The 72,089-nt window shown below is 37.3% G+C and overlaps 2 protein-coding genes and 3 long non-coding RNA genes across 5 annotated transcripts; 4 read left to right on the top strand and 1 right to left on the bottom strand.

The window, feature by feature from the left end:
• Positions 1 to 29,776: 29,776 nt before the first annotated feature.
• Positions 29,777 to 30,826, top strand: LOC147504315 (uncharacterized). The gene is made up of 4 exons (XR_015220381.1): positions 29,777 to 29,915; positions 30,060 to 30,196; positions 30,282 to 30,527; positions 30,632 to 30,826. It is a non-coding gene; the product is annotated as an uncharacterized LOC147504315 (long non-coding RNA).
• Positions 30,827 to 30,941: 115 nt separating this feature from the next.
• Positions 30,942 to 31,466, top strand: LOC147504314 (uncharacterized). The gene is made up of 3 exons (XR_015221175.1): positions 30,942 to 31,036; positions 31,171 to 31,275; positions 31,373 to 31,466. It is a non-coding gene; the product is annotated as an uncharacterized LOC147504314 (long non-coding RNA).
• Positions 31,467 to 36,330: 4,864 nt separating this feature from the next.
• On the top strand, positions 36,331 to 39,552 carry LOC147504313 (uncharacterized). Its single transcript, XM_086605143.1, has 4 exons — positions 36,331 to 36,527; positions 36,676 to 37,468; positions 37,579 to 38,193; positions 38,884 to 39,552. The coding sequence occupies exons 1-4, from the start codon at positions 36,331 to 36,333 to the stop codon at positions 39,550 to 39,552; spliced, it is 2,274 nt and encodes a 757-aa protein (XP_086461269.1).
• A 5,545-nt stretch (positions 39,553 to 45,097) lies between these two features.
• LOC147504312 (uncharacterized) lies at positions 45,098 to 46,572 on the top strand. Its single transcript, XR_015220380.1, has 5 exons — positions 45,098 to 45,265; positions 45,708 to 45,770; positions 45,848 to 45,928; positions 46,108 to 46,213; positions 46,320 to 46,572. It is a non-coding gene; the product is annotated as an uncharacterized LOC147504312 (long non-coding RNA).
• A 652-nt stretch (positions 46,573 to 47,224) lies between these two features.
• On the bottom strand, positions 47,225 to 49,650 carry LOC147504311 (uncharacterized). The gene is made up of 5 exons (XM_086605142.1): positions 49,402 to 49,650; positions 48,687 to 49,318; positions 48,379 to 48,613; positions 47,615 to 48,040; positions 47,225 to 47,314 (listed from the first exon to the last, which is right to left on the bottom strand). Exons 1-5 carry the CDS (start codon positions 49,648 to 49,650, stop codon positions 47,225 to 47,227), a joined length of 1,632 nt encoding a protein of 543 aa, XP_086461268.1.
• Positions 49,651 to 72,089: the final 22,439 nt, after the last annotated feature.

Here is a 72,089-nt window from a genome sequence, read left to right as displayed (position 1 = left end):
GGATAGACCCAATCAAGCACTTCTTATCCAGAATAGAGCTGAAGGATAAAAAAGAGACGCGAAGGTTAAAGCAAACTTCCTAGAGATACACTATCTTAGGTAGGGAACTGTATCGAAGAACTTCAGTGGACCCTTACTGAAGTGCCTCGGGTAGCACCAAACACAAGAGGTATTGGTAAAATTACATGAAGGGGATTGCAGCAGTCATTCCTTCGGGAGGACCACGGCTCACAGGCTATTAACACAAGAGTATTTTTGGTCACACATGAAGAGAGACATGGTATAGTATGCAAAGAAATGTGAGAAGTACCAGAGATTCTCTAAGTTCATATTTGCACCTGCAGAGCCATTACATAACATGTCAAGTCCGTGGCCTTTTGCCATGTGGGCAATGGATATAGTGGGGCCGCTTTCCATTGCCAGTGGTAAAAGAAGATTTATGCTAGCTGATAGGAAATTAACTGACCTAAATAAATAAACTAATTAAACCGCAAGCGCATAGCTATCGTTGAAAATAGTTGCGGCGAACGAGTCGATCTCACAGAGATTGCTATTAGGGACAATTGAATACTAAAATATTACCTCACCTAATTCGACAATGTTGTTTTATAGAAATTTGAAATTACTATTAACTAAAGCTAATTATTTTAACTACATTTATGAAAATAATAAATTAAACAATTGAAATTAAACGAACGATTGGAGAGAAATACTAGGACTTTAGATTCCGCCACTAAACATTTTAGTAAATATTTTAAGATTAGGTTTCAATGTTTCAAATTAATACGAGAAACATCCGAATGAGAATTCAGTGTTTCTCGGGATTTTATCGTGACAACGCTATTGTTACATAAAAGCATCTTCCAAAATTCAGCACTAAAGATCAAACGTAAAAGATTACTCGTCTTTTTACGGCACAAATAATATCTAAATTTAATATTTGCAATTAAATCAAGCTTTGATCAATAATAATATATATTCAAATGACTAAGGATGCATGACATACAAAGTGAAAGAATAAACTACTATCAATCGTGAATATACTGAAAGAAGATTAATCGATTAACATCTAAGTGAAATCATCAACCCCAAACTCAAAATAATAACATCAGGGCTAGGGCTTCATCTTAGCCCTAACTAATAGTTTAGCTGCACATGATAATTGAACAGTAAACGAAACAAAGGATAGAAGAACTCATTGTCACGGTGAGCTTGTTTTCTCCGCAGTCTCGATTTCTGATCACTAATCCAGTTCACTAAACTGCTCCAAACCCTGGCTACAAAAGATGTAACCTGTTTCAGCTTTGTGAGACTCCTCTCCTGTTCTCCCTCTTCTTCTCTCTCAAGCTCTCTCTAGCTTTATTATCTTTTCTCTACTATTTCTTTCCTGCGTTCTGGAGAGCTCCCTTCCTCTCGGTTTATCTGGTCTATATAGAGGTTTTGTTTTTCTTTATGTGAGTATTCGGTTTTCATTTGAATGGAAAGTTCTAATTTGTTTTTAGCTCACGCAAGATTCAGAATTTGGTCGAAATTAGAAAAGTGTTGGTCTTTGTTGGACTGAAAACATGGGATTGGTCCAATGATCTGGTGGTATGCAGATTAATGGAAGAATGGATAGATTGGCTTGTTTAGTTTTGGAAACTTGGGTGCGTGTTCGATTTGGTCACTGGAACTTGCGGGATGGTTTTTTCTATTTCTGTTCGTGAGAATGAAGGAGGAAGGAAACTAATCCTTTGATCCGGTAGCTAGGAACTATGGTAGGAAGGGCTTTAGTGTATATGGGCTTTTTGGTATTTGGACTTTGGTGTTAAGAAATGGGATGATTTGGTAGTGCTCAAGACATATCAAAGGCTAACAAGACTTCCTTTATACTGGTCACATGGGTGTACTTAAGCTCATGGGCCATTTACCTTTTATTCCTTTGTTGCTTAGTTGGGCGCAAAATAAAAATGTCCAAACCAATAACCCAAACCATAGCTGATCCATATCAAACAAAGACAATATATTAGCTAATACTTGCACCTGCTGAATTGAACAATCTAAGCCAACCAAATCCTGAACTCCCGCACTGACCATTCCAATTCCTACCAATATCGACACTACTAATCAAGTCCACTTCCATTTCCTACAAAATCACCAAAAACACACTAACTAAATCAAACAAATTAAATAAACGAACTAACTAATATAAAATTGGGCATAAATAATATAACATTTACGTGCTTATCACTAGCAGCGCCCGATTTCACCAAGTGGGTGGAAGTCGCCCCCTATATCAAGTGAAATAGGAGCAAGTTACTAAATTCTTTTGGGAAAATATCATATGCAGATTTGGGCTGCATGCCATCATCACGAACAATGGAACTCAATTCACTGGGTCAAAAGTGCAGACATTTTTGCTGGCTTACAAGGTGAAACAGGGATTCTCTGCCCTATACATTCCTGAGGGTAATGGACAGGCTGAATTATCCAACAAGACCATAATGAACAACCTCAAGAGGAAGTTGTAGGATAGGAAAGGGGCATGGGCAAACGAGTTAAACTATGTCCTATGGGTATATCACACCACACCGCAGACATCCACTAGCGAATCACCTTTCTCATTGGCATATGGAGTTGAAGTGGTAATCCCCTCAGAGATGGTGGCATCCACAATGAGAACTAGAGTCATGGAAAATGAGACTAATTAGGGCATAATGTCAAAGGATTTGACTAGGCAAAACAAAGGAGAGACACAACTTGAATCAGATTAGAGGAGTACCGCTAGCATTTGCAGAGACAATATAACAAGAAAGTGAAGCCGTGTCAATTCCAGATAGGGGATTCGGTACTGCGTAGGGTGACCATCCATAGCACAAGGAGAGAGAGCGATGGAAAATTGGGCCTAAACTGGGAAGGGCTTTATATCGTGGTAGAAAAGGGAGGGGCTAGATGATTAGCTCCCAAATGTGCATTTTATTACCCTTACATTACTGCATTACAACATTCCTTATGTATAATGAAAAGACAACTCATAGCTTTTATTACTTTTCTCGGGTTACAGAGAATTTCAGACCACTTATCATAAAAATTGTGTCTTAACACCAAAAAGAGCCTTAATCACGCTTATTATGAAGACCAGAAGCTGCTATGAAAAAGTGCTGAAAAAGTCAAAGTCAATGGTCAAAGTCAAAGGTCGAAGTCCTCAACTCAGAAGACCAGAGATGGATGCCCTTATCTCAAAATATGGCATTCTCCAAAACCTATCTTGGTCAAGAAGAAATCAAAAAGGAAAAGGAAAAGCAAAGATAAAAAGTGAAGTGTGAGATGTCCCAATTATAGTGGAGAAGGGCAAATCAGTAAAAGACAAAAGTAAGGGTATATAATCTAAAAGTTAGGGAGAGAGAAGGCACCTAAACTTAATCTAGTGTCATGTAGGATTTATTTTCTTGTCTAGTTTTTCATTCAAGTCATTTACTTTCTTGTTTTTCAATTAAATCTTGTTCTTGTTTTTACATTTTCAATCAATCAATCTTCTTTATTTTTTTGTTCTTTATTTCAATCTTCATTTAAATACTTCATTTCATTGTTTTGAATCATTTCCATCTTAAACAACTTGAGTTTCAATATTTTTCATTCATAAACTGAACTAGATCTAAACTAAGAGTCTACCTTCTTCCTTCAAACTCCCATCATTCAAACTCTAAACAATCTAGGATGAACCACATCAAAAACAACTTTGAGATGCTCCAACTTAGCCTACTTCAAATGGCGCCACCGTCATGGATTGAAGGAGCAAGAGTGATTGATTGGTTGAGCATCTAAGGAGGACGCACCATTCTCACCTTTCCATTTATATTTTTATTTTATTTTTTTGTTGTTTTATTTCACTGCTTTTTCATCACTGACTTATTTTTTTGCAAATCAGGGTTCAGGATCAACAAGCCGGAGGGAGCGATCAACAACAGCAGGCGAGAGGAGCGACCGCCCAGGCACCTCCACACACGCGTGTGTCTAATCTTGTGCCAGTTCAGTTGTTCTTTTATGGATAGTTGAACACCAGGCCTGAATTTTGTAATAAAGTAGGATAAACCAGTGGAACTTGTTTGTAATAGTTAGGAATAAAAAGAAAAATGAAAAAAATTAGGAAAAATGTTTTTTTGATTGATTTTTGTGGTTGAACATGAACTTGGTTGAAGTTGTAAACTTACCTTAGAGTTTTCATTACCTTGTTGTAAACTTAATCATGTGCCACTTTGAATCAGTTGTTCTTTTATGGATAGTTGAACACCTTTGTAATCCTGAATTTTGTAATAAAGTAGGATAAACCCTCTGGAAAACTTGTTTTCAAAAAAAAAAAAAATAAAAAAAAAAAAAAAAAAATTAGGAAAAATGTTTTTAAGATTGATTTTTGTTTGGTTGAACATGATGTTGAACTTGCAAAGGATTTCCTTGTAAACTTGGACTTGGAAGGATTAGAGTTTTCATTATTCCCGGTACCGGAATTCCTTTGTTCGATGGTGGTCTATGCCCTGTTTGCAAAAAGAGGCAAGTCTTTTGGGGAATCATCGCCGCAAATACTTTGAATCAACTTTTGGTAATCAACAATTTTCTTTAAATATATTTAACTCTACTTAACCGTGTGTTGATAATCTATTGGTAAATGGAGTCTTTGAGGTGGGAGAAGCAGACAAGCTAGTTTTGTAATATTAATAAAATAGAGGATTGCAAAAGTTAAGGAACCTTGGTTCTCAAAGGAGGATAGGATTTGCCATTTTTGCGCTTGTTTGCCTTTCAAAAAAAAAATTAATAAAAAAAATAAAAAAAAAAAAAAAAAAAAAATATATATATATATATATATATATATATAAATCAATCAAAACTAGTTAATCTATTAGATTAGTTTAGTATTAGTTAGTTATAAATTTGGGCCCTTGAAGGCAAAGTTGTTTAATTGTCAAAAACCCGACTTGTGGACTTTTTAAGTATACCTTTATTGTAACTTAAAACAGGGTAAAGCTCGAAAGGTTGGGTCTGATTCTCAGATCACGCGCCAACCGACGTTGCCTTCTCCTTAAGCAACATGTAAGCACGGTTTGAGAGGTAAATTCATCCTAAATTGTTTAGAGTTTGAGTGAGGGAGATGTGAAAAAGAAAGGTAGATTCTTGTAGGATTAGAATAGTTCTAAGCTAAGGAAACTTGAAAGCTTTGATTGTTGTATGCAAATGAATTGAAAAAATGAAGGGGAAAATTAATTAAAACATTGAAATGAAACCAAGCAAACAAGATTAAAACATTGAATTGCAGAACAAGTAAACAAGATTAAAACATTGAAATGAAGAACAAGTAAACAAGATTAAAACATTGAAATGAAATAAAACAACAAGAAAGTTAAAACATGAATTGAAAAGAAAGAAAAAAAATTAAACAAAACAAATGGTTTCGATCCTAAGACAATGGATGAGTTTCTCTCTCCCTTGCTTTTTGCTTATATACCCCTACTTTTGTTTTTTACAGATTTGCCCTTATTCATTACAAACTAGACACCTCACACTTTCACTTTTGCTTTTACTCTTTGGTTTCTTCATGACCAAGGTAGGTTTAGGGTGAAAAGTCCTCATATTTTGAGATAAGGGCCTCCATCTCTGGTATTCTGATTTGAGGGCTTTGACTTTTGACTTTGACCATTGACTTTGACTTTTTCAGCAATTTTCCATACCAGCTACTGGTCTTCATAATAAGCGTGATTAAGGCTCCTTTTGGTGTGAAGACGCAGCCTTTAGGATAAGTGGTCTGAAATACTCTTTAACCTGAAAAAGAAAATAAAAACTATGAGTTATCTTTTCGTTAAGCGTAAGAGGGACTGTAATGCAGCAATATACGGATAATAAAAAACACATTTGGGAGCTGGTCACCACCCCCAAATAGAATCTTGCTTAGCCTCAAGCAAGGATGAGAGAAAAAACTAAGATCACAAATGAGTGATTTATTATCAGTTATACCAATCTCGTTTCGCAGAGTGTGATTGCATTGACCATATGCAACAATGCCTTAAACAACTAGGAATTCCCTAGTGAACGAGCTTTAAGCCTCCTGAGAGTTTTCCAATGAAGGTATTCACAAACTTTCTCTATTTAGTACAAAGGGTCTTGTTTCTTTATTTATTCTCAGAAGTTCATACATCTCATTAGCGGGGAATCAGGACAAGCTCCTTTGAACTTAAAATAACATATATACAGTAATTTAATCATCTAGAGATAAATGCACAAAACATGATCAATGAAATGCAAAAACAGAGTTGTTTCCGAGGCTTTTGGAAAGCTTCCTTATGGTGGGTTCTCACAGGGGTGTGTTACAATCACAACTCTCTAATAGATTCACTCAAGGTTCGTTCTCTCAAGTGCAGTAGGCACTTATATTCCTCACATACTCAAATGACGTCCAAAGAAACTGGGGTCGATTTATCACGCTTGCCACTTACTATCACACCATCCTATTCCTAATCGAGCTAGAAGTCTTTTATTAGGAGTTACAGGGCTAGGGTGATGGTTTAGAAAGAAAAAGGAAGAGAAAAACAAAATCTGATAAGACAAGAAACTGGGTCTTCAAGATACTTGTAACCAGAGAAGAACCTCGTTTTGTTCATTTGCTTCTGAATTGTGTTACATTCTTTTAGCCCTTTGGCTTGGTGACTACATATGTTCTTGAATTTTGGGAGTTCTAACTTTGCTTTTGTTTCTTTTTGTTTTTGATATTGTCTCCTTTTGATTTTGAATTTTTGGGAGATTCGATTGTTTTGACTCCTTTGATTTTTGGAGTTTTGGTTTTTGATGGGTCTTTATTTTCTTCTCTTTTTTTTCTTTTTTTTTTTTGAAGAAAATAACTGTTCTATTTTTGTACAAGGTCATCTCTTCTCTTTTTCTGATATCCATCCAGTTCTTAACTTTTCAGCTGGGTAAACTTTTTATTATGTGTTGTAATGGTTTAGGGATTTTTCGTGAAGAATAAAAAGACTTTTAGAAAGGGTGAAGGCTCAAGAGGGGTAACTAGAGGAAAACTATATTTTTGGGTTTTTAACATTTATTTTGCTATATCGATCTAAAAAGAGCCTAAATTCCCTCATAAGATATGGCGTGGTGATCAAGGAAGTGGACGTGTGGTCTTTCTATCCGGATATCCTTTGTGCCATCACTCAATAATCATTCAGATGAGGCTTTTGGCTAGATTCTCACAGGATATGGAACTTAATTGTTCTAACCTTGGCTTTGTAAAGTCACTGCTATATACAAACAAATGCTGATGCATGCCATTCATGAAAAGATGCAGAAATTATTGTACGTATATTAGTCTAAGTACGAAGAACAAGTCCTTACTCTATTGCTATAATGAGACTTCTAAACTTTTTATTCATCATAGGAAAAGGAAACAAAACTTTTTAATTCTAAATGGAAAAATATTTTTGGTCTTTTTCGAACAAAAATTTTAGAAAGGAAGAAATATAATATATAGAAAATGCATAGTTTTTGCAAAATGTTACTATACCACCCCCAAATAGAACTATGCTTTGTCTGTAAAGTATGGCGATACACCTGTATTTTGTTCTTCATGATGAAAATACGCCACCCCCAAATAAGTTTGGGGCGTGGGTTGTTTGATATAGAACGAGAAATACAAGGTTTATTATACGAAGGATATTTATTCTATTATAAAATCTTTTTGTGTTTTTGTATTTTTGAAAACATGCATTAAAGAAAAATGGAAAATTTTGGCATGATGTATCTGTTTTACCATCTACTCATATACCAAATTCCACAAGAAAAACAAAACAAAATAAAATAAGTGGATAATATTAAGCATAAAATTAAACTTATACTATGTTATACATGTGAAAAAGACACAGAAAAATAAATAGATCCAACTATACGGACACTAGGAATCCTAGTCAGAATCCGTGCGTGACTCGTCTCGACATCTAGAAAATCCTTCTCCTTGCTGACGTCGAGGCCTGGCCTGTCTATCACTACGTAGGAGCGCATCTCTGATGCTCTGCAGTGTTCTAGTGACATTATGTTGAAAACGTCATTGCTCCTGCTGGAAGGACCGCTGCTCCTCTCTGAGGGTCCGCTGTTCTGCTATAATGTTACCCTGAGTTTCCCTGAGCAGGTGAAGATATGAATGCAGAATCCTCTGGCCGCCATGGAAGAAGTGAATTCCATCCATGGGCTGAGTGAACTGTCGAGTGGCATCTTCAGCGAAGTAATCCACCTTCTCAGTCGGGCGTGCTTGCTCAGTGGCTCTGGTGGCAGGTGGAAGCCATGACTTCTGGTCGCAGTGGGCATAGATAGGACCTGTGGTAGTGTCCTTGACCTGCACTAGGGTGTCTGTGGCATGGAACCCCTAGTGCTACATGATCTTGGTGACCAGCACTAGTAGAGGGGCAGTTGACTTCTTCGGTTTACAAAGTTGCTCGAAGATAAATGAGACGATGCAAAAGCTATTCTTCTGCTCTTGAAGAATCCATAAAAGATGAAGCATCGCCTTACCTATATCCGAATGGTTGGCCGACCCTAGTAGGTTGTATGTCGTCCACTGAGATACTGCTAGCTGGTTCCTTCGTAGCGAACTCTAATAAGCGCAGTGAGACTTGGGGTTTTTAACCCCATCGAGAAGTGTCTCTACCATCATCATGTCGATGGTCTTCCCGTTTTGGGACTGTTTCATCTGAACATAAGCTTTCAGAGGAATCCTTATAACTCCACTCACCACCTCCTTGGTGAGCTCCAGCGAGCGGCCATCCCTAACAACAGTAATGCGGTCATCCTCCCCTTTAAGCATGCAATTATAAAACAAAAGAGTAAGAGAGGGAGAATAAGCCGTATCTTCCAACAAAACCAAGAGTTCCCATCCTCTTCTTCTAATCTCAGCCCTGAAGGGCACTTCGAACAGATCAGAATAGAAGAGCTCTTGAAAATTTTGCTTCGGCACAATTTTAAGAACTCAAACCATTTAGAGTGGGGATTTAAAAAATTGGGGATTTGAGTTGGAATGGTGGTTGAAAATGGGGTAGGCTGTAAAAATTTGGAGTGCTGGTGAGAATAGGTGTAGGAGCAGTCACGAGTTGGATGGGGGCGGGCGCGAGTTGAGTGGGGCAGCTAGGGATGGGGATTTTCATGAGGAAAAAGAAGGGAAATGGGCGGTCACGTGGGCTTTATGGTTTGATGGCACGTGCCTCATGATAAGAGCCCAAAACTGTAGTTTTAACCCCTTAACAATAATACTTTTAGACCAATTATGCAAGTAATAAATAAGAGTTAATGCTGCTTACGTGCTTTTATGTATTTCCGGCATTGGAGTCGATTATGTGCAAAAATGTGTCACTTTTGCAAGATAAAGGAGCAACGGTTGGTTGCTAAGAAGTTCTGCGATTAAAGGCCAAGATTAAAGGAGAAAAACCTTTTTAAAGCTCGGTCAAAGCTGAAAAGTCCAAGTCAACGCGGGCAGAAACAACGCACAAAAGTCAGCAGAACTTTCGAAGGCCATATCTTTGGACTCAGACTTCGGAATTAGGCCTACCTTATGTCAAAACGACCGACTTGGAAAGAGATTTCTAATGGTTCAAATCTTAACCCAATCAGAAGAGCAAAAGTGGACAAAAAGTTTGTTGAAGAAAAATCTAACTGAAAAGGCCTCTGTGGACTGAAGAAATTAGGTTTTGGGCTCAATTTTCCGGTCCAAAACATGGCTTCTCAGCCCATGCACGAAAAGGTGGATTTTGTCTCCTCCATTTCAAGACACAAAGCTTAACTCTTAAGCATTCTAGTTTTTAGGTAGCTATTAGCCAATAATTTTAGATCTATTTTTAAACTCCATTAATTAGTTTCAATAGCTTATTTTAGATCTAGTTTTTACCTTTCAATTAATTAGTGTTAGAACAAAAGTAGATTATTATTTTAGAATCACTATTAGTTTTATAATAAAGTATTAGTTTCCATCTCAATTTAGTTTATTTGATTAAATTCTTATTTAGTTTTAGTTGTTTTAAATTCATAAATTAGGTTGTTTTCATTTGATAATTAGTTAAATCATAATTATAGTTTCAAATTAGTTTTCAATCTTGTTTTAGTTCATTTGGAATCATTAGATTATTATTCATTAGATCTAATTTCGACCATTTAGTTAATAATCATTTCGTAGTTATTAGTTTAGTTTTGAATTCTTGATAAGATCAAGATAGTAAATTTACAATCTTTATATCATGTCTTGCTTAAATTCGTATAGAAATGATAGTTTGATGACTCTAGGCTAAACCTCCATTAAAGGGGTTTGAGAAAGCCTTGATGAAAACTTGATTTTTGCTAGCTTAGAAATCGTCGTGATAATCTATTCAATTCTATAAAGTAATTAGTTCACCATGAGAATGAGTTTGATTACTTCACATGCTAGTTATTATTTGGTAGAGATTGCCATGAATAATTAGGGATTAGAATACTAGTTGTTTTGCGAAAGCATTGACATTTGGATTACGACATTTCTTTGTAAGTTGATTAAGTCAAATCAAGGTGGAATCAAATTCTCCTAATTCATCCTCTATTGTCAAGTTAGTATTTGAATTCCATCATTTCGTTATTTGCATATTGTTTTCTAGTTTCCCATCGAAGTATAATTTCCATCAATACTCTCATTAACTTTGGATAGACCGATAATCTTAGAAAATATTGAATTCTAAAGAACTAGGAGTGGAACGAATTCTCTACTCCAACCCTATTATGATAGCATCGAGAGTAGAAAACTTTGATAACCTAGCACGAAAAAAGTTCTAGTTTTACTTGCGTTTGCGTAATTGTATACGTAGGTAAAACTTCATTTTACCTTTTATCAAATGGCTCTGCTGCCATCTTAGTTCCGTTTAGAATTGTTTTCATTAGTATTGTTAGTCTTTTTAAAGTCCCATTAAACCCACCCACCCTTGTTTGTTTCTAACAATGATTGTTTGGTTCAGAAACTAAATTTTTTTTCAAAGAACAATCTTGAGCGCGACCCGCACCCTACCAAGGCTAAATTCTAGCGCCCCCTGCGCTGAAGTACCTGGAACTCAAATTGGACTTGAGCGCGACTCGCGCCCTACCAAGGCTAAATTCCAGCGCCCCCCACGCTGCAGTGCCTGGACCCGTGCCCCACCCCCCCCGCGCTGAAGCGCCTGGAACTCGAGTTGGACCTGAGCGCGACCCACGCCTTCTTTTGGAAAAGCTCGATTTTCACTGGTTAGTTCAAACTTCTATTACTTCAAGTTATTCAGTGTTTCTAACGTGTTACACACACTGAGCTCGCGTAAACAAGACGTTATTCATAAGCGAAGCAAAGAGGCATTCAGGTACTTCTTTCTTCCACTCCTCAAATCTTCTGTCAGAGGAGTTCTTATACTAGAATATCAGGGTTATTTTGATTGTTGTCATGTTTCTTCAATATTGAACTTAGCCTTACATGAGATTAAGGTCAGGTAGAGAAAAAATGACTAACATAATCTATCGTGAACGTCAACACACTACACCTCTAGCTAATATACCACACACTCCACCTAAAATAATGGCTGAAGAAAGAGAGTCTCCTCTCTCTAACTTTTACAAAGCCTTGAATGATAGCCCAAAATCTTGCATCGTTCTATCAGACCCAGTGGGGGATTTCCGAATCCCCCCAAATATATTTAATTTGTTACCCGTTTTTCATGGGTTAGACCATGAAAAACCTTATCAGCACATGTGTAGGATTGACCAAGTCCTTACTACATTCCACCATCCTACGATTGGTGCTGAACAAATTAAACTAAGGGTGTTTCCTTTCACCTTAGCCAATAAGGCGGCGTCTTGGTTAACTATCCAACCGCTTAATTCTATGGACTCATGGGCCAAACTTGTTCAACTATTTATGGAACATTTTTACCCACCACTGAAGATAGATGAAATGCTTTCCAAGATTCATTTCTTTCGACAAAATCCTCATGAATCATTTTCAGAGGCTTGGAATCATTTCACCAATCTTCTTATAGAGTGTCCACAGCATAACCTCGCAAAAGACACGTTAGTTCGTTCCTTTTCCAAAGGATTTTTACACCACCATAAAGAAGCCCTTGACATAATGAATGGGGGTAGTTTCCTCAGTAAAGGAGCCTCAGAGGCTTATAAATTTTTAGAAGATCAAACAAAGCTTAATAATAACTGGTGGGTAGTAACGATATCTCCCGCTCTGCTAGTTTTTCTACAATAGTTAAGGCCGCCGGTATGTTTGAGATGAAACTCGATCCTGAGCTTAAAAATTTAACTAAATCTCTCACTAAAAAGGTAGAGGCTATTTCTGTGCAACAAAAACCTATCCCCGTCATGAATGTCAACTCCAATCCATGTAATTTCTGTTTGAGTCCAGAGCATCCCGACTCCTATTGTCCTCTCGCTTATGAACAACAACAATCACAACAAGATAATGTTTGTTCCATTTATAGCGAACCTAACACACCTTGGCGACGAAACCCCAACTTCGGTTGGTGAAATAATCAACAACCTCCAAGGTTTAATAACCAAAATGTTAGACCAACAAACAATTACAACCAAGCTCCACCGAGGCAAGGACAAGGGAATTATAATAATTATAATGCTAATAGAGGTATCGTTCTGGTAAATAATAACTATCAAAATCCACCCATTAATAATCAACGTGACATAGTTCCTGTCACACAACCTATAGCTAACACTCCTCCACAACCGGATCATTTCTTCGCCTTTAAGTAAACCTAACAACAAATTTTACAAGCCATCCAACTTTCCTTACAACAGTTAGCACAAGAGAGAGTGCAACCCAAAGGCGGGTTTCTAGGTCAAGTGATACCTAATCCTAAAACAACAAACACAACCTTTGAGGTAAACAGTAATACTAGTACTGAAAATAAAAATGTAGGTGAGCCAAATGCCATCACCAATCTCCGTTCTGGCATAGTGGTTGATAACACTGTAACTATGCCGATAGTTACCCACCAGTAGTCCCTACACCGGATATTGAACTAGATACCGAAATAAAAACTGAAGATCCTACACCTGTAGAGGTACCAGTTAAACCACAACCTAAGAAACAGAAAGCCAAGGTTAAACATCCTATTGATCCATATGCTAAATATAGAGAGAAACCACCATTTCCTCAGAGATTAGCTATGTTAAACAAGGATACAAATTTTGACGAGATTAGGGAATTTTAAAAATCTAACGATAAACTTACCTTTTCTTGAAGCAATTAAAAAGTTACCTCACCATGCTAAGTTTCCCAAAGAGTTGTGCACTACTAGGCGTAAGACAAATAATCCTAAAGACGCCTTTTTAACTGAACAATTTCCAACTTTAACTGAACACAATGGAATTGTTAAGTACAAGGACCCTTGATTCAAAGTGTGTGAGCTATGATCCACAACTTGCCTCATACACTTGAACTTCCCAAGGCAATTAAAACTCTAATCCCTTGGTAAGTATAAAACTTAAGCCAAGTTTAACTCATGTTCATCATAAGAAATCAATCAAAAACCAATTTTTCTCTCTTTTTCGTTTTTCTTTTTATCACTAACTATTACAAACAAGTTCCACCATTTTCTCCTACTCTATTATAAAATCCGGGCTCGAAGTATAACTGTTCGGCGCAAATCAACTGGACTGCAAGAAATATGGACACCCTTCACTAGAGGTGCCTGGGCGGTCGCCTCTGCAACGCCCGTGCGGTCGCTTGCCAGCGCCGGTGAACGATTGTTGATTTTTATGTTTGTCTTCAACTCCTTTCCAGCTTCATTATCCCATAACCTGATTTGTAAAAGAGTATCTTAGTACAGAGAAACAATAAAAAAAAATGATAAAAAATTGAAAAAAAGAAAAGAAATGGAGAGATGAGAATGATGCTCCCTTCTTAGACCTCAACCAATCACTCTCACTCCTTCAATCCATGATGACGGCGCCATTTGAAGTTTTAGTCCCCGGCAGCGACGCCATTTGAAGTTTTAGTAGTGGTTTGTATACTTCAAAAAGTTTAGATTAGAAGTTGAGGTTCATCCTAAATTGTTTAGATTTTGAGTTAGGGAGATGTGAAGAAGAAAGGTAGATTCTTGTAGGATTAGAATGGTTCTAAGTGAAGGAAACTTGAAAGCTTTGATTGTTGTATGGAAATGAATTGAAAACATGAAGGGGAAGATTGATTAAAATGTTGAAATGAAAGCAAACAAACAAGATTAAAACATTGAATTGAAGAACAAGTAAACATGATTAAAACATTGAAATGAAGAACAAGTAAACAAGATTAAAACATTGAAATGAAATAAAACAATAAGAAAGTAAAAACATGAATTGAAAAACAAGACAAGAAATTAAACAAACCAAATGGTTTGGATGCTAAGACAATGGATGAGTCTCTCTCCCTTACTTTTTGCTTATATACCCCTACTTTTGCTTTTTACAGATTTGCCCTTCTCCATTACAAACTAGACACCTCACACTTTCACTTTTGTTTTTACTTTTGCTTTTACTTTTTGGTTTCTTCATGATCAAGGTATGTTTAGGGAGAAAAGTCCTCATATTTTGAGATAAGGGCCTCCATCTCTAGTCTTCTGATTTTAGGGCTTTGACTTTTGACTTTGACCGATTGACTTTAACTTTTTCAACACTTTTCCATAGCAGCTACTGGTCTTCATAATAAGCATGATTAAGGCTCCTTTTGGTTCCAAGACACAACTTTTATGATAAGTGGTCTAAAATACTCCTTAACCTAAAAAAGGAAATAAAAGCTATGAGTTGTCTTTTCGTTAAGCGTAAGAGGGACTGTAATGCAACTATATACGGGTAATAAAATGCACATTTGGGAGATGATAATGCACCATGGAGTTAACACCCAAACTTCGCATGGACCAATAATCAACAATCCCATCCACCTCCCGATTTCAACAAACCACCAAATGCATTCAGATAAGGACAATGTACATATAACAATCAGAACAGGGCATTGGTTCCATCCCAGTTTAACCAGAACTACCAAAACCCACCTATTAACAACCAAAGAGACCTAGTTCCAATTACAAGATCAACTAGCGTCCAAACATATAAGCCCACCGAAATAATGTTATCTATCATTCAACAACAAACCTAAATCCTAGCATACATGCAATAGTCTCTAAACTTGTTAACCCAAAAAAAACCAGAAAGGTGTGTTCTCAGGTCAAGCCGTTCCAAACCATAAACCAACAAACACAGCCTTTGAAGCAACAAGTGACGTGAATGAAGCTGGAGCTCTAAAAACTATGTCTTAAAGATCCCATCTACGAGGATTAAATCCTCTTTTCCCCGATATATTATTTTCCCATTTCATTCCATCTTCTACTTTAAAGGGAATACATCAATAAGGTAACCGGACCTCTCCATTTGGATGGTGTGGTTGTAAGTGTCGGAGCCTTAGTCCACGTATACCTCACATATTCTTTGTAAGACACTTTTTAGTCGTTGTTTGAGTAAGTGTGAACCTGTGGAGTGATTTTCCTTTCTTTATTTTACACTTCTTTTACAAAAATAGTTATTTTTTCTGTTCTTTTAATGCAAGATTCTCAATATGTCTATAGTTATGTGATATTTTCTAAACCAAAAATGGGCAATGGATTTTATACACACCAACCCCCTAGAACAATGCAATCTAGGGGCTGTTTAAGATCAGCTTTGCTTACTAACGATCACCTATATCACCGAGCTATTCACAGGGTCAAGACATTCCATGTCTTGCGCAGTAAATCCCCTAACTCACGTAGCTGAAGCTCTGTCTATCTAGATTGAGTTCGCCGCAGAGCCGACATTAAAGTTGCCTAAGATTACTGTCATGGTTTTCTAAAAAGAACATTAGAGTTAAAATAACATCTTTTGAAATATGAGTTTCTTAAAACATCTCACCATAATTTTCAAAATTAGAGGATATAAAAATAAAAATTATACGCCTAGAGTAACCAAAATGATACCGGACTCACATAAAATTTTTATCTTCTTGTCAAAACCTCTATATGGTTAGAGATAGATATATTTGCTTGAGAAAATCAACTAAAAAAAAAATGAGGTGTCTACAAACGAGAATTAAACAAATAGAGTAACCCAAAGTGATACTATTCTCTGTTTAATTTTATCTTTTTGCCTCCACCTCTCTATTTGTCTCGAGAATCTGACGTTAAAATACTCAAAATTGTACAAAATTTTCATAATTTCCCTTTCTTTCAAAATTCTTTCTTCTCAAAACCTTTCCCCCCTCTCAATCTCCCTTTCTAAAAAAATTTCTAAAAAATTTCAAAAATGTCTTCTGTTAAGAACAAAAACCATCTACCTAGCAAGACTAGATGGGTAAGTTTCAATGACCAAGTGCAAGCACTTCCAAGGGAACTGCAATTGAAGATATGGATACTTTTACCAAAAACCATCCCTAGTTTAGGTAAGAGTTCATACGCACGTAAGAGATGAGGTATGAGAGAAGACTGGTGCTTGAATTGTCAAACACCAACTTGCCCTGGTCTTCAACCTCATAATAATTCTATTTATAAAGTCTACACGTGTTATCCTCCAGTGCATTACGCACAGTTGAAGAGAGTAATCCAACCATCTGGTTAGGATTGACTCGAGTTTTCAAAAACTTCAAGTCTTGGGAATCTGACTTAAAACGACCCACCTTTTTAATTTCAGTCAAACTTATTCAGAACCCAAAATAAAAAAAAATTATTAATTAAAATTTTCCTTCTTTTGTTTGTTCATATTTCCCAATAGTTTCTTTTCATTTCTTTCCTTCATCTATTTCTTTTTCACCATTGGAAGTGAGCCCATACCGTTATGTGCCATTTTTGATACTGATCGTTTTGGTACCTCACGGGTCAAGATCAGTTGATTAACGAAGCGCGAATCAGCTCTTGAAGTTGGTAAGGCACTGAAGACAAGATTGGAATTTCCTAATTTCATTTAGGCTTGGGCCAAAATTTTGATTCAACTTAAAAAGGCACATGCCTCGCACGTGCCATCAATTCGTATATATAACTCACGATCGCCCGACCTAATTCATCTTCCCCAATTTTCCAAAACCCTAGCCACCCAATTCAGCTCTCACTCGCCCTTACTTGACTCGCGACCGCCCAATTACCCAAAAACACCACCACTCCAAATTTTTACAACCTCCTCCATTTTCAACCCCCATTCCATCTAAAAACCCAGATTTCACCAATTCCTACTCCAAATGGCTCGAGGTTTTAAATCATGCTGGAGCAAAATTTTGAACTTATCTTCAATTCCAATCTATTTGAAGTGCACTTCAAGGTTGAGATTAGGAAAATAGGATGGGAAGCTTTGGTTTTGTTGGAAGGTGCAAGTTATTCTCCCTCTCTTACTCTTTTATTTTACAACAACATGCTCAAAGAGGAGCATCGCGGTTGTCAAGGATGGTAGAACGCTTGAGCTCCCCAAGGAGGTAGTGAGTGCTGTTCTGGGGATTCCCATGAAAGTCTATGCTCCGACGGAACAATCCCCAGACGATAAGACCATAGACGTGATGATGGCTGAGACTTTTCTTGAGGGGGTGAAAAACCCCAAGTCTCATTTGCGCAGCATTCTGAGTTATTTCTCTTGAAGGAACCAAATAGCGATATCTCGATGGACAACCTTCAGATATAGGTAAGGCGATGCTTCATATCTTATGGATTCTTCAAGAACAGAAGAATAGCTTCTGCATCGTCTCTTTTCTTTTCGAGCAACTCTGCAAACCCATGAAATCAACCGCCCCTCTACTAGTGTTGGTCACTAGGATCATGCAGCATTGGGGGTTTGATGCCACAGACGCTTTAGTGGAGGTCATGGATGCTACCACAAGTCCTATCTATACCCAGTACATCCAAAAGTTTATATATCCACCTGCCGCCGAGCAAGCACGCCCTACGGAGAGAGTGGACTACTTTGCTGAAGATGCCACAAGACAGTTCACTCAGCCCATTGACAAAATTCATTTTCTCCATGGAAGCTAGAGGATTCTGGCTCAGCACGTCCACCAGCTCAAGCATACATAGCAAGTTATCATGTCAGCTCAGCAGAACCTTAGAGAGGAGCAGCAGTCTTTCCAGCAGGAGATGCACTACCACGTAGTAATAGACATGCTAGGACCCAACGTCAAGGAGAAGGATCTTCTCGACGCTGCGATGAGTCACACACGGATTCTGACTAGGAAATCTCCCTAGTATCGGTATAGTTGGATATATGTATTTTTCTTTTTCTTTTCACATGTATGACATAGTATAAGTTTAATTATATGTCTAATATTATCTGCTTGTTTTCTTTTGTGGAATTTGGTATATGAGTAGAATGTAATACAGATACATCATGCCAAAATTTTCCATTTTTTTCCTTCATTTGCATATGTTTTCAACAATACAAAAACCCAAAAAGATTTTCATAGTAGAATAATTATCCCTAGTATAATAAACCATGTATTTCTCATTCTATATCAAATAACCCATGCCCCAAACTTATTTGGGGGTGGTATATTTTCATCATAAAGAACAGAATACAGGTTTATCACAGTTTTTGCTCATGTTTCTATGGTAATCTCTTTCCTTATCTCTTCATACTTTGTGGACAAAGCATATTTCTATTTGGAGGTGGTATAGTAACATTTTGCAAAAATTAGGCATTATTTCTTATAGTAGTATATTTCTTTCTTAGTAGTATATTTCTCCCCTTTCAAATTTTTTTTCCAAAAAGCCAAAAAATATTTTTCTGTTTAGTATTAAAAAGTCATGTTTCCTTTTTCAATGATGAATAAAAAGTCTAGAAGCCTTATTATAACAGTAGAGTAAGGATTTGTTATTCGAACTTAGATTAATATACGTACAATAGTTTCTGCATCTTTTTATGAATGGCATGCATAAGCATTTGATTGTATATAGTAATGAGCTTCCGAGACCAAGGTTATAACAATTAAGTTCCATATCCTATAAGAATCTAGCCAAAAAACCTCATCTGAATGATTATTGAGTGATGACACAAAGGATGTCCGGATAGAAAGATCACATGGTCACTTGCTTGATCACATAGTTTTTCATCTAGTTACACCTTTTAAGCCTGCACCATTTTATAAAAGCCTTTTTATTCTTCACCATAAATTCCTGACCCATTACAACACCCAATAAAAAAACTTACCCAGCTGACGAGTTAAGAATTGGATGGATATCAGAAAAAGATAAAATAAGACCTTGTACAAAAACAGATTAGTTAGTTTCTTCGAAAAGAAAAGAAAGACCCATAAAAAACTAAAAAAAAAAAAAAAAAAAAACCAAAAACAAAAAAAATTTCAAAAGAGTAAAAAATTGAATCTCCCAAAAGTTCAAAATCAAAAGGGAGACGATATCAAAAACAAAAGCAAAAAGAAACAAAAGCAAGTTAGAACTCCCAAAATTCAAAATCATATGGAGTCACAAAGCCAAAGGGCTAAAAGAATGAATCACAATTTAGAAGCAAATAACAAAATGACGTTCTTCTCTGGTTACAAGTATCTTGAAGACCCAGTTTCTCAACTTATCAGATTTTGTTTTTCCCTTTCTTTTTCTTTCTAAACCATCACCCTAACCCCATAACTCCTAATAAAATACCTCTAGCTCGATTAGAAATAGGATGGTATGATAGTAAGTGGCAAGCGTGATCGATCGACCCCGATTTCTTTGGACATCATTTGAGTATGTAAGGAATTTTAGTGCCCGCTATACTTGAGAGAATGAAACTTGAGTGAATCTATCAGAGAGTTGTAATTGCAACACAACCCTGTGAGAACCCACCTTAAGGACGTTATCTAAAAGTCTCGAAAACAACTCTACTTTTGCATTTCACCGCTCATGTTTTGCACATTTATCTTTAGATGATTAAATTACTATACATATGTTATTCTAAGTACAAAGGAGCCTTTCCTTATTCACCATTAATGAGATGTATAGACTTTTGAGAATAAATAAGAAAACAAGACCCTTGGTACTAAATAGAATAAGTTTGTGAGTACCTTCACTGGAAAACTTTCACGAGACTTAAAGCTCATCCACTAGGGAATTCCTAATAGTTTAAGACCTCGTTGCATATGGTCAATACAATCACTCAGCGAAACGAGATTAGTATAGTTAACAATAAATCAGACATTTGCTATCTTCGTTTTTTGTCTCATCCTTGCTTGAAGACAAACAATGCAAGATGTTATTTGGGGGTGGTAATCAGCTCCTAAATGTTCATTTTATTACCATTACATTACTGCATTACATCCTTCCTTACGGATAACGAAAAGACAACTTATAGCTTTTCTTACATTTTTCAAACCACTTATTATAAAAGCTGCGTCTTAACACCAAAAGGAGCCTTAATCATGCTTATTATGAAGACCAGAAGCTTCTATGAAAAAGTGTTGAAAAAGTCAAGGTTAACGGTCAAAGTCAAAGGTCAAAGTCTTCAACTCAGAAAACCAAAGATGGAGGCCATTATCTAAAAATATGGCATTCTCCAAAACCTATCTTGGTCGAGAAGAAATTAAAAAGGAAAAGGAAAAGCAAAAGCAAAAAGTGAAGTGTGAGGTGTCTCAATTATAATAGAGAAGGGAAAATCAGTAAAAGGCAAAAGTAGGGGAATATAATCTAAAAGTTAGGGATAGAGAAGACACCTAGACTTAATCTAGTGTCATGTAGGATTTATTTTCTTGTCTACTTTTTCATTTAAGTCATTGACTTTCTTGTTTTTCAATTAAATCTTGTTCTTGTTTTTACATTTTCAATCAATCAATCTTCTTTCTTTTGTTGTTCTTTGTTTCAGTCTTCATTTCAATACTTTATTTCATTATTTTGAATCATTTCCATCTTAAACAACTTGAGTTTCAATTTTTTTCACTCATAAACTAAACTAGATCTAAACTAAGAGTCTATCTTCTTCCTTCAAACTCCTATCATTCAAACTCTAAACAATCTGGGATGAACCACATCAAAAACAACTTTGAGATACTCCAACTTAGCTTACTTTACTGGCATATACATATTTTAGACGACAGAAGGGAAAGTGATAGAGAGGGCGTGGAATGTGAGACTGTTAAAAAAGTTTTACTTTTGAATGCAATGTGAATCTAGCATGTGAGACAAAAGTTGTATGCAACATAAATAATACAATGACACTTATGAGATACTACCAGGTACATAGTAGTAAGGAAGACACAACAACGTAATAGGTGATAATACCTTAAGAGTTCAATTCTAACTTGGGGGCAAACTGAGTTGTCATCAAATTGCAGAGTGCAATCTTAAGAGAGAGAGGGGAGGAGCCCTCCACAAACCAATACATTTGGTTTTAGCTATAAGGCGTAATGAGATGTCCCAAATGCAGCTTGGAGAGAGAAGGGGAGATACATACTAAGTAAAGAAAAGAAGAATTAGAACGCGTAAATCAAACTACAAGTGACAAGTATAGAAGGAAAGAGACATGATAAACGATAAAATTGAATAGTTTACCTACGAAATGAACGATGAACTCAAAACGTAAGTAAACTAAAACTATTTATGTGTCTATATTTTGTCAAAGATTTCTACTCTCAATCCTATGAGATATAGTGGAGTAGAGTGATTCGTTCCACTCCTAGTCCTTCCGCATGCTGTGTTCTCTACGTATAAGTATTCTTAACTCTAAAGTCTAATGAGAGATTTATGAAGTGGCAACTAGACTACGATGCAACTACCCACAAGATGCAACTAGTCGACTATTAGAACAACTATGGGAATACTACGTTGATTCTATGATAAGGAGTTAGAGGGGGATTGATTCCACCTTAACTCGACTTAATCCTACTAACGACGAATCGTCGTAATCCGAATTGAACTGCTTTGCAGAACAATATGGTTACTCCTAATCCCTAATTACACATGGCATTTCTACCAATTCAGAACTAGTATGTGAACGATTAAACCCATTCTCATGGTGAACTAATCGTTTCTAGAGTGGAAAGGAAATTATGACGACTCTACGATAATCGGAATCAAGCTTTCATCAAGGCTTCTCAACCCCCTCAATGGAGGTTAGCCGAGAATCATCACGCTATCATTCCCAATTGAATTCAAACAAGGCATGATATAAAGATTGAAACTTTGCTTGTTTAAACCCAATTCAAAACTACTAATGCAATAATTGAATTAAACTAATAATGACAATTAATTGAATCTACGAATTTAAATTAAACAATTAATGGAAATGAAACTAACTTATGGAGAACACTATTTTATTAATCTAATGAATAATAAAACAATAATTCAATACTAAATTAATAATCTAACTAATCTAAGTCTAGCTATCTACGTAATAAGGGAATTTAGATCTACACAATTGTAAATGACAAGAATCGAAATTGACAAACTAGCTATTTTATTAATCAAACTAATTAAGAATAATGATTCTAAGAGTTTAATCTAAAACAAGAATTGAATTTAAAACTAAACTTAATTTTATTAAATGAAAACTAGATCTATAATTATCTATAGTTTTAGGTCTAACTAGCTACCATTAACAAAGAGTGAAGCTTTGGTTTTTATACATTCAGATCCAAAAATCGTGCATGGGCTTGGAGCCATGTTTTGGGCCAGAGAATCAGGCCCAAAACCCAATTCTTTCAGTCCAAAAAGGCCTCTTCAGCTGCAGTTGGCTTCAACAGACTTTTCATCCACTTCTGCTCCTCTGATTGGATCAAGGCTTAGACCATTGGAAAGCTACTTCCGAGCCGGTCGTTTTGACATAAGGTAGGCCCAATTCCAAGGTCTGAGTCCAAAGATACGGCCTTCGGAAGTTCTGCTAACTTTGTATGCTGTTTCTGCCCGCGTCGACTTTTCAGCTTTTGACCGGGCTTTAGAAAGGCTTTGTCTTCTTCAATCTTGGCCTTTAATCACAGAACTCCTTAGCAACCGACCTTTGCTCCTTTATCTCGCTAAAGTGGCACATTTATGCACATAATGGACTTTGAAGCCTGAAATGCATAAAAACACGTAATCAGTGTTAACTCTTAATTATTACTCACATAATTGGTCTAAAAGTATGACTGTTACAAGGTTAAAACTACAGTTTTGGGCTCTTATCAAGACACTACATGAGAGAAAATGAGAGTGAGAGCGCATAAAACAAATTACGAACGTTAAGGATTGAGTGGAAGAGATACTACATTAGAAACAATAAGAGGGAGAGCACGTGAAACAAACTACAAGTATCAAATAAGCATAACAAAATAAACATATTGGTGTTCCAAGTTTCACCACAAAGAAAATGAGCAAAATAAACACAGATTCCAAGTTATAAGTAAGAGAGTCATATGACGAAACTAATCTTGAACAATTTCGGAACCACAGACTTTTGCAGAACCCAAGGCTATGAAAGTTTCATCTGTAGCAGGGTCGGCCACAGTAGCTTCGGCTAAAGGTTCTTCTGTAGCAAGGGTAGTAGCAATAGAGATCACAATAACATTAGCAGGGGAAGGGGGCAAAGGCATTTTAGGAAGGAGTCGGCCTTCCTTAGCCAGACGGGCATGTTCTTCCCTGATTTTCTTAGCCACCCTTTTATCGGCCTGTGTCTTGAAGTGTAACTAAAGCTTTTCCATGTCCTCTTTGTGCCGCTGAAGGAGTGCCTCAAGTGGTCATTTATGCTCTCCATGTATTGTTGATGGACAAATTCAGCATTCTTGAGCTCATCTTCAGCCTTGAGCTTAGATAACTCTGCGGCCTCCAACTCTTCTGGAGACGACCGCAAGAAGCCCGCAGCCCTTCAACTCCAGCAACCTCCTTCTCCAACGCTTCCACCTTGGTCAGAGATCTAAAGAGACCGCGGATCATGTAAGAGACATCCATATTCAACTGGAAAAAGAAAAGTGGTTAAGGGAAATGGGAGTATAAAGGAGTGAATGCAATATAAAAGACGATTACCTTTTCCCAATTGGTGTACAAGGAGGTTCGGTGCTTCAAACGAGCCCCCTTCCACGTAAGCCATATCTCTATGAAGGTGAGAGCCATAGAATATAGTAGAGGCCACGACAAGATTCTCCAGAGTTGAATCTAAAATGTTGACCTCGTGGTTGTGAACCTTGAAGATGGGGCAGAAGGTTTTCGGAGCAGATATCGCGGTTCTTTTACCTTAAAAGGTAGCAAGTTCTTTGTCGGGGTGGAAACCCGATAAGATGGAGAGGCGATAGGGGTGGGTTCTGCGGAAACCAAGATCTGACTCCGCTTATGGGGAGGCTCACCAGGAGAAAAGACTTTCGCATCATATGGGACTTCCGCGGTAGGAGGGACTTCCATCACCTCGTCGTCCGAGTCACTATCGAACAGCTTTATCTTGGTGATATCGATAGCTTGGCTTGCAGAGTCCACGGATTGAGTTTTGGGGGAAATGTATTGGTCTTCCCAAGTAGAAATAGATCTTAAGGAAGGGATGGCATCTTGGGTGGACTAGGAGTGCAGTTCGCCTTGAGCTTTTCGAACTACGGCGGCCAAAGCTTGGGCACGAGCCTGGGATGTGGAAATCTTGGTGGTGAATCCACGGCTAGTAGGGTTACTAGAGTTGCCTTTTTTCGTCTGAGATCTTTTCTTTGGTGAAGGAGAGGCACGGGGAAGGGGAGGGCGATAGAATAGAGCAGAGTTCGTTCCAAAAGAGTGAAGCTTAGGGTCAGATAGCAGTGGAGTACCAAGATAGGGATGTATTCCTAAGACATCGGATTGAGCAGATCCCAGACCGCAAAGTTGTTGGAAAACACCTGAAGTGATTCCAAAGTAAATGTGCGACTTAGAATCATTTCTCTAACCTATGCAAGGGGATGGAAAAAAATTTCTTAGTGACATAGATTGTATATAAAAAGGAAAATTAGAAAGGAAACTCACTACTAGACAGGAAATCGAGGTGGTTAAGAGTCACACCAACTAGAAGGTCGACAGACAAAATGTTCCTAGAAACATGCAAAGGATAATAATGCCATGTCTCGTCCGAGGAGGGAATACGAAAGATGAAAGATTGTTTTTTAGGATGGACACAAAATGAATGATATCCCACACTGACATCCTTGGTGCTCTTCTTTATGAAATAATGAGCAATCATGTTGTGGCAGGATATCCTGGGCTCATTTGTTTTGTTATAATGGTTCGCAGTATACATAATCCCCTTGAACTTACCGATGCCTTGATAGGGATGGATATTGAAGTGATTGCACACTTCGACATCCAAAAGCGACAAAGGGAACCACAAACCAGATATGATCTGACCAACGGTGGCTACAAAACCCCCCGGCCGGCAGGGAACCAAATGTGGGAAGTGAGTTACCTCGGGTATGTGTTCAAATAGGATGTCATCAAAAATCCTGTAGGAAGCCTTAATCACTTCTAAGTTAGGTCTACAAAATCGTGATGGGGTGGTGGCAGGTTGGTGGGCTGCCCAGACGTGGAGGGGGCCATAATGGTGTCAATCGGAGGAGGGGACGCCACCATGTTGGATCTTAAGGAGGAAGAATCACCAGAGTACGATTAAGACATGGTGACGAAGGTGAGCTAGGGAAGTGTAAGGGACAAAAACGATAAAAAATGAGAGTGAGAGAGAGAGAAAATAGGCCAAAGGAAACAAAGAAAATAGAGAAACCAACTTGAACAAAGCCTGATCGAGACCAAGCAAGTCGGACCAAGTACGACGAGGAAGAAGACAAGTAATGAAGAAGCACCCCCGTTTGAGAGAGAAATGGCACGCAAGCAGAAGGGCTAGTAGTAAAAAGGGAGGAAGAAATGGGAGTGAGGGGCGGGAGACGAGAGGGTGAATAAGGAAAATAAGAGGGAGAAAGAATAAAGCAGGATTTGAAGGGAAAGAGGGGCAAAAAGGTAAAAAGAGAGGAGCCACTAAATGGGCAGGGGGGCTTGACGCGTGGAAGTGGAATAATCGAAAGGGCACTACTGACAAGGATGCACGTGATGAATATGTGTAACCGTATATGCATGCTAGCGGTACGTGTAAGGAAGGGAATAATGAAGATGTAGGATTATGGTAAGTGTGTTGAGGTTCACCACGAAAAGTTGTGTTTTTAGTATGGAGAGTGTTTTGTGAAAAAGGGAAGATAATTTCTTAGTTTTGTAGTGTCACTCTACGTTACTTAATGATTGGATTTGAAAACATGTAAATGAAGACAAGAATTAAAGGCTTGAAATGGAAAAGAATAACTTGATTGAAATGATTGAATGAAGAAGACTTTGTAGAGAATAAGAAACAAGATTGAAAAGCTTGATAAATAATTTAGATTGAAGAACTTGATAACAACAAAAAGTGAAATAAAGTAAATAAAATACTTGAAAAGTAAAGGACTTGAATTAAAATTCTACACTACTCCTACATGACAATAGATTAATTCTAGGTGCTATCTCTCTTTTCACTTTTCGGTTTATAAACTACACCTTTTACAAGTTACAGATTTACCCTGTTGTCTTAGATTCAAGCCACCTCATGAGTTTGCTTTATGCTTTCTCTAGATGCAAGCCACTTCATGAGTTTGTTTTTTTCCTTTATGTTTTATGCTTTTTGCTTTTGCTTTTGGTTTTCTTCTTAAGCAAGCTTTGGTTAAGCAAGCCTACTTTTGAGACAAGGCCATAATCCATAGTCTTTCAAGCTGAGGACATAATCTTCAGTATTTTGGGTTTGAGTCTTCCTAAGCAGCGTTAATAAAGCTTCTTTTGGTACTAAAATACATCTTTTAAAATAAATAGTCTGAAAAGGTCTGTAATCTACAAATGGCAGTAAAAACTATGAGTTGTCTGTTTATTAAGCATAAGAAAGACATATTTAAAGCATTGTAAAGGTAATAAAATGCACATTTGGAGTCTGATCAACAACCCTCGAACAACATTTTGTTTGTCCTCAAGCAAAGATAAGCGAGAAAAAACTAAGATCACAAATGTGTGATTTATTATACTAATCTCATTTCGCGGAGTGCGATTCCATTGACCATATGCAACAAGGCCTTAAACCACTAGGAATTTCCTAGTGGACGAGATTAATCCTCATGAGAGTTTTCCAGAGAAGGTACTCACAAACTTTCTCTATCTAGCATAAAGGGTCTTATCTCCTTATTTATTCTCAGAAGTCTATACATCTCATTAGCGGGAATAAGGACAAGCTCTTTTGAACTTAGGATAACATATGTAGCAATGAAATGCAAAAGCAGAGTTATTTTTGAATCTTTTGGAGAGCGTCCTTCAGGTGGGTTCTCACAACGATGTGTCGAAATAGAAACTCTCAGATAGATTCACTCAAGTTTAGTTCCCTCAAATGCAGTGGATATTTATATTCCTCACATACACGAATGGCTTCCAAAGAAAATCGGGGTTGATTGATCACAATTGCCACTTTTTTTTTTGAAGCATTTAGAGGTTAGGCTGACCTCGACCTGTATTAAAGAAAAAGAGACTCATGTTCTCAAGTACATTTTCCCTTGTGAGTCCTCCTTGACCATTTCTGATATTTGATAGTCTAATGGAGGTAGGAAATACAAAATGGAATTCTCATGTTCCTTGCTTAGCTTTGAGAAGTAATCAGCAACTCGGTTTGATTCCCTGAACACATGTTTAAAATCCACCCATTCAAAGTGTAACTTCAAACAGGCAATAGTAGCCACTATGTTGAGGCAGTACCAAGGCGGCTCCTCTGCTCCAGTAATAGATCCTATTGCTCCCTTCGAGTCTGAGCATACACAAATCCTCCTCGCTTCCTATCTGAATTGCTCCCTTCATTCCAGCTTCAATTACTAGCAACTCTTGGGTGATAACCGATCTTTTAGTCGAGTTCCCTGTAAACACTAGTTTGACGGCACCGAATTCATCTCGAATAACACCACCATACCCATTCGCGTCAGCTGAAACTGACCCATCTGTGTTGACCAGTAACCTATTTCTAATCGAGCTAGAGGTCTTTTATTAAGAGTTACAGGGCTAGGGTGATGGTTTAGAAAAAATGGAAGGGAAAAACAAAATCTAATAAGTTGAGAAATTGGGTACTCAAGATATTTGTAACTAGAGAAGAACCTCGTTTTGTTCTTTGATTCCAAATTGAGATTCATTCTTTAGCCCTTTGGCTTTGTGACTCCATATGATTTTGATTTTTGGGAGTTCTAATTTTGCTTTTGTTTCAATTTGATTTTGTTTCTTTTGATATCGACTCCTTTCGATTTTGAACTTTTGGGAGATTCAATTTTTGACTCCTTTGATTTTTTTTGGAGTTTTGGTTTTTGAGGGGTCTTTATTTTCTTTTCTTAATTTCTTTTTGAAGCACTAACTGATTTGGTTTTGTACAATGACTTCTCTTCTCTTCTTACTGTTCATCCAATTCTCAACTCATTAGCTGGGTAAGCTTTTTATTGTGTGTTGTAACGGGTGAGGGATTGATGGCGAAGAATAAAAAGGCTTTTAGAAGTTTTTGAAGGCTCAAAAAGGGGTAACTAGAGGGAAAATAGCTTTTTGTGTTTTTTACGTTTATTTGGCTATATCGATCAAGAAATGGCCTAAATTCCCTCCTAGGATATGACGTGGTGATAAACCAAGTGGACGTCTGGTCTTTTTATCCGGACATCCTTTGTGTCATCACTCAATAATCATTCAGATGAGGCTTTTGGCTAGATTCTTATAGGATATGGAACTTAATTGTTCTAACCTTGGTTTTCGAAGCTCACTTCTATATACAATCAAATGCTTATGCATATAATTCATGAAAGGATGCAGAAACTATTGTAATAGAACACCAATATTAATTTGTTCCATTCAAGAAACATGCATGATTCACTTATATACTTATCGAATTAAACTTTAAAAATTAGTGATAATCATCTAGCTAGTTACAAACTTCGAGATAATTAAAATCAAGAAGTGATGATATTATTATTATTGTTAATTAATTATATGTAGTTAGGTACAGTTTAAAATTAAGTTTAATATTATAATCTAATTAATCAATAGGACGAAGCAATGTGAAGAGTTCAAACATCAACTATACAAAGTTTAAACTATATATGCAATATATATTAACCTACAAGTTGTTGAAAGGCATGAGCATCACATCCCTCTTTAGTTCTGAAGTGTCGATTGGTAATTAATTAAGGTTGTCTCCCCAAGTGACATCGAAGTTTAAAATCCTATTTTTTTAGCGTCTCTCAATCCATTGGCAGGGAACTATAGGGTGTAGATAAAACTGAAATCTTATATCCGAACCCGACCAACCCGATCGGATAATACTAAAAATGCAAAAAAAGCCCAAAAAATATATCCGAAACCAACGCAAATAAATAAATGGATATGAAAATCGACCCAAACCTGAACTATTCAGATTTGGGTCAAACCCGACTCGATTCCCTGCCCTACACCCCCCCCCCCCCACACACACACACACACACACAAAAAAGTGTAGCATGGTTTCACCCCACTGAACCGCATACATGCACACATGCACAATTACATAGACTGTTGACTATAGTAAAAAGAAAAGAAAACAAGCGGGCCTTTGAAAATGGGTTAACATGGTTTTTGTCCATGGACTTGGTTAAAATAAGTGACCCGAATTAGACCCCAAAAAGCATGATCAAATGTGACTAACCTAAGTCGTGGATGATAACAAATGAGAATGGGGTTATTTCTCCCTGAATTGCCGCACATATCGAAGCGCCAAACCATCGAATTTCTTCTAAAACACTCGCAAAATAACTAACTCCCTCTAGAAAGATTGCACGAAACCCACATTCCCATGGTCGTGCAAGTTAGTTTTCCTCCATCTTCTCCACAATCCAGGTGCTTATATATATGTGGTTCAGCCCATGTTGTTTTTCACAAATCCAGAGCTTTCTTCCAAAGAGTTTGGTATGGAAACTTTTACTCTGTGAAATATAATAGTTCTTCTGCCTTATTAGAATCTTTACTTGTTACTTCTTTAATTGTTAGTTTTAGTTTGGGACTTTGGTGTTTCTCACTCTAACTAGTGTCTTAGATTTTTCATCTGTATAGACTTATGGATCCTTTAGACGAACAAGATGGTAGCAATTCGCAAGGTGCTGGACAAGAAGACGATAGCAATTTGCAAGGTGATGGACATGACCGTAGCAATTTGCAAGGTGCTGATTTGGGTGACAATGAGATAGGTGGTAATATACTGTGTACCCTAAACATTCTTGTTTTATAACATTTTATTTTATGGTGTTACCATATTTATTATTATGACACATGTAGGAGGGACACCTGCAGTGACTTCTTCTACCAAGAGAGGACCCTCAAAAGGCCCTAAAGTATTACCTTATGGGAAGAAAAGGAAAGTTAGTACTAATGAGCTAGGACAACCCAATGGGTTAGATCTGGATACCAGGGTATTTATTACCGGGTAAGGAGTGAACACTAGGAAATATGTTCCAATAACATACCAGAACTTTCGTGTAGTGCCAATTGACTATAAAAAAAAGAGTTTTGAGTGTTCTGGAGGTATATTATCTTTTAACTATGTTTATTAAATTTAAGTATGAGTTTATTGCTTTAAGACATACTACAATGTGTACTAATCAATCTTACTTTTACATGCATATTAGGACAATTTTGATTTTGATGACGTTTCACTAGAGTACCTCAGAGAGAGTATGGATCAAGCTTAGAGAAATCACAGGCATAACTTGCATAAGTGCCATATCAAAGGTAAAAGTTGGGCATCAGTGAGAGCAGCTCCACCCCCTCCTTTTTTTAACAGAGAGCAGTGGTATTGGTTTTTGGAATACACAAAGAGTGAGAAGTTTTAGGTCTCAATTACATAATCCTATTTTTTTCTTTGACTCCTCTTTGATTAAGTATTTGACGACTTTAATTAGTAATGAGTTAATGATTTTATTTTTGTTGGATTAACTTAGGCTGCAAGCAAAAGAAACAAGGCTAACCGTTTGAAACTCAGAGCACCAAATACACTTGGCAGGAGGAGCATGGCTGCCACACGGTATGTCATTGTGAGTATGGTTCAATTCTTTTGTGGAGTGTGATAATTAGGCATGTTTTATTTTTGTTAAAAGATGCAATAAAGGAATTAGAAGATTAAATTAACATAGTTGTTTTTTATACTCACATACACCTATATTTTAAGGCTGTGGAAAACAAGTTCAAGTCCGACTTGGAGGTTGGGAGGGCAGAGGTATACATTCGAGCCCATACTAAGAAAGACAAAACCATTCAGTGTCCTGAGATCGCTGTAAGTGTTAAAACATTGACTACATTTTATTCTTCAGTCACTCATAGTTTTACAAAGCTTATTAGTTTATATTGCTAACTAATTAAAAATGTTTTAGGAAAAAATTCAAGGAATTGTGAATTCTGATCCTTCGTCCAACATTTTGAGTGTTGATGATGCACTTGCACAGACAAGTAATACTTAATGCATTGGTATATATCTTTATATATTTATTCCATCTATTTTTTATGTGTAAATCGGATTAGTCTACAGACACTTGGAAAAGACAAAAGTGGACGTATGAGAGGTATGGGTGCTGGTGTTAGTAGTACCATGGTGAAAAAAACTGCTCTGATTTTGAAGAAAAATGAAGAGTTGAGATGTGAAAACACTACTACAAATTCAAAGTTGGACAGGTTAGAAACAGAGCTTCAAATGGTGAAGGACATGATAGTGGCATCACAGGTACATGTGGTAGGATTGTTGAACTTTAGAGTGGTGTTGTTTTTGGTTTTCCTTAGTTGCTAACATGTGGTTTGTCTACATTTAGCCTGCATCCCAAACTCAAAGAAATCATGTTTCAGAAACACCTACTATAGAAGTTCCATTAAGGCAGCCTAGTTAGGTATATTTTTTTGGGATAGTTTTATATATTGGTGCATTTTTATATGGTGTATTACTTTAAAAAGGTATTTATGTTAGTTCAAAATTAATGCAGATGCATTATTCATTTATGAACAAGATGAGAGATTTGCATTTTGTCGGGGGATTAAAGGTTGCTAGTGGAGAAATTGTTGCAGTAAACCCACAATCATTGTCCATGGTAGGCCCATGGGAGAGGGGGTTTTCAAAATTCTCTTAACTGAGGTGGTTGACAGTGAAGCCAAAGTGTTCTTTCCAAATGATTTTGCTAGTACACTTGGAGAAGTGGGTGTGCATGGATATGTCACTTGGCCAACAGCTTTTCTGTAGGTTCCAAAGGACGACGCTTAATGTTTATCTTGTCCAGGCGTGGGTGCCAAGCCTCCAGTCATAGGACTGGTTACAACATCTAAAAAAAGAAGTTGTTTATTTTACTAGTTTATTTGGACGTGGCTATGTAAATATGTTATTTGACTACATTCGTTTAGAATTCTCTGTTGTCTGCGAATGACTACTTGTGGATATGATGTTTTCACGACAGGGTTATTTAGTTTTCTTGGTGCGTGGAAACCTTCTATTATCTCATTTATGAAAGGCTATTATATTATTTTCAGTGTAATTACAACTCTACTGCCTGAAACTAAGTTACTGTAGGAATGTGTTCTCCGACATTATATCTTATCACACCTAAATTATGGTTTAGAAGATTTTCCTGTTGAAACTAAGTTACTGCAGGTATGTGTTCTCCCGACATTATATCTTATCCGACATTATTCTAATTCACACCTAAATAGCACCCACATTCATATATTATATCTTATCACTGCTGACTTGTTTGTAACATCACACACTCACACTATTTAGCTGACTTAGATATTTTCAGGAATGTGTGAGTGGTGCGGGTGATGCAGTGGTGCGGGTGGTGGTGTTGCTGCTGATACTGTGTGTGCAGGTGCAACTAAGTGAGAGTGTGAGTGTGTGAGTTGTGTGATGTGGGTGGGTGTTGCAGTGGTTTGAGTGGTGTGAGTGGTGCGGGTGATGCAGTGGTGTGGGTGTTGCTACTGCCAACCTTTAGTTGGTGGGTTAGAATTAGGGTGATACAGTGGTGTGGGTGCTGCTGCTGCCAACCTTTAGTTGGTGGGTTAGAATTAGGGTGATGCAGTGGTGTGGGTGCAATAACTAAAACAATCTAACTAGATTGTAGTATTTTATTTAGTAGATGTAGTGGTGTGGGTCTTAATTCTATTCTATATCTTATATAATATATGAATGGTTCGTAATTAGTAGATTGTGGTATTTTTCGGATTTTGAATTGCTAATATAGTACAATGATTTATATATGATCTAAACCTTGGAACTTCTAATGAAGTATTAGTGCGTTCCCTGAACCCCTTTACCACCATTCTGAAGTCGCAACCTTGGATGCGAACTTCTAATGAAATTCCAATATTGTTCAGACAAATGATGTAGACACGCATGCTCCCACTTTGGATGGAAAAATTGAACCAATAGCCCAATACCCATGACTACTCTCTAGGCGTCCCTTGGATTCCAGACACAATCCCGACCTCAAAAAGTTGATAATATAGAAAGGAGAACTGAAAATGCTAACTGAAAAGGATGGATTAGAGAAAAGAAGACTATGAACCAATGCAAATTACAAGTTAGTAACTGAGCTATCCGAGCTCAATCTTCCTTCTTAACTAAGCTAATAGCTATATATTCAAATGAGTGTCATACAATAAGCGAATAGCTATCCAAAGTTCCATCTCCAATCTAACTAAAACAAGAGTAACACAGTACTACAACTATGACACTACTAAAACATAGTACTACCAATGAGGACCGTTAAATTTGGTTTGGGTTAGGGGTGACTTCGGATCAGATTGGACAAAGGGCTTTCGGAAAAATTTCCAATTTTTTTCGGATGGCAATATCCTTTCCAAATCCAATCCAATTCTTTTTCGGATGACAATTTTTTTTCCGAATTCTGAAAGTTCGGAAAATTGGAAAATTTTCTAAATTTTCGGAATCCGCAAAATACGAAAATAAATCGGAAATTTAAATTATATAATCAAATTCTCTCTTAGGATAACCATTTTTTATCGAGTTAATATATCCATATAAAAGAGCATTAATTATAAGAGATAGAACTTTTTGTTGGCATATGAACAAGGCTTTCAAAGCCGACTCCACCATCCCAAATTTCATAAACGCAATAACCATTCATGTCCAAGTAATGACATCTTTCGCTAGCATCCTTTCAAATATAAAAACCACATCGTCCACACTACCACATTTACTATAAAACCCAATCAACGCATTATTCACACTGATATTCGATCCAAACCCATTCTTGAGAGCATGTGCATGGCATTCCCTTCCTTTCAAGTAATTAAAACCCTCTGTTGACGCCACCAAAAGGTTTGTCAGCGAAAATTGGTCCACTCTAAATCCATTGGTTCTGATTCAATCAGGGCCGACTCTGAGTTTTGGGTGGCGTTTTGTTTTGTTTTTGAGAAATACCGAAAATATTCTGAAAAAGAATTGAAGAAGACGAGTGGATTTTGTTTTTGTTTCGGGATTAGTTAGTTGGGCTAGGGCGAACATTTAATGTTTTAAGCAAAAAAAACATAAAAGTGTGGGCTAGTGACTTAGTGGGCAATGGTCATTCAATAACTAGGCCAAACTTTTAGTGTTTTGAACTTACGTGGACACTGACTTGCCATTTGTATGCATTCTGTTTGCCAAATCATCAATTACGTATACATACTTCACAGTATAAATATACGGCACCCATATTAGCAATATTTGAAATAATACAATGCCCATAATGTAAAATCCACTATAGTTCAGTACCCATATCAATAATTTTTTCAATTCAGTAAATAGGAAGATAGGAGAAATTGAGATATGTACTAAAATGACAATATTGATTTTTTGAAAGTGTGAGAGAGACAATGTTCTACTTCTCAAGGATTTTATTTGGTTTGTAAACTATCTACAGTTTTAATTTAGTAATAACTATATGAAATAAACCGCTATATGTTAAAAATGCGGAAATTAATCGGAAATCAGAATGGATCGGATTTTGAAAACACATCCAATTCCGATCTAATTATTTTTTGGAAAAATCGGATATCAGAATTTCAGATATCGGAACACAAATATTATGGCCAAATTCAGAAAAATATCGAATCGGAATTCGAAAAAATTGGATTTTCGAAAAAAAGAGACACCCCTAAGTTTGGGTAAACTACCAATGAGTTTATGACAATTAATTGAAGTTTATTAAAAATGAAAAATTGTTAAAAATGAAGAGGAACATGGATTAATAGTTAATGAAAATTTCTCATAAAAGTCAATTTCAGGTTTCGCCTCTTGCCATAAGATGTGATCTCACCGTTGAGATACGAAGCAACATACATCTCGATGCGAAACGACTGATGGCTTGTGAAGCCGCACATGTAGGGCAGGGATCGGGTCGGATATGGCTATATCCGAATCCAAATAATTTCACAGTATCCGAACACGAACCCGATTATATCCGAAATTTAATATCCGAATCCGACCCAAACCCAACCAAACCCGACTAACCCGATCGGATAACACTAAAAATAAAATAAAAAGCCTAAAAATTATATCTGAATCTGACCTAAACCCGACATACCCGAATACATAAATGGATATGAAAATCGACCCGAACCCGATGTATTCGGTAATCGGGTCGGGTTGGATTCGGGTTTACCCGACCCGATTCCCTGCCCTACGCACATGTGTTTTAGTGAGGGATATCGATTTGAATTCCAACGTCTAAAGAAAAGCAACTAAAATGGGAAGTTCCCATAAAACAGTTATACGAACTTCCAATCTATCTTTTCTCTGTCTCCTCCTTCTCCCTCAACACACCCTTTTTTGTTACTCTCTACCAGTTCCATCGATTAGTATTAACCAGGGTTTTCTGTTTGATCAAGTAAGCACTTTTCTTCAATATTAAATCTTATTTTCAGTTGTCTCTTTGTTTTTTATATATATTTTATCTTGCCGAGGATTGTTTATAATTGCATAGATATATGCCTTTACCTATCTAAATTATGCTTGTTTTAAACATGTTGCAGAGTGGAAATGGGTCACTCTGCAAAAGACGACAGGGCCTGGATTGATCTTAGTTTTCCTGATCAACGTTTTATTGATGGTGTGTCGAGCTTTGTGAAATTCGTGCAAGTTCGTTTTCCTGATACAGAGACGACACAATGCCCATGTAATATGTGCAAGAATCAATGAATTCCAGTTCCTTATGAAGAAGTGAAGATAGATTTGTTCAAACATGGTTTCAACCCGGCTTATAAGATTTGATACTTGCATGGTGAGAGTGAAACATTTGAGCACGCCGATAATGAATCAAGATTCCATGACCACCAAGAAAATGTATACATGGATGACTTTGATGAGCTTCTCATAAACCCAATGGCTCAAGATTCTGGTGGTAATCCAGATGCTTGTGTCCAAGATAAACCAAACACGGGGACTCAAGGTGAGAACAGATTCAGAGAGGTACCACCTACTGAGTTAGGAAATATGCCAGAGTATCTGAACCCCTTGTACAATGGTAGTAAGTACAATGTGCTCAGGTTTACACGAAGTCTGCTGAACCTAAAAGTGGGCCATGGATGGAGCAATAGAAGTTTTAATGAGCTCCTTCAGCTTCTAAAGGATGTGTTACCTCTAGATAACAACACTCCAAAAAATACTCAAGTGTGACACATGTGGTGTGTCTAGGTTCAAGTTTGATAGAAGAACAAAACAGCGAGTCCCTACTAAGATATTGAGATATTTTCCAATAACTCCAAGACTGCAAAGAATGTACAGCGTGCCCTGGGTGGCTAAAGAGATGACTTGGCATTCAACCGGAAGAATGACACCCGAAAAGATGAGGCACCCAGTCGACTCTAACACATGGAAGTCCATGGATAGAAGGTATAAAGATTTTTCATCTGATTCTCGTAATGTTCGCTTGGGATTATCCACAGATGGATTTAATCCTTTTGGCACGTGTAGCACAACACACAGTTGCTGGCCTGTATTGCGTGTACCCTATAACCTTCCACCGGGTTTATGCATGAAGCCACAATTTACAATGCTCACAGTACTCATTGAAGGCCCAAGCCAACTAGGGAAGGACATTGATGTGTTTTTGCAACCTTTGGTTGTGGAGTTGAAAGTTCTGTGGGAGAAAGGGGTCACAACATTGGATGCGTTCACTAATACCGAGTTTAATCTTCATGCTATGTTGTTGTGGACAATACATGACTTTCCAGCATATGGGGATGCTTCTGGTTGTAGAACGAAGGGTAAATTTGGTTGTCCTTGTTGCGGTCCAAAGATAGATTTTATGTGGCTTCGATATGGAATGAAACATGCATTCATGGGTAGCAGGAGGTGGCTGTCGGCTACAGATAGAAGCAGAAAAGACACAAGTGCTAACACTTTTAATAAGAAAGAGGAGTCTCGTGGACAACCAATACGTTTGAGTGGGGAAGAAGTGAAAAAAATGACTGCTGGACTAGATGTGGTGTGGGGGAAAACTAAAAAAAAAAGAAAAAAAGAAAGGTGGGAGAAGATGATGAATATGCGGATGGTGATGCATCAGCTTGCTTCTGTAAACAGTCAATTTTCTTTAAGTTTCTCAAGTACTTGGAGCATATCCCTATGCGCCATAATTTGGATGTTATGCATATCAAGAAAAATGTTTGTGAGAACTTGATTGCATTGATGCTGAACACAAAGGGAAAAACGAAAGATGATGCTAATGCACATAGAGATTTGAAGCGGCTGAAAGTCAAAAAGCGACTATGGCTGCAAAAACAGAATGGAAAGGAAATTCAGAGGCTTGGTCGGTATTGGCTCATGAAAGAAGAGAAAAGGATATTTCTCCAGACACTATGTGATTTACGTGTCCCTTTTGGTTTTAGTAGCAATTGGAGGAATATTGTCACAGAAGATGGTATGGACCTAAAAGGTGCACATACGAAGTCTCATGACTATCACATCTTGATGCACCATTTGCTTCCTATGTTGATCCAACATGCATTTAAGGATAGGAAGGAAATTCGCCCTTTAATTAAAAGTTTCTCTTCATTTTTTAATGCTCTATGTTCTAAGATTATCGATGTTGATTCACTGTTAATATTAGAGAAGGATATGGCAAGGACACTATGTGAACTTGAGAAGTATTTCCCTCCATCAGTGTTTGTTGTCATGATGCACCTGCCTATCCATTTGGCTTATGAGGCTCGGGTTTGTGGACCTGTTTATTAAAAATGGATGTATCCATTTGAAAGGTATGGTGTAATTTTGATTACTTACATTGTAGACATATTATTTGAAATATGTTATACTTAACACGTCGTTAATATTGAAGGTTTATGAAAACTTTTAAAGGCTATGTTGCAATCAAAGCTCGCCCTGAGGGTTGTGTGGCAAAGAGATACCTTGATGAGGAGGCAATAATATATTGCAATCAGTACAAAGGAAAAGGTAAAATAAGTATTTTGAAAGAACTGGAGGAGAAAATGGATGACTCTGCTAAATCTTTAGATGACATTGATGACAAAGGTGAGGGCCGGACCAGTTAGGCGGGTCAGACCTTTGTCATCCATGGTATTGAATATGAACAAGCTCGCCATTGGGTACTCAACTGTCATCCTAAATATGAAACGTGGCAAAGGTATGCGTTATTATAACCCTATATATTAAATTATCATCGTGCATCTTATGTAAGCTTAAATGTTCCCCCTTTTGCTTTAAGGAAATACACTGAATTCTTACAAGAACGTAAGGCAACTTTAGGAAAGAAATTTGGACACTATAAGGTACCTAGCGAAGAAGAGTTTTTGCCCTGGTTGTAACAGCAGGTACTAGAAAATAACTTAATATTTGCCTGCTTTTAATTGATCAAATCTAATTCTTTGTTGTTAATATTTACAGACAGAGATCGTTGACTCTACGGATGTTGATTTCTTAGATATTATTAAAGGACCTTTGTTGATTGCTACACGCTACAAGAAGTACTGCATAAACGGCTTCCTCTATGTTACCAAGGACCATGAGAAAACTAAAAGGTACCAAAACAGTGGGGTTAGCACAGATTGTATAACCACTTGTCAATCTAGTGCTAAAGACAAGACTCCAGTAGATGAATCATTGATGTACTATGGAGTTCTCAAAGATATCATCCAGCTAGAGTATCGAGAAGGGTACAAGCCTATCCTCTTTAAGTGTGATTGGGTTAAAGTGACTCACCATGGTGTTAGATATGATAAGGAAGCGAATCTAAGATTAGTAAATTTGTCGAACTTTGCTAGTTCTAATCAATTAGGGGACGAACCATTCATTTTTGCACAAGATGCTAACCAGGTGTTTTACTCTAAAGATCCTAAGGAGTCGGAATGGCATGTTGTACTAGAGGTTCCAGCAAAGGCATATTATGAAGATAAAACTTGTATTCTTCCCAATGAATCGGTCATAACCAATGCTGAAGTTGGAACCAACAATAGTGAACAAGCAATGGATGATGAGCTGATCTATAATGATCCTGACGAAAATGTAGTGGTTGTTGAGAAGACTAATATACGAAAGTGGTCGAGGAAGCGTTAGGTATTATTATTTGTAGTTGTTTATGTGGTACCATTTTGCTGGCTAAGAAAGTCATTTGAATTGTATATTATTTGACAATTGATAGTTTGTCTTTTTGAATATATTATGTGGTGCTAGTGAATTTTAAATTACCATCTTCTAGGTAAACCTTTTTTAACTCCGCCAATGCCATGTTTTTGTTTAGCATTGCCGGTCCCAAGCCCGGATAAAGGAGGAGGGAAAAAGGTAGGTTTAACCTTTAATAATGGAACATGGTGGTCTTACCAGGTATCATTTCTTTGTTGTTTGTAGTATTTTGCTTTTGGGGGCTTTCTTTCTCGTTTTAATGTAACAGTTGCACTTTTCTTTTTTAATTTCAATTTTTCCTTTTCCCCCTTATTGGTGTAATGGTTGGGAAATGAGTTGGAATGTTTTGTTTTAAGTCTTAGTTATGTGTAGATATTTAACCCTTCTTCATCTGTTGGTTCTTTCCCTCAAGTGCAATGTTATTTTTGTACAGGTTTGAAAAGCAAGATGGAGTTGTTTTGATGGCTACAACAAGAAATCTGGAGCAAATAGATCAGGCCCTACAAAGGACTGGTCGGATGGATAGAGTATTTCATCTTCAATGCCCAACTCAAGGAGAAAGAGAGAAAATCTTGCAAATTTCTGCTAAAGAGATTATGGACGAAGAACTAATTGATTTTGTAGACTGGGGAAAGGTAATTATTTGCATATTATTGTTAAATAATTCAGAAAATGCTTTTATATGTCAACTCCTAATTTTTTTTTTTTTTTTTTTGTCAAATCATATACATTTTGTACTGTAAAATTCTATTTTATTTTTCATCCTTTTCAGATAAGAAGCTATTATAACAACTAGCATATTATTAGCTAGTATTAATATACTTTTTTGAAAATATGTTTCATACGCTATTTGGCCTGTATACTCTATTTGGAAGAGTTTTAACCTGATTCTGCCATCCTTATGCAGTGTTCTATGCTTCCTTCATGGATGAAATTTACTCACCGAAAAATGGGAAGAAAGTATAATACAAATAAAATTTTAAGTGGTCAGCAGGGTCCGTTAATAAAATTCCAAGCACATTTGTTTTCCCTAAAACCAAACTCCTAACATGCCAAACTTCGTTACCTTTTTTGCAGAGTGAATCACACAACTTTAATTTAAATACGTAGAGTCTTGATCGTATTGAACTTGGTTATGGTCATCTCTTATCTGATGTATCGACTTAGGGAACGGTTTTGCACATGGCATTTTATCAAGCTTCCAGTTTTGAATAAGGAGCTTAGAACTCATGTCCTCTGCTGGTTGTGGGACTTCTTGTAACAAAAATAGACATTGTTATGGTAGATTTAATTTATCAAATGCTTTGCAATTATCATACCTTTGCCATAAGTTCATAACACCTTGGCGAGCTATTAATTGATCTCATAATATAGAATTAATCTTTTGTCTCTCTGTAAATTATATATATAAAAAATCAGGTTGTAGACACTTCCGTAGGTGCAATTTTTGTATAACTATCTATTTGGGGAGTGTGAGGCACATGCTTCCTCTAGTATCACATTTTCATTTTCTTTCTTTTCCCTCATTTCTGTACTAAGCTCTTTAGTTTGAGGGTATACGTTGACTAAACTAGGGGAAGAGGGCTGGAGGACCCTGTTCCTGTTTAATTTGGGATTTAGGATAGGGGTAAAATAAATTATGCCCCAGGGACAATGACCATTTACCAAAATTCCCGTTGTCAGGTATGGCTCAACTCCTCTTATGAACTCCTCAGACACCGGTTTCTCTTGTTTTTAGGCCGTGTTAATGTTAAAGCTATGCAACTTTAAGTTTGGTGCTGCCACATGGTAGCGTCCTGAACTCAGAACGACCACTAGAATATGCAAGCCCTTCATTTAGTGATGTAATATGTATAGTTGGTCATTCATTTCTTTGTCCTCACAACTTATTAACAATGTATTCAAGCTGAGCATATATAAGTCATAGCTCGATAATCCTACTTGGCTACTTAATAATGGACAGGATTGAAAGTCATAGATAATTCTATTTCTTCTTAACGGTAGATGCTGGTGTTGATGGCTGACAATTTTATACAATATCTGCATGTACTTGTTAACATGCCCTTTGTTTTTATAGCTCTTAATCTCAAACTTTTCTTTTCTCCCATTTGAGTTTTAGCTGACAGTGAGCATGCTCTGCTTTTTCTTTAATCTGTCATGTGTGTCTATTAAGTGATGCCATTAAGTTTTTGTTAGGTGATCAACTGGCAATTGCAAAAGAAATAGGACGCCGTCTAGGAATGGGAACTAACATGTATCCTTCATCAACTTTACTGAGCCAAAACAAAGACGTATCATTAGCACCTTTGTCAGTTGACGAACTTATAGAGAAGGCTGATGATTTTTCTGGTGTTTTTCCTGGTAATATTTTATTATAATTCCTTTTGCTTTGTTTTGTTATTTGACCGCAACATGTCATTGGTCCAAAGGGAGCCGCTCATTTTTCATACATGAAACATGAAGTCTTGTCAACCTTGAATGTCTTATTCATTTACGTTCTTGTCCGTCTAAGTTTTGGTTAGATTGACCAGGAGCATGACAAGGAGATAATCATAGCAAAATCCTCAAGACTCCTCTACCTTTGTAAGCTCTGGAGTGGTTCCACTTGGTCATTTGCATTCTCTTGGTGGCCATCATCATCATAACTAAGAGGACTGATATTTTGTTCTCCTTTTCTTTATACTGCATTTGGCTCTTTTATTAGGTCTTCTTGTCCTTTTCTTTACTAAAGAATCTAAATGTACAAATGCTGTACCTTCCATTTTTATGTCTGTACCTTCTATTTTGTAGTCTATAACTTCTATTTTTCGGTGAATCACTTAATATCCCTTAAGGCTTGGGGAGTTGTGATTAGAACATGTATTCATCATCTTGGATCAAATCAATGATTTATTTTTGTTTCACATACTTTTTGGAACTTCTGTTTGTTATAAATCCGTTGCGTACATTGATATCAATTTTTTTGTCGCGACTTTGTTGGAGATCTTTGGTGAAACAAAAGCAATGTACAAAGAAGTAGTTTTAGGCGGTGATGTTTGGGATCTTCTTGACGAAGTTAATGATTTATATGGGAAACCTTATGCGATTACTCAGAGAGAAGTGCAGTTTGTTCGATATAATTTTTTCTAACTCATTATTTATTACGTTACTATTTTTAATCAAAGATATCTTATTCATTTTGGAATAAGCTTAGTTTCTATTGGTAGATTTTGATGTAGCTCTTTGGTGTCCGGACAGGTGTTCTTCTCTCTGTTCCTCCCGAACAAAAAACACTTTCACTAGATTTTTCTTTGATTAGACCCCTTGATTAGAGGTTACCGTTACGCATCTTTAACTAGACCCAAGATACCTGCTTTTCCAAGGAATGAGGAAATCTCGAGAATTTAACAGGGATCTCTTATTTGAAGAGGAAAGTCGCTTTAGTGGTTTGTAGGTTCCCTCAGTAGTATAAAGATATGGTAGTAGTATTTAAGGCCTACTAGTAGTTTTTGGTGCTCAACAAGTGTAACTAGTTTCCCCTCAGTAGTCCTTAGGAAGTCTTATATCTATTCGGTTAGGTATTTTGATGTTTCATTGATTGAATTTTTCTTCCCTATATTCAATACTTCCGTAAATTTTCAAGAAGCCTTCATAGCGAACGTAATCTGAAAACTAATCTTTCTTGACTTTTCATAAGAAACTTTGGGAATCTTGTTTTTTACTTTTTACGATCATTTTGTTTAAATGGCGGTTTGCACCTCTTGATACTCTTCTTGCATTCGATGCTTTCCTCAAATATTGGAGTCCAAATGTGTTCGTGCTTTTGGAAAGAAGGTATGGCCAAATCTCATATTGGGTGCCTAAAGAAAAGGCGTAAGTGAATATCGCAATAATAATTCGTGCCTTTATGTTGAATTTGAAATTGAGGATAACCCTAATGTGGGCAGATATTTTTCCTTTAGAATTCACTTTCTCTATTTTGGATGTAAACAATTGATCACTTTTTAGTCAATAAAGCTTTAAAGCAGAGGATACTTTGAGTATTTATCAAGATGCCACTTTCATGATATTAGATTTCCAAAAGTTTGTAATACTTAGCATAGTCCATTCCCCCACCTCCTCTCGCTAGCCTCGTTCTGCCCCTCCGTATAAGCATATTACCTTTAGATCCTTTGGTAAATAAAAATCATTCCAGTTGGTTTTCGTTTGATCTGCATTTGGATCGTTGACTCTCTCCTTTCATCTCTTTTTTTTGGTGATCGGTAATTGTATTTGTTTAAATCCGGCAAGTTATGCTCAGTCGTAATCCGGGCTTTGTTAAATGCCCGAAGTTTCTTCCAGATCTTTCAAACTTTGGTCACGACCACTAGCTCTACCCTTGATTTCGTTGATCTATTGCAGTAGTTTGGATTTTTATACATTGGCAACTCTATGAAGTATTGGATTCCAGATGATGGTATATTCAGGATTAGCTTTTGTAGTTGCGGCTATGTGTCTTATACTCTAGTGCAGATGCTGTTATCTCTTATCTGACAACCAGAAGATATTCTATATTTTTGGATACGTGGTCATTCTATTTTCCTTTATGTGATAATATTTATCAGGTTCGTGAAATATTGGAGTTCTATAGAAGGATATATAAGGAGTATCTAGCAATCCCAGTTGTAAAAGGGAAGGCAAGCGAGCTTGAAAAGTTTCTTGGTGGGCTTTATACAACAACTGTTGAGGTGACTCATGATATTTTTGTGCAACTCATCTACTTGTTTCAGTGATTACTATAAACTATGAGCTTTTTGCATCTTTGTTCTGATTATATTTTGGCAGGAATTTATTCCAAATACTGGTCATGGCATACAAGGTGCAACATCCCATTGCCTCGGTCAGAATTTTGCCAAGATGTTCGAGATAACCTTCGAGAATGAGATGAGAGAGGAGGCTATGGTCCGGCAAAATTCCTGGGCGATAAAGACTTTCGAACAAGAACTCTCACACAATTTCTTTTGTTATTTTTTATTTCACATAATTGCTTAGGTACTTAACAAGATCGAAGTTAACCATCTCTCGTGAAATTTTATAAAGGCATTGGATGAGAAGCACTTCTGCTGATATTTTCCAACTGTCCTAGAATAGTTAAAAATTGAGTGTGAAAACCAATAGACTCTTCGTCAGATCAAGAGTTCATTTAATATAGAACTTATAGAAGTCTAATTCATTCTAAAAGTAATTTATATCTCCTGTTCACTTAGCTGTTTGTAAGACTGTTCATTCTTGTATATGAAGAGACGAGATGTGCATTTGACAAATTTGAAAAACATAAATTTGCTTGGCAAGTCCTTGTCGCTATCTGCCAGCCAAAGAAAGTAGTATAATGTACTCGTTTCATTCTCTTACTTCTACAGATTGGAGTCATGGTGATGACAAAAGTTTGGTTCTTCCACCTAAAGTGGCATCCATCCAAGTTATTGTGGTTCCAGTTCCTTATGAAGACGCTGATATGCAAGTCATCTTTGATGTGTGCTCTGCCACTGTGGAAACATTGAGTAATGCCGGTGTCCGTGCTGAGAAAGATATAGAAGAGGATTCACCTAGTTGGAGATACTCACAGTGGGAAATGAAAGGTGTTCCTTAAAGGATTGAGATTGGGCCAAAAGACATGACTAATAATCAAGTAAGCTGCAGGCTGAACTATTATCTTTGGAAATACATCTAGTTATGTACTTGTTTCCATTTTTCATTTGTTTGAGTTCGATATCTATTTTAAAGTGTGTCTTGCTGCTAAATCTTGTGTCCCTTAGAATCATCTTTCAGATTATAAATCTCCCTTTTACAAGGTGAAAGTGAACCAATGCTTTCATCATAAGACAGAAAGCAGCATCATCACTTCCAACTGTTTATCTAGCTAACCCCCACTTGGCACGATGATAACCATCAGTCTTAAAAATGTAGTTTGAATTTAGCTGACCCCCAGTTTTTAGCTATCAAATACTCATTAATGGTTTCATGGTTACTGCTAACTGGTACACTGAAAAACTTTAATTAGCCCTTCTTGTGCTTTCACATTATAACATTCATGTTTTGTTTGTGAGTTACTCATACACTTGTCACTGCAGATCGTACTTTGTTCTATGGTGAAGCTTTTCCGTGGAACTAAGAAGGATACTACTGTTGGAGAGGTGTGCTCTCTTTCCTTAGATTCATTTTTAGAGTTTGAAGTCGCCATTAAGATACTCATTACCTATTTTTGGTGCAGCTGAATAGATCTTACATTGACTTGAGCAAATCAACAAAAATTCCTCCCACCGCTTCCCCGGAATTTTCAAATATGTGTAGAGTTTCGACTAGGTGCTTGTAACACCACCGAACCTAATGATTTTTCTCATCTTCTAAAAACACTGATATTCGTACTGCAATCAGATTCAATTTGTGTGCATGACTCAATTAAATAGTCATGTCGTGCCTTGTTGAGTTGGGTGAGTCCCTATATTACAAGAGAAAACTAACAAATCCCAGGTTGTTTGGTATGCATGGAATTTTCAAAATGGGCCAATCTCGGGATGATAGATCAAAAAGAGTAACACTAAAAGTTGATGAATCAGACATCATGTTTGCCTTGCAGGTACACATCCAAGTATTTCCAAGGCATCTTATGCTCCAATTATCAATCCCTTCATAGAAGTGAAACATTTTTCTTATATTTTTTGGAAATTCCTTTGGCTTCATAGGCAATTAGATTTTTTCGGAACTGTCTCCAGTAACCAGGAAATTTCTTATTGAGCTGGATACGGTGGCTATTTGTTGCAATGTAGGCCATTACTTTCGACAATTCTTTTGGGCTCACTAAGCGAGATGAGCTGCTGATAATCCATTGATTTCGGGATCTAAACATTCTGTAATGTAGAATAAGAAATTGTAAATGTTTTGTACTTCTATGTCATGTACATTGATTTTTAATAAAAAAAGGTATTGGTTATGGAACTTTGTTTAAGGTGGTTTTGTGGTGTACGAATTGTTTTTATATTATAATCTTTAACGACTATGCTTTAGTATTGGTTTATGCCGTTTTCAACCGCAAAAGCTCGTCATTGTTGAGAATTAATGACACATTTTGCAACAATTTATAAGTGTAGGCCATTCTGAGAATTTAAAGCTGTTGGGTAAAAATTGGCTATATTGACCATTTTGAGTCGTCGAGATAGTTGTCAGTATTTGCAAAAGAAATTAGTTGTTGGCAACTTTGATGACTTTAAACCATTGAAATATCTTGTTTAAGCCGACAATTCTGGGTCATCACGCTAACTGTTGGAATTCTTGACAAGCCTTAGTTGTCGTTCTGGGTCATGGTTGCAAAGAGTCGCATAGGTGTCGCGGATGTGGAAGCATTACCAATAGTTGTAGTGACAATTTTAACCCGTCAATGATGCATTTGTGACACCACCTTCACCAACGACTTTTCTGACAGCCATAATTATCACGAAAGCCTTTTAGTGACAACTTTTAGCCATTGAATTTTATCGAATTTTTGGCAGCAGTCTCTACTTATCCCCAACAACCAGTATCAAAAGTGTGATGGCCATGACCGATCAAACTGAAATTTTACATATTTAAAAGAAAGTACCTCTGTGCTCTCCTATCCCGACATATCCGATCCTATGGATTTCAACGAATACACACTTAGTAGAAACCCCAACACAGCTGGAAGGAAAACACAATGCTTGACCTGCAAATAATGTCATACGTGCAATCAGATTTAAGTATATCATCAATAACATGTCAAGACATTGTACTAAGATGAACATTATAAGACAGTATTAGTTAAGCCACCTGACTTAGATATTACCTAATATCAGTGAACATCAATCATTTATCTTCTAACACTAATGAACTCAAAAGTGTCTCGTTACAATCTTGATTCAAAAACTAAAGGGTTTTCTTACGCATCCATGTCTCTAGTCATTCTCTTTGGAGCATGTAACACGACATTCCAACCACTCCTTGTTAGGTCTTTGCAATAAAAAACCTGTGATGCTTGTGAGGCAAGAATAAATGGCTCATCTACAATCTTCAAACTTCCTTTAAACTTGCTCAAATCCATGAATGTTAAATTAATATCCGGATCAGTGTAGCATCCATTCACTTTATCTTCCACACGAACCCAATCACAACAAAAAACAGTTATAGTAAAATCAAAGTAGTCGAGTTCGAGAATTTGTCTAATGAGCCCATAATAAGTAGTATCATCTGACACGAGCTTCTTATCCTTTGCACTTGCATGAAAGTTAGTCATCGCATTCATTTTCATTCCAGAATTATGAGTTGTCTTGTTAGTGTCCCATTCAACAGTAGAAAACACATATCCATTGGCTTGGTATGTGTTATAAGAAATTGTTTGGAAGTTAGGACCATCAACAAGTCTTTTGATGGGAGAAACCTCTTCATTTTGTAGCTGTCAAAAAATCCACAAAAGCTAATATTATTATGCAAGAACTACATGATCCTACGTGTTACTCTAAGTGATTACTAAGGTACTGAAACTATACTTGTTCCCTTAACCAAGGAATAAAACTCATTGGTGTTTCGGTGTTTCCTTTTCTCTTACGACCACTCGGTTTAAATCCTTGCAAGTATATTTGGTATTTCCTACAATGAAATGACACAAGAGATAAGTTAAATAGGTCTTTATAGTTTCACGGTCTCATATACAACATTATAAACATGACAAGAGAAGACTTACTTTTGCCATGGAATAGAAAGTTTTGAGCATTGCAACACTCATCTACGTACTTGTTCATGCACATTACTCAATCTATATACGCCTTTCTTATTGAGAGGTTTATCATTTGTCAGCTCTCCTGTGTCATCCATGAATCTCTCTTTACCTCGCTTGTAGCTTCCCTTTGAACCATCAGGCATATGCTCCATACAATACATTATTGATTCCTCGACAACGTAACGCTCAGCAATGCTACCTTCAGGATGTGTTGGATTCTTTACATACCTCTTGTAGTCTCTCATCATCCTAGTACAAATTAACAACATATATTACTCATATCAAATAACAAAAATATAGATAGCTCACTCATAAAACTTACCGTTCGAAAACATACATCCACCGACACCAAACAGGTCCACAAAGTTCTACCTCTTCCGCCAAATGCACAACAAGGTGCATCATGATGACAAAGAATGAAGGATGAAAATACTTCTCAAAAATGCACAACACTTCAATCACTCTTTGTCTAGCAGCTTCAAGCTCATCGAGGTATATTTCTTTGGAGCAAAGGATGTTGAAAAATGTTAACAATTGTCGGATTGCTACTCGCAATTGTTTATGTTCTTTAAAGCAATGTATGAGTAATAACGGAAAAAGTTGTTGCATCATTACATGATAATCATGCGACTTCAAGCCTTTTAATTGAAAATCTTCCTTGCTCACCCGTTGGTCCCAATTGGAACTATATCTTATAGGTACCTTTAATGTGACCAAGGTCTCAAAGAACAATTTTTTTTCAGATTGGGATAAAGTAAAATCAGCCTTTAGTAGCAACAACTTATTTCCCACTTCTTGTGGCCACAAGTGTTGCTTTATATTCATCTCCTTCAAGTCTAAGCGTGCTTGCAAACCATCCTTGCTCTTGTCCATTTCCAAAATTGTCACAATAAGGTTCTCGACTACGTTTTTCTCCACATGCATTACATCCACATTGTGATGATTAAGCAAGAACTGTTAATCACGAAAACACACAAATTACAATAATGTATAATGATGTACGACAAACCAAATTAAGAAATGGAAAATTAAGTTACCTCCCAATACGGCAAGTCAAAGAGTTTTGATCTTTTTGACCATGTAGTCACGCCCTTATCATCATCAACATTTTTTTTCCCTTTCTTTCGTGCTACCTTTCCATAAACCGTTTCAAAACTTTCCACTTTGCTTTTTACCTCGGAACCACTCAATCTTCTTGGAGCTTCCCCATGTTCTTCCTTCCCATCAAATGGTATTTTTTGCCGCCTAAAAGGATGATCCTCTGGAAGAAATCTCCTAGTGCCCATATATGCATTCTTATTCCCATGTTTTAACCTAATTGAATATGTCTTTTTGCCGCATGGAGGACAACCATAATTTCCACCAGTCTTACAACCCGATAATATGCCGAATGCAGGAAAATCATGTATGGCCCATAACAAAACTGCTTTCATAGTAAATGTGGTGTTACTATGAGAGTCTTATGTTTTGGTGCCTGTAGACCACAACTCATTCAACTCGGAGATTAGGGGTTGCAAATAGACATCAATGTCTTTCCCTGGACTACTTTTCCCAGGTATCAACATGGACAACATAATAAACTGTTTAACCATACAAAGAGATGGCGGGAGATTATATGGAACAATCATAATGGGCCAACACGAATAAGAACTATTAGAATGAGAAAACGGATTAAATCCATCTGTCGCAAGTCCCAGACGGACATTGCGTGGCTCAGTAGAAAATTCTGGCCACTTTGCATCAACTGTGCTCTAATTGAGAGAGTCAACCGGATGTCTCACTCTATTTTCATCAACCACAGCCCTCGAATGCCATGTCATGTTCTCCGCAATCCATGGAACACTAAAAAAATATATATACATATATTTCATTAAAAACTGATTGATTCAAAGGGTAAGAAGTAAATGCGATAACGTACAAGTATTGAAGCCAAAGCCTTACCTATACAATCTTTGTAACCTAGGTATTAATGGGAAGTATCTCAAGACTTTTGCTGGTACGGGTTTAGCCTTTTTTGTCTGCAGAAGATCAACAAATTTCAACATTCTTCCATCTGCTCACACCACATTTAGGACACTCTTGAAGGGCTTCAAGTGTTTTCCAATACAAAATGCAATTATTGGGACATGCATAAATTGTTTCATAGTCCATACCTAAAGATTTAATCAGCCCTTCAGCCTCATATACAAACAGAGGCAATGTATTATCTTCCGGAAGAATATCTCTTAGCGTATCCAATAATTCTGTGAAGCTATTATCGGACCACTGATGTTTTGTCTCGAGGTTCATCAACTCAACTGTTACTGATAACTTAGTCTTTTTTTGTCTGCATGAGGAATATATTGGTCTCTTCACATCCTCCCACAAATTATTGAACTTCATCTCCTTTTTTAAATTAACTGGATTTTGGTTACATTATTCATTATGGCAATCGACATCCACATCTTCATCCGAACTAATCTCATCCGAACTTATCTCATCCGAACTTATCTCATCCACATTGAAATCTTCATCCGAACTAATCTTATCTACGCATTCATCCAAATCATCAAGTTAGACAGTCCTAAGCTCTTCATTCACAAAGTTAATTTCTTGAGGATGGGTATCTTCGAGAGAGTTATGAGAGGATGAACCAAAAGGTTCAAAATTCCCAACATTGTTTACAAATGACTCCCCATGAAAATACCATGTAGTGTAAGACTCGTCAAATCCATAACGAACCAAATGAACAAAAATGGTTTTTGGATCAACCATTCCACAAACATTGCAACACTTGGCACACGGACAAGAAGACCAAGTTCCTTTTCCTAAACTATCCCTCATGAATTCAAGGAATGATTCGATTCCATCTAGATATGCATCACTCCCCACTCGATTCCTTCATCCACTCTCTCAATGCGGGCGTGACAAACTCATCCCTACTTAATACAATATGTAGATAAGTACATATTATTTCACAACATTATGAACAATCAATAACTAAAAACAAAATAATAAGTCTTCATTATCCATTTAAACTCACAAAAACTCATGAAATTTTCGCATGCTCATTCAAAAATCCTCAGTTAAGTGCATGGAAACTAAGAAAACATGTCAAAACATCAAAATAAAGTAAACCCAAGTTGGCTAAACAGCATATTCCATTACCTATTCTGAAAATACATGACAAACAAAATAGTTACACTAACAATTTTTTGCTAGCAACAAAATCTGAACCCTGGCTTTGATATAAACAAGTAAACAACAATGAAGAAATGGAAATGTATAATAAGATCACTATGTGTGCCGTACAACGTGACAACTGAATCTCATTGTTGGTCAAATATGTTTGGCAAAGAAGTCCAAGTTGGCCGTTGCATTGTCAATAGTAAGCAGCATGGCATGGTCTAGTTTACCACTTTTACATGCCTTGCAAACTTGCATTTTCTCATGATTTCTACCCGGTAGTTTTTTAGTCAACATCTACGAACTTTACTTTACGGTAAGGTAGAAGTGACATTATCAGCAAGTTATCATTTTCCTTTTCTTCACAAATTGTATCTATTCCAGACAGAGTGAGTACTAGAGAACATAACTTAGACAACTGACCTAGAAAAACACGACTCAAACCTGTCAAGTGTCATGTCATTGAGACTTGATTATGGTGGAAATCTTTGCTGGTAAAGGATAAGGATTTGATGTCTCTGAACATCTCGTTAGTTGATGAATGTATGCTAAATGTTTGGACTAAAGTGCTACTAAATCTTTTCTGCATTATTTGATGCAAAGCGTTCACTACGATTCAATGTTGTCTGTTTGTGGTTGGATCTGTAATAAGTAATAACAGATGGGCTGAGTAAGGGAATACGGATGCTTTTTACTTACCCTACTTTGAGGAAGAGTGATGTACGTGAACGTAGCCTAACGGCATAGCCCCATATTACTAATTGACCAGCACAAATCTTTAAGTTCATTATCTTGTGCAATCAGCCATATTACTGTATTAACAGGTGGGGGTCTGCCTTAACCCCAGCTTAATCTTTCAAAAAAAAAAAATTCCCCAATATAGTAATGCTTGAATGTAGTAGATAAATGCAGTTACCTGAAAAGTTGATCCACAGGTTTTGATAGTGCTGCTGGATCAATTGAAACTTTGACAACCTGAACAAACATTATTGAAATCTTAGCATTCACTTCATTTTAGAAATAGCATACGTAAAACAAAAATTATGGACCACCAATATCTGTGACAATAGGATGATCATTCAGGTATGTAACAATGTAACATGTGACTATAATTGGTTTAAGTATACACCATCAAACCAATTACGCAAAGCAAAGTTGAATTCTGGGAACTAAAATTTTATCATGAATTGTGAAACCACTTACACCTATTGAGCTTGAATTATGTCTTACTAATTACAATTTATATGCACTAGAAGATTTAAGTCCTGAAAAATAACTTCATTACATAAAGTCTCAAACCCACTTGAGCATAAACCAACGGGAAAAACCATTAATACTCACATGAATGCTGATGTTCGTAGTTGAGAAATGACTAGAAGTAATTGTAATCAACAAGGAAGATATATTTCTTTCTCTACAAACAATCATCTGAAAGGCTTAACATTGGCCAGTTTTATAATTTTCTCTGTCTATAGTTGAAATTGAGTTCAATGAGATTGGCCAAGGAGTACATGAAAAGAGTTGCTAATGAGTTGCAAAACAAAGATTGTTCCCTGAAGGAGGATTACATGCTTCAAGGTGCCCGGTTTGCTTTCCGAGTACATCAGGTAAGTTTCCTTCCTGTCCACCTACATATTCTCTTCCCTTGTTTCCTCACTAATCATTCGGCTTTAGCTTCCAGTTTGCAGGTGGATTTGACATGGAGGCCATGAATGCATTTGAAGAGCTATGGAAGATTGGAACAGGACATCAAGGAGACCAACAAACTATAGGCAGTCTAGCATAACTACACTCTATTAGATGCCAAAGTCGCTGATACTGGCATTATTGTGAGTGATGCATAATTTTTGTAGCACGTCCTTAAATTTAAACTTTTACCACACACGGAGAAGAACAGATATCTGCACTGATCCTTAAGATGAATGTAAAACACATAAAACTCAATTTGAATGTGACAAGAAGTTAAATTGATACGTACCTAGAAATGCTCCAGTTCCTGCTGCAGTCTATATACAAAATAGTTTGTATGTTTTCAGTATCTCCCGGAAGTAGATCTTAAACAAATGATGCTTCAGGGCCACTAACGTGCTCTTCTTCACCGATTCAAAGATTGCTGCTATCTGAAATAGAAGAATGTCAATTTCAATTTAAGTAACTATTAAAAGTGAAAACTGAGTATGGCATGAAAACTGAAACAAATAATACTCAGTAATATCATCACAATGTTGAATTTGGTAATTTTTAATTTCTAAACTTTTAATTATGCATCTAGATTTCATTACCAAACACAAAACCAGCTGACAAATCAATGAATCACTAATTTCGAACCTGATTATAATATTACTTTGTTTAACTAATTTTGAATCTGATTACATGTTTAAAGATTATATGAATTAATCATTGATGGATTAAAAAACGTTAAAATCTAAACGAATCGCGTAGATTTGATAAAGAGATTGTAGATTTGATAAAGAGAGTGATTTGCTGAAGATAGCGGTTTGAGGATCGATCAAATATTATGAAGATTTTGAGAGTGATTTTGAGAGCGAGGGTTTTTTCTTATTTTGGTGAGAGAGAACGAAACAGGTTTTTTTTTTTGACCCTTTTTCTATGGGTTGTGATAATGTGATCTGACGCTTAGGGGGAGTTCAACGACACATGGTGGGCGTGCTCACAAAAGGACAAAACAAAAGCGTCGGTAGCTTTGTCTTTTCTTTTTAAATCTGGTGTAGTGATAATGGGAAACTTACACATAATTAAAAAAGTTCGTAGAAAAACAACAATAACTCAACAAAGGGACAAGTACAAATATTGGTGTTTCCAGATTATGTTTAGAGATACACTGCGTTGTCTTCATACATAATTATGTTGTCATGCATTTAACCATTGAGGAAAGGACATACCATGTTTAATAAGTAATAATTTAACATAACCATAACACAATGGAGTGCTTCTTGCTCTTGATACATAAGTACCCAGTCTATTAAAACATACTGGCTAACAGGAAATAAATAATTACATATATAAACGACTAGTTAAATTGGGTTTCGGCAAAGTCTGACAGGAATGGGAAAATGGACTGAATGCCACTTGATAGAATTATTTAGTTTGATAGGACCTTATTCTCCATGAAACTGTACCATATGATCTTGTTGTTCCAACTGAAAACTCCAATGTCTGATGGCAGTAAGTCGACGAAATTTGCATGGTGGAAACTATCATACAATATAAACTTCCTGGGTTCACTCCACTAGCAGTTCTCGTACTGCTGCAAAACCCACAGTTCAAATATATTTCGAGTAAAGATGTTGCCGACTAGCCAAAAGGAAAACATAACAGATACGAAGCCATCATAGAGAAACAACTTGTAAGTTTCAAATGGACGTTTAGACTCCAGTAGCCTAATCATTGTCCATTGCTCTTGGCGAATGTTAAAAACCAATATTCCTGCATGCCAAAGGGACCAATGCAGAATTCCATTTGCAATAACTCCGGCCTTCGTGTTAATATATTCATGATTATTAACAGACAACTCCAGGTCACCCAACCTTTTCCATTTGTCAACTTGGGAATCAAATAATTCAATAGTTTGACATAAATGTTAGAAAGGTCAGATGTTAGAATGGACTGAACGCCAATTGTTAGAATTTTAGATTCTAATAGCTTCTCCTTGTCCTTGAAACTGTACCATATGATCCTGTTGTTCCAACTGAAAACTCCAATGTCTGTTGTTAGTACGTCGACCAATTTCAAATGACTGAATCATTCATACATTTTAATGTTTATGAAGAAAACAATTCAAAGTGATGGATGATAGAAAACTATAATGAAGCTTTCAAAGTTAATTTTATTTAAAAATTAATTTTCAATAGATATTAACGCTAGCCCATTTAGACTTTCTTTTGACATTGTCGATCTAAGATATGATCGCAATAATTTGAATTTTAATATGATCATGTAATATAACCAGAACGTTTCAAATCGTGTTTTCATTGGGCTCGATTAGCCGATGAGGTTTGTATATGTTGGTTATTTTGGGACTACGACTTGATGATTTGTTGGATAAGGAATGGATGCACTCTTCTTGGGATAAGAGTTGCCTACATATCAAGTTTCTCGGGGTCAACTTGAATCAAGCCTTACGTAGTTTATCTCTCTCTACTTATAGTTGTGTGCTTGCACCGTTATGGATTGCAGATCCACCTTGTATGCTATCTTGATGATTTTCCATTACTTTGATGTTACAAAGTAAATGACTCTTTGATTACTGCGTTGACTGAGCTCCAGGATTGTGCTAGTTGATATATTTCCATGAATGGTTGTAACTGCTGCTAGAAATGACCTGGGTGTTAGGTTGTTTGTAAGATCTGATGTTGTGGGACAAGCTGAGGGAAGACGTCCTGCCTTGAGGACACGTGCTCTGTAGTGTAGAATGGAGGGTACTTACACAGCCCCCTTTTTTATCCGTTCTGTGGACAGCGATTGCGTGGGATAAGAACGGTTTAAAAAGTAAAGTTTGAAGGCACGTGTCTGACAGCTGTTTTGCTTTGAATTTAGGTTTTGGGGAATGTGCGGGAACTGTTGGGCTAGATTCGTGGGCTTGTAGTTATGGCGATTTGTAGGCGAGTAATGATTTAAGTTTTGGGAACACGAAACGTTTTGATTGTTTCGAGGTGTTTGGGCAGTTTAGGGGTTTTTGACTTGTAGAAGTTTTTTTGTTTGTTCACTTTTCAACCAATGGAAAAATAAACCAGAGTGAAAGAAAAGAGAAAAAAAAAAAGAGAAAGAAAGAAGAAAAAAAACTTCTCGTCCTTCCTGAATCAGGTTCATATTTCAACTTTAAAACTTTGAGCTTTCTTTCTTTATTTGATTATGCAATGTCTATGACTAGTGATAGTTTGAGTGGTGAAGTTGAAGTTGATGAATGGAGAGAGAGAATTGTAAGTGAAGAAGTTGAGGAGAGGGTTTGTAGTGATAATGAGGCTTCGTCGTCTTCCTCGTTAGAGACAGTAGATAAGAGGAAGCCAAAGTCGGTGAATTGTTATACCGCTTTGAGGAGGGAGTTTGGTTGGGTGAAATCCGACCTGGTCATGTACGATCTGGCTGGGGAAAAGAATTTGTATACTAACGACTACGTTCCTTGGGGTGGAGGAGTAGTTGTTTGTTATGGGCAGTTGAAGGCTGGGATGAGGTTGCCCTTTTCCCGTCTTACTGTGCAGGTTTTGAACTTTCTGAGGAAAGCCCCCTGTTAGCTCATGGGGAACAGTTGGAGGATTCTCCATGTGTTGGAGTTGTTGAATGACAGGGGTTACAACATCTGTCTTAATGATGTGATTGAGTACTTTGTTTTTAGGAAGTCGGGTGCTATGAACTTTAGTTTTCATATTTTTAAGGGGAAGTCTTCTGTTATTGTGGGTGTGAGCAATGAGGACTAGAATCGAAAGTCGTTGCTGGCTGTGGGTAGATATTGTCCTCCTGGTTTGGAGATTGATAAACGTGTTGTACAACTTCGTGATAGGTCGTTTGTTGTAGGTCGTAATTTAGTGTGTTTTGAATTATAATTTGGACCTTCTGATTTATTTGGGTTTTCATTTGCAGAGGTTTCTATCCCTTCTCGTACGACGAACGGTGTGATTGAAAGGTTTGCTTGTTTGAGTTTGGAGGATAAGCATGCTTTGTTGGGGGAGGTTGCACATTACTTTAAGAGGAGTGGAGGGAAGAAAATCAATTGTAAGAGGCTGGAGCAGAAGGCTAGAGCTCGCAAGGTGGGGATTGAACTTTCTGATTCTAGCTCGAAATTTTCCATGGAGAGGGAGAGTCACAAGAAAGTACCTGAACCTGGAATGAAAAGGAGTGGAGGTGCTGGTGACAGCCGTTCTGGTGGAGCTAGAACGTCTGGTGGGGTAAGGACGGTTGGAGGAGTGAAGCCATCCAAACGATCTGAGCTGGGTGATGCAAATCTGCTGTCGTCTCAACGTTCGGAGTTGGGTGACGCAAATTGTTTGCTATCCCCATGTTTTGAGTTGGGTGATGCAAATCGTTTGGCACCCCAACGTTCTGAGCTGGGGGATGGAGGGTGCTCTGTGTCCAACCGCTTCTCCTCTGGTGATGCAGATCGTTCTGCATCTAACTGCTTTTCCTCTAGAGATGTGGGTGTTGGAAGTGCTGGTGGTGCTGCAGGTGGCAGTGCTGGTGGGGAGGCTGATGCTCCCATTTTGTTCCGGAAGCCTAATCTGAAAAGGCGTTCCAAAGTGGTTGAGTCGGATGGGGCTAAGAAGGTCTGAACTGAGTCTGGAGACCGATCTGGTGCTGTTATAGGTCGTTTTTCTTCAGGTCATGCCCCTCTGCAGAGGATGTGCCTTATTGATTTGGCTGCTGATGTTGGGGTGGTTGAGGCCCTAGGAAAGGAGAAAGTTGGTGATGTTGCCTGTTACTGAGCAGGGCAAGGGGTCAGGAAGTACGGACCCAAGTGTTGTCCTTAGTAGATTGGTTACTTATGAGGACCCCTATAGTTTGTTGCCGAAGTTTGTTGTGAATGGTGACTGTAGCTTCAAGTCCCCTTTAGTTGGTGCAGCGTTGTTAGATGGTAAGCGCCTGGACGAAGGTCATTATGCTTTGTGAGTATTCTTCTGTTATGAGCTTGCTCCTTTTGGGTTTTGTTGATTTTGATCCATATTTAATGTCTATAATTGTTATCTCGTTTGCTAGGTTCTGGCAATGTATAAGAAGCTGAAGGATATGGCATCTATCTCCGACCGTTATAAGAAGGAGTTGGATGACAACAAGCAAGCTTATAGCAGGCTGATGGCTGAACATCAAGTGGAGAGAATGGAGGTTGCAGGGCAGAGGGAACAAGTGCAACAGCTTGGTGGTAAAGTGGCTCTGTGGCAACCCGCTCTAGACTTTGCAATTTGGAGGTTCAGCAATAGGTCGCTGAGTGCAAGAGGCTACGCTCCGTTGCTGAAGGAGCTGAGACTGCATACAACGACTTGGTGGATGATGTGGAGAGTGGCGATGTGTACGTGCTGTTAGATGATTATTATGAGGCGTTGGATAAGTATGATCGCCTTAAAATGGCTATTGAAAGTGGGACTGCCACAGTGTCTGCTGCAGATGCTGGTGTAGGTGCTAGTACACCATCTGACCAAGTCGTTGTGCCACCGGCTGTTTCTTCTGTTGCTTCTGATTTGGATGTTTCTTAAGTTGTTGTTGATCAGGCTAACAGTTCTGGTGTTGTAGAGGGCCGTGATCTGGACCATTTGAATGTGGATACTCTCTTTTTGTGAACTATTTTTGAACGTCTTGTGCTTTGTGATTGTCTTGTTGTTGGGATGTATTGAACAATATTTATACAGTTGTTTGTTCTTCATACTGATACAATATTGTTTTTGATGGGGATACTGAGGTCGTTTTCCCAAGATAACCTGGGGGCCTCAGTATCTGACCGATTTTGTAAGTAGAAATATTTAAACACCTTCATATTTGCTCTATTTAAATTACTTGTTGAAGCCGTTTTGAAGTATGCATTTGATGGCTTTTGTTTTGACTGAATTGTTGTTTGACGACCTGTGCTACGTAGCACTAGTCCTGATGGACTGCTTGACATTGCTAGGTCGTCCTTTATCACAGGTCGTAGAGCTCTTCGGTACGACCTGGTTCATTTGTGTAGTTGGCATCTAGGCTTCGTCTTGTCCCTAGTTTACGCCATGATTTGTTCCTTTTGGAGGAACTTCTGATATAATTGGCCTTTGAGTGACCATTATATTTGAGTCTGACTTAAACCCTTTGTGAGGTCGTAAGTTGACTTGGGGTCCTTTTGGGGGACCCCTAGATTGAATTTGTCCGATAATTGGCCTTTGAGTGGCAATTACAGTTTAACCATACCTAATCCTGGCATTGGTGTTAGGTTGGTTTAGGGTCCTTTTGGGGGACCTTGATTTGAATTGATTGAATGTAACCACTGCGTGGCTGTTGTTGTTGAGTCGTTTCTGAACTCCATCTTTGATATCCAACCTGACATTGTGATGTCTTAAGTCGGGCTGCGTAGTGTGAAATGCAAGGTGCTCATGTAAAGAAAAAAAAATGATAGCTGCACATAAAATGTTGATGAGATTTCATTCATTTCGACTTATGTACTTGGAGAAAAACTTATTGATAAAAGTGTTTGAGGAGAGCAGTATTCCAAGGTCGGGGAAGCCTATCACTGAGCTGGGTTTTGGTCCAATATGCGCCATTCCGAACGACTTTGTCAACAATGTAGGGGTCCTCCCATGTTGGGTCGAGCTTGGTTGGTGCAAAAGTCTTTCTGAAGACTAGGTCGCCAGCTTGGAAAGATCTTGGGACGACCCTCTTGTTGTAAGAACGTTGGATTGTTTGGTGGTATTGAGCTAGGGATATTGTGGCAGTTCATACCTATTATAAAGTATGAGCAATGATTGTTCATACCTACTAATACCTACTAGAGTATGAACAAAGCGTGTTCATCCCTATTGGAGCTATGAACAATGGATGTTCATAACTCATGACTATGAACAATCATTGTTCATAGTCCAATTGTGGTATGAAAAAAAAATATTCATAGCTCATGACTATGAACATTTATTGTTCATAGTACAGTATGGACTACGAACATAGAACACTCATTGTTGATAGCTATGCTACCGAACTATGAACAATCACTGTTCATAGTCCAATTGCGATATGAACAAAGAATGTTCATAGCTGATGACTATGAACAATCATTGTTCAGAGTCCAATTGTTCTAGAGTTTGGTCAATCGGTTGATTATCATATCAAAGACTCAAAATCTGTTTTGATTATCATAATATCGAAACACGGTAACAAACTAACAAACCTGTTTTTTGGGAGATTGTTCATAATATTAAAATCTGTTTTGATTATCAAATATTGTTAAGAAAAATAGATTAATATTATGGACAAGATTGATTACAAATCTAGTTATTAGTTACATCATAAACCACACGAAAATGGAGTGTAATATTTGAGACTATATTAGTGTAAATTAAGTGTTGCAGGCTCAAGAGAATTAGAGTGATGAAAAAGAGTCGTGACGTTACAACTAGGGTCCTGCAATGAGGGCTTGAAGTACCTAGAGTTTATTGCTCAAGTTTTTCTTTTGGGCATGGATATTGAAACATGTTAATGGACTAGGCAGTAGTAAATACAAAATGAGTAACAGAGTTGGTTGTTCGAAGAATCGAAGGTGGAAGTTGTAGTTGCAGAGAATGGTAGATATGCACTTATTATGCTACTCTCTATTTCTTCTAAGAAAGTAGGCACTAGGAAACAAAATATTCTAACAAAATATCATGGTATACTTACTGTTGTAAACCTCTTTCCACACCCCATTGTAATTCAAATGAGCTATTCACCGTACTTACTACTCCACCAACACTCCTACCACTCATGCTCTTTGAAATTTCTCCCCCTCCCTCTATTGTTCTCTTAGGTTAGTCTTGAGTCTCCCACAAAATTGTTGTTATTCCCACCAAATTTTCACTTTAAGAATGGACTCATATGCTAGAAGCAACATTCAAGATAAATTATCCTGCCAAAATCAAAATGATAACTTTCAAGGTTCTCCAAGTGACATGGAATTAGCTTTAACACTACTGCAATCAAATTATTATTCCGATGATGAACTTTACAACAATGTTGAAATTAGTTATCTCGATATGACCGAATCATTTACAGAAATTGAGGTAATAATGTAATTTGAAATCTTGTATTTTTAATTTATTTTATCAATAACTTAGCAAAAAACAATTTTCGTCAATAGTATCTAAGATCAAGGGTTTACACAGGTCTTCAAAGATCGTCACTCGTTGATCCGATGGTGTTCGACAGTTGGTATGACTATTGGAGTTGTGGTTGTGATATCAATGTCTGATAATTCGGGACTTGGGCGAAGACCTAGAGTTTTCTTTGAGTTCACGAAAGGAGTGGAAAATTTAGACAATCCGTAGAAAGCCGAAAAATATTGAACAAAAACAAAAGAATATAGGCAATCCAGTTCAAGAAATGTGGTCATCCCATTTGTGTTGAAAGGGGAATTACGAAATGAAGGTGGATGGATACTTGAAGTGTTATGTGTGGAACTCATAATCATACTATTGGGGAGCATCTTATAGGTCGTGCATTAAATTTGAAGGTTAAAAGTGAAGAAAAATTGATTGTTCAGGATTTGTCTTTGAGTGGTGTTAAACCGCGTGAAATTTTACCCCTCTTGAAACAGAGAGATGACAATAATTTGCCAAACAAAAGCACTTTATACAATTATCGTCACAAGAATCAGTTGGTTCGGTTGAGTGGAAGAAACCAAATGCAAGAATTTCTAAGAAATTTAGATGAATTTGGTTACATAGAGTTTCATAAGGATAATCCAGTAACAGGTGAATGTAGAGAGTTGTTGTTTGCACATCCCCAATCAATTCATTTGGCAAAGTGTATTCCCGAGGTCATTGTCATGGATTGCACGTACAAGACGAATGTGTTCAAGATGCCATTGTTTGAAGTTGTTGGGTTCACATCCACGATGAAGACATTCTGTATTGCTTTTGGGTATTTGGAGAGTGAGAAAGAAGGTTATTACCTTTGGGTTTTGAAGAGGTTGCGTGATATTCTGGACTACAAAGCTACTTCTGTAAAAATAATTACGACTGATTGTGAGTTGGCACTTATGAATGCGATAGCTATAGTGTTTCCTAAAGTTGCACACTTCTTGTGTCAAGTTCACATCAGGAGGAACATCGAGACAAAGGCCAAAAAAACATTTGAGAAATTTGTTGAGTATGAACAATTTATGTTTATGTTCGAAATAGTGATAACAGCTCGTACTGAAGTTGAGTACATGGAACACCTACGTTATTTTAAACTTGAGTACGGAGATCATTATGGTGTTGTGGAATACATAGAAAACCAGTGGCTTTCGAAGTACAAAGAAAGGTTTGTCTCAGCTTGGATAGATCTCCATATGCATTTTGGTACTTCGAGCAGTAACCGAGTTGAAAGTATGCATTCCTCTTTGAAGAGGCATTTGCGTTCTAGCAATAATGGTAACTTCTTCTGAAACTTTAATTTGATTAATAATCTCCTGACAAACCAAGTGACAAAAATTGAAAGTTCTTTTAATAAGAGCTTGAATCTCTGGGATCATCGTTACAAACAAAACACATATGTGCAACTTAGAGGGTACATTTCTAGAGATGCATTGGATTTGATAGCAAAAGAGCTAATAAGGTCTGTTAGAGTTGGGACAGATGAAATTCGTTGTCGTTGTGTTTACAAGAGCATGTATGGGCTTCCTTGTGCGCATGAGTTATGTAAAATTGTTCTAATTGGTAGAGGAAGCATCCCCTTATCTTTGATACACCCTAGGTGGAGATAGCTTAGTAGCACTCCGATTGATCTTCCTAATGGGTCCTTTGATATTTAGCCCGAGCTTGCACAGATTCAGAAGAAGTTTCACTCGCTCTCAGATGAAGAAAAGGTTTTGATGCTGAAAAAGTGTGTAGAACTAAGTGATCCAAAGGCAACTTTTATGCGAGAGCCTCGAGTTAACACCAATGTGAGGGGTAGGCCACCTGGAATAAAAATTGGTGTGAAGACTTGTAAAGATAAAAGGGACACAAAGAGAGAGCCTTCAACTTTCGAGTATGCACAAACAGTTGAGGAACAAATTGTAACTCAAGAAAGCAAGAATAGTAAAGCCAAGAAGTTGGTACCATGCAAAAGAAAACCAAGAAGAACTCATATTCAAGTGTTTGTAGATTTACCTGAAATTGGGTCTAATTGGGATGATGGGCTATGTGACTTAAATTCATTGATACGAGACTTCATTGTGGATTGGCAAGATGTTAACTGAATGGACATTGTGGATTTAGCGCGATTGCACGATGCTTAGGATCTAATGGAGATGATGCATGGATTACTGTGAGGGATCTTATGTTGATAGAGTTGATTTCCCATGAGGCAGATTATACTTTAATGATGGGTGGAGAAGAATGAAAAGAAGCGATCAAGACAAATCTACGATGTACAGTTCCGTATACGATGAACCCCAAAGAATGGTTTGAACCCCATATATGATGTACAATTCCATATACGTTGGGTATGTAGTTTGTTATGTATGACGGTATGCTATGATATTTTTCATGACATACTATACTATGTATGTTCTTTATAATCACATATAATGTTATGTTTACATAGTACCTTCGAAAGGTGTTACTTATGACATACTTTATTGGCTATGACTATTTGGATGACATATTATCATGTATGTCAAACAGAATGATATATACATTTGTATATACTAATTTTTAGTGAATTTTAATGACATACATTTGTATATACGTATAATGCTTTGTGAGGAATGAATGTTGCACGCGTCAATGAATGGTACGAGTTAGGAAAATTTTCTAGTAGGGTGGAGTCCAATAGCTACACAATAGCATTTTGGATAGTGATGGATAAATATGATGATCTATTTTGGATGATACTTAGGCACCTAGCTTTTTAGATAAGTGTGTAACTTCAGAACTTATAAATAACTATAAATAATTCCAAAATATAGTATTTGGTTGAATATGGATTTTGTTAGTTGGTTCAAATTTTCGTTTCATATGATTCTTAGGAAATTCGAAGAAAAGAGTGGAATCCGAAAAAGAGAAGCAATGAAATCTCATGTAATGACATCTAATTTAAGAGAGAGAGAGAGAGAGAGAGAGAGAGAGAGAGAGAAAATGACTTTTTCGTTGTGAGAGAGTTAGATATGACATTTTCTTTCCTTTGTGAGAGAGTTAGAGAAAACATTTCGATGGTTTCTTTGAGTTCTTTGAGAGAGAACATAGCAACAAGAAGTACCAAATCCAAAATAAATTCTAACTTCATTAAGTCATGAGTATCTCCCAATAATTACGTAGTCATAAAAACCAAAGAACCTAATGAGTAATGAAATCCTCATGAAATTATCCTTCACAAAATTGACATTTTCAGCAACATGGACAAAATGGATCATCACTCGTCCCCACATTCTAAAATCTAAATGGGACTCCTACACAACCAAAGCAACTAATGATCCGAACAAAATATACATTTTTAGTACCATATACAAAATGGATCATCACATTAGCATCCAATATCCACATTCCAAATTTATAGGCAAAAAACTAACTAAAGCACCGAATGACCCCTAAAAAGATAAGCAGTTTTAGAAACAAACACAAAATGGATCACCACTTTAGTTCCCACATTCCAAATCATTTTTTGGTTAGATGATATATCAACCATTCCCTACGCCTCTCCAGCCTTAATGCCATGAACACCCTTGTTTTTTTGTCATCATCAAGGAGCTCTAAAGCTTTAATGAAAGTAATGCTATCTAGGTCAGGCACATTTTCTAATTCAGCAATGATCTTTGCTTCTTCTGTATGTTCAACACTAGAACAAGTAATTTGTTTCTTCATATTACAACCCTTTTCAGAAATTGCAATAGTTTCCATGCCATGAATTGCCTCTTCCATACCCTCTCCAGTAACTTTTTGCAGTTTCCTAGCATTGGATTGATTGCTTGATCGCGTTGATCGATTCCTCTTAGCATTAGTTGATGGGACTTGAACATTCTTCATCACCTTTTGCCTTCGTTCTAAATAAAGACATATTTACTTAATCGATCAGTTGATAACCTTAATACCTGACAGTAGTACGGTGATAAGAGCCCAAAACTGTAGTTTTAACCCTGTAACAGTCATACTTTTAGACCAATTATGTGAGTAATAATTAAGAGTTAACACTGATTACGTGTTTTTATGCATTTTAGGTTTCAAAGTCCATTATGTGCAAAAATGTGCCACTTTAGCGAGATAAAGGAGCAAAGGTCGGTTACTAAGTAGTTCCGTGATTAAAGGCCAAGATTCAAGAAGACAAAGCCTTCCTAAAGCCCGGTCAAAAGCTGAAAAGTCGACACGGGCTGAAACAGCACACAAGTCAGCAGAACTTTCGAAGGCCGTATCATTGGACTCAGATCTTGGAATGGGGCCTACCTTATGTCAAAACGACCGACTCGGAAAGAGCTTTCCAATGGTTTAAGCCTTGACCCAATCAGAGGAGCAGAAGTGGACAAAAATTCTGTTGAAGGCAACTGCAGCTGAAGAGGCCTTTTTGGACTGAAAGAATTGGGTTTTGGGCCTGATTCTCTGGCCCAAAACATGGCTCCAAGCCCATGCACGATTTTTGGATCTGAAAGTATAAAAACCAAAGCTTAGCTCTTTGTTAATGGTAGCTAGTTAGACCTAAAATAATATAGATAATTCTAGATCTGTTTTCATTAATTAAATTAAGCTTTAGTTCCATTTTCAATTCTTGTTTTAGATTAAGTCTTTGAATCATTGTTCTTGATTGATTAGATAAATAAAATAGTTGTTTTATCAATTTCGAATTGTGTTATTTAAATCTATTAGATCTAGTTTTAATTATTGTTGGTTACCATTTCTTGGTTGTTAATTGGAATTTAATCATTGTTTAGTTTAGATTAGTAAATTTCGAATCTTGATAATATATTTAGTTTAGATTCATATAGGAATGATTGCGGAATGATTCAAGGCTAAAACCTCCATTAGAGGGGTTGATGAAGCTTTGATGAAAGCTTAGTGGTATAGTGTAGAAGCATTGTAGAATCTATTCCACTCTAGAAGGTCGTGATTCGCCATGAGAATGGGTGGATGACCTCACATGCTAGTTAGTACTCGGTAGAAATGCCATGAACACTAGGGATTAGAACTCGAATTTCTTGCCGTAAGAACGTAAGAATCGAGATACAAGAATCTATGCTAGGCTATTAAGTTGGATTCAAGGTGGATTCAATTCCCCTCTAATCCTTTATCTAGATTCAAAACAATCATATTTCCATAGTATTCGTAGTTAAATTTAAGTAATCAAATTCAGTAAGTATCGTAGTATATCACCTTCGTAAAGCTCTCATCGACTTAAGACTGATTAATTAGATTAGAAAACAATTACATGCTAGAGCACTAGGAGTGGAACGAATTTGTTACTCCACTCTATCTCGATAGAATTGAGAGTAGGAAACTTTGATAAAAATATAGGATCATAATCTAGTTTTAGTTTTACTTGCGTTTGTAAGTTTCATCGCTTTATTTCGTAGGTAAAACTATCAATTTTATCTTTATCAAATGGCGCCGCTGCCATCTTAGTTGCACTTTAGCATTGTTTTCATAGTAGAATTAGTCATTTTTAAGTCCCATTAAACCCACCCACCCTTGTTTGATTCATACTGTGATTATCCGTTTCAGCGTTGAAAAAGTTCCGACAAAATATACACCGAAGCGACCGCCAGCCATAAAGGAGCGCGCTGCTATACTACTGGACCACGAGAGCGACCCGCCCTCATACCTAAGCGACCATTCCCTCGATTCTCGGACCTCGAGCATGACCATCCCTCGATTCATGGACCTCGAAATGCGTGACCCACTTATTATACCAAAGCGCGACCAGCCACTTATCGGACTAGGAGCGGCCGCGTCTATGCGAAGCGAGCGCACCTGCGCCCTAAGCAAAATTTTGCGGATTTCTACAGGTTTGTTTCGAACTTCGATTTTTTTTAGTTCTTCAGTGTTCTAACTTGTTATTTACACTGAACACGCGTAAACAAGACGCTATTCATAAGCGAAGCAAGGACGCTATCAGGTATTCCTTTATTCAATACCTCGCATCTCCAGTTAGAGGTTCATACTAAATATCAAGATTGTTTGGATTGTTTTCGTGTTTAGACTTAGACTTGCATGAGATTAAGGTCTGGTCGGAGAAAAACACCGAACGTAATTAACCGTCAACAAACAAACATATCGAGTATACCAATCACTACACCTCTAACTACTATCCCACCAACCATACCTGACATAATGGCTGAAGAAAGAGAGACTCCTCTCTCCGACTTCTACAAAGCTTTGAGCGATAGCCCTAAATCTTGCATCGTTCTAGCAGACCCAGTGGGGGATTTTCGAATCCCCCCAAACATAATTAATTTGTTACCCGTTTTCCATGGGTTAGGCCATGAAAAAACCTTACCAACACATGCGTAGGATTGAACAAGTCCTTACAACATTCCATCATCCTACGGTTGGTGCGGAACAAATTAAACTGAGGGTATTTCCCTTCACCTTAGCCAATAAGGCAGCGTCTTGGTTAACTGCCCAAGCGCCTAACTCTTTGGACTCGTGGGCTAAACTTGTTCAGCTATTTATGGAACATTTTTACCCACCCCTAAAGACGGATGAGATGCTTTCCAAGATTCATTTTTTCCGACAAAATCCTCATGAATCGTTTTTACTCGAGTCTTGAATCGTTTCACCGATCTGCTTATAGAGTGTCCACACCATAACCTAGCAAAAGACACGTTAGTTCGTGCCTTTTTCAAAGGACTTCAACATCACCATAAAGAAGTCCTTGACATAATGAATGGGGGTAGTTTCCTAAGTAAAGGAGCCTCGGAGGCTTACAAATTTTTAGAAGAACAAACTAAACGCAATAACAATTGGGGGGGGAGTGATGATATCCCCGCTCTGCTAGTTCTTCTTCAACAGTTAAGGCCGCCGGTATGTTTGAGATGAAACCCGATCCAGAACTTAAAAATTTAATCGAATCTCTAACTAAAAAGGTAGAGGCTATTTCTATTCAACACAATCCTATTCCCGTCATGAATGTCAACTCCAACCCATGTAATTTCTGTTTGAGTCCTGAGCACCCTGACTCCTATTGTCCTCTCGCCTATGAACAACAACAATTAGAGCAAGATAATGTTTGCTCCATTAATAACTATCCTATTCCTAATGCCCCATGGAGACAACATCCCAACTTTAGTTAGCTTAAATAATCAACAAGTTACAACTCCGTGCTTTAATAACCAATATGTTAGGCAAGCAAACAACTATAATCAAGCTCCACCTAGGCAAGGACAGGGACAAGGTTAAGGAAATTATAATAATTATAACAACCAAGCGCAACCACGACAAGGTGTAGCACAAGGTCAGAATAATTATAATAGTTATAATACCAATAGAGGTATCGTTCCAGTTAACAATAGTAACTATCACAACCCACCTATTAATAATCAACGTGAGATAGTTCCAGTCGCACCACCTGTGACTACTACACCTACACAACCGGACCGTATCGACGCCTTTATACAGGTTACCCAACAATTTTTCCAATCAATGACTCAATCAAACAAAAAGATCTTACAATCCATAAATCAGGGCATACAACAGTTAGCCCAAGAGAAAGCCCAACCAAAAGGCGTGTTTCCAGGACAAGCTATACCAAACCCTAAAACAACAAACACAGCCTTTGAGGTAAACGGTAATACTAGTACGGAAACGACAATAGTAGGTGACCTGAATGCCATCACCACTCTTCGTTCTGGAAGAGTGGTTGATAACAAAGTAACTATGCCTATAGTTACCCCATCAAGATACTCCTACACCGGATATCTCGAACTAGATACGAAATAGAAACTCAAGAACCTACCACGGTAGAGGTACCAGTTAAACCACAACCTAAGAAACAAACGAAGCCAAGGTAACAAATCAAGTCGAGCCATACGCTAAATATAGAGCTTAAACCACCGTTCCCTAAAAATTAGCCATGCTAACCGGGATACAAACTTTGAGGAGATTAGGAACGCGTTTTCAAGAATCTAACGGATAAACCTTCCTTTTCTCGGCTATTATTAAAAGTTACCTAATCACGCTAAGTTTCTTAAAGAGTTGTGCACTACTAGGCGTAAGACCAACATACCTAAAAGACGCCTTTCTAACCTAACAATTCCGACTTTATCCGAAAAATAATGGAATTGTTAAGTACAAGGACCCCGGTCGCCCCATCAGAAAATGCACCCTAGAGATTCCCACCGCGACGCACCGCTTTATTAGACACGGGGCGAAAGTGTTAACTTACTCCCGTATTACTTGTATAAACAAATAGGTCTACAGGAAATGTAACCTACAAAAATAACATTGCAATTAGCGGACAGGTCAATTAAGTATCCTAAAGGTGTAGTGGAAAATGTGCTTGTTAAGGTTCAGGATTTCTACTATCCTGCTGATTTTCTTATCCTCGATACAGAAGTCGCTAATGACTCTGTACCGATCATCTTAGGGCGACCCTTTTTAGCAACTGCCAACGCACTTATTAATTGCCGCGATGGTAAGATGTCCTTATCTTTTGGCCATCTCACAATTGAGGTAAATGTTTTCAAGATGATGAAACAATTACCAGATTCGTCTATAGATGGGGAGGTTAGCATGATCGAGAGCTTAGCTCAAGATTATTTTAACAACACGTTTCCTGAAAACAAAATGTACAAATTCCTTTCTTTTGGAAAGTCAGATTTTGTAAATGACTCCTACTTAGAGGAAGTCAACACCATCCTTGAGTCCACCCTAATTGTAGACACTTCGGTTGCTCCACATATTGAGTATGAAGACTTGCTACCTAAGCAAGTATTCATTATGCAAAATGAGGACCCCGACGAAACATCTATTGATTTTCCTCCCACCCCAGTGCTTAAACCCCTTCCCCCAGAGTTAAAATATATTCAACTCGATCCGGATGGTAGTCATCCAGTAATTATATCTTCTCTGTTATCTAAGAATAAAGAGACAAGTTTAATCCGGGTGATTAGGGATCATCGGTCTGCGATTGGTTGGTCCCTAGCTGACATTAAGGGAATTGACCCTAATGTTTGCACTCATCGTATCCATTTGGAGGATAACGCGAAAACTTCTCGCGAACCTCAGCGTCGCTTGAACCCTGCCATGAAAGTGGTGGTTAGGGAAGAAGTCTTATGATTACTTGATGCGGGTATCATATACCCAATCTCTGATAGCGAATGGGTCAGCCTCATTCATGTAGTTCCTAAGAAATCAGGAATTACCATGGTTCGTAACGGAAAGGGTGACTATGTTGTCACACAAGGTCCTATGAAATGGAGGATCTGTATTGATTACAGACGTTTAAATGCTATGACACGAAAGGATCACTTTTCTTTACCTTTTATAGATCAAATGCTCGAACGCCTAGCTGGTCATGCTTTTTATTGTTTTCTGGATGGCTACTCAGGCTATTTTTAGATTATTATTGATATTGATGACCAAGAAAAGACTACCTTCACATGTCCCTTTGGAACGTATGCCTATAAACGAATGCCTTTTGGCCTTTGTAATGCTCCTGGAACCTTCCAGCGGTGTATGCTTCATATATTTAGTGACATGGTAGAGCGCTTTATAGAAGTTTTCATGGATGATTTTTCTATCTATGGAGACTCCTTCAAAGACTGTTTGTCTAACCTGTCTAAGGTTTTGACACAGTGTGAAGAAAAGAGCCTCGTTTTAAACTGGGAAAAGTGTCATTTTATGGTGAAAAAGGGCATAGTACTAGGTCACATTGTATCTAGTGATGGCATCGAAGTAGATAAGGCCAAACTAGATAAGATAGCGACTCTACCTAAACCACCGACCGTCCGTGATATTAGAGCCTTTCTAGGCCATGCAGGTTTTTATAGGCGATTTATTAAAGACTTCTCGAAAATAGCTAGGCCTTTAACTAATATGCTTTTGAAAGATGCAATCTTTGATTTTAATTTTAACTGTAAGCGGCTTTTGAAACTTTAAAAGCGCCTAACCTCTCTGCACCAATTATACAGCCTCCCGATTGGTCTAAACCTTTCGAACTCATGTGTGATGCTAGTGACTATGCAGTTGGTGCAGTTTTGGGACAAAAACTAGATAATAAGTCCACTTCATTTATTATGCTAGTAAAACATTAAACGATACTCAACGAAATTATTTAACTACAGAAAAAGAATTCTTAGCGTCATTTATGCTTTAGATAAGTTTCGTCCTTATTTGGTTGGTTCTAAAACTTTAGTTTACCGCGGACCATCATGCACCCTTTAAGTACCTTCTTGCGAAGAAGGATGCTAAGCGAGATTAATCCGATGGATCCTTCTCCGCAAGAGTTCACATTAGAAATAAAGGACAAAAGAGGGGTCGAAAATGTAGTTGCCGACCACCTATCTAGACTCACAAACGACGATCGGGATCGATTCGAGTCCATACCGGACTTTTTTCCCGCTTGAGCATCCAGATGCCATTTTTTCAAAGACCATGGTATGCTGACATTGTAAATTATTTAGCGGCTGATGTTATGCCTTATAATTGGTCAAGAAATGAACGTAAAGAAGTTTTTGGCGAGTTAAGTTATACTCTTTGGGATGAGCCCTACCTTTTTAAGTATTGTGCGGATCGATTATTCGTCGTTGTATTCCCGGTGGGAATATAATGAAGTTCTATCGTTCCGCCATGACAAAGAGTGTGGTGGACATTTTAGTGGGATGAAAACAGCCGCTAAAGTTCTTCAATATGGATTTTATTGGCCTACCCTTTTTAAGGATGCCCAAGTGCATTGCAAGATGTGTATTCGTTGCCAACAACTTGGGCAAATTACGAAACATAATATGATG

Source organism: Coptis chinensis, chromosome 4 (assembly GCF_015680905.1).
Source record: "Coptis chinensis isolate HL-2020 chromosome 4, ASM1568090v1, whole genome shotgun sequence".
Taxonomy (NCBI): Eukaryota; Viridiplantae; Streptophyta; class Magnoliopsida; order Ranunculales; family Ranunculaceae; genus Coptis; species Coptis chinensis.
The sequence above is the reverse complement of the archived record's forward strand: the minus strand, read 5'-3'. Positions and strand labels throughout refer to the sequence as shown.

What these genes read in the sequence shown, in the direction of transcription:
- LOC147504313 (XM_086605143.1), top strand. Translation starts at nt 36,331, where the DNA reads ATGGATGACTTTGATGAGCTTCTCATAAACCCAATGGCTCAAGATTCT. An exon ending in AGTAAGTACAATGTGCTCAG is followed by an intron (nt 36,528 to 36,675) that starts GTTTACACGAAG and finishes TGGTGTGTCTAG; the next exon opens with GTTCAAGTTTGATAGAAGAA. An exon ending in ATTTGGCTTATGAGGCTCGG is followed by an intron (nt 38,194 to 38,883) that starts GTTTGTGGACCT and finishes TAATATTTACAG; the next exon opens with ACAGAGATCGTTGACTCTAC.
- LOC147504311 (XM_086605142.1), bottom strand. Translation starts at nt 49,650, where the DNA reads ATGGGCACTAGGAGATTTCTTCCAGAGGATCATCCTTTTAGGCGGCAA. An exon ending in TTGACTTGCCGTATTGGGAG is followed by an intron (nt 49,319 to 49,401) that starts GTAACTTAATTT and finishes CGTGATTAACAG; the next exon opens with TTCTTGCTTAATCATCACAA. An exon ending in TTGCCTCACAAGCATCACAG is followed by an intron (nt 47,315 to 47,614) that starts GTTTTTTATTGC and finishes CATTATTTGCAG; the next exon opens with GTCAAGCATTGTGTTTTCCT.